General features: G+C 37.2%; 4 protein-coding genes, 2 long non-coding RNA genes and 1 pseudogene across 6 annotated transcripts; 4 read left to right on the plus strand and 3 right to left on the minus strand.

Moving 5' to 3' along the window:
- The first annotated feature begins 27,865 nt into the window (after positions 1–27,865).
- LOC133786071 (putative disease resistance protein At3g14460) lies at positions 27,866–32,180 on the plus strand. The gene is made up of 3 exons (XM_062225286.1): positions 27,866–30,769; positions 31,537–31,780; positions 32,091–32,180. The coding sequence occupies exons 1-3, from the start codon at positions 28,110–28,112 to the stop codon at positions 32,178–32,180; spliced, it is 2,994 nt and encodes a 997-aa protein (XP_062081270.1). The 5' UTR covers positions 27,866–28,109.
- Positions 32,181–34,182: 2,002 nt separating this feature from the next.
- LOC133783337 (putative disease resistance RPP13-like protein 1) lies at positions 34,183–35,621 on the plus strand. The gene has a single exon (XM_062222947.1). The coding sequence runs from the start codon at positions 34,198–34,200 to the stop codon at positions 35,605–35,607; it is 1,410 nt and encodes a 469-aa protein (XP_062078931.1). The 5' UTR covers positions 34,183–34,197; the 3' UTR covers positions 35,608–35,621.
- A 169-nt stretch (positions 35,622–35,790) lies between these two features.
- LOC133786072 (putative disease resistance protein At3g14460) lies at positions 35,791–37,452 on the plus strand. Its single transcript, XM_062225287.1, has 2 exons — positions 35,791–35,992; positions 36,107–37,452. Exons 1-2 carry the CDS (start codon positions 35,791–35,793, stop codon positions 37,450–37,452), a joined length of 1,548 nt encoding a protein of 515 aa, XP_062081271.1.
- A 1,697-nt stretch (positions 37,453–39,149) lies between these two features.
- On the plus strand, positions 39,150–39,750 carry LOC133784509 (uncharacterized). The gene is made up of 3 exons (XR_009871375.1): positions 39,150–39,390; positions 39,459–39,579; positions 39,673–39,750. It is a non-coding gene; the product is annotated as an uncharacterized LOC133784509 (long non-coding RNA).
- A 176-nt stretch (positions 39,751–39,926) lies between these two features.
- Positions 39,927–40,841, minus strand: LOC133786074 (uncharacterized mitochondrial protein AtMg00810-like). Its single transcript, XM_062225288.1, has one exon. The coding sequence runs from the start codon at positions 40,839–40,841 to the stop codon at positions 39,927–39,929; it is 915 nt and encodes a 304-aa protein (XP_062081272.1).
- A 6,871-nt stretch (positions 40,842–47,712) lies between these two features.
- LOC133784510 (uncharacterized) lies at positions 47,713–48,536 on the minus strand. Its single transcript, XR_009871376.1, has 2 exons — positions 48,166–48,536; positions 47,713–48,051 (listed from the first exon to the last, which is right to left on the minus strand). It is a non-coding gene; the product is annotated as an uncharacterized LOC133784510 (long non-coding RNA).
- Positions 48,537–50,983: 2,447 nt separating this feature from the next.
- LOC133783338 (pentatricopeptide repeat-containing protein At4g22760-like) lies at positions 50,984–54,613 on the minus strand (annotated as a pseudogene).
- Between the last annotated feature and the right edge of the window lie 17,476 nt (positions 54,614–72,089).

Raw genomic sequence — 72,089 nt, forward strand, 5'->3', positions numbered from 1 at the left:
TGGAAACTGCATCAGTGAGTAAAACCTAAAGTCAATGGATACGTTGGTGGAGTCCACTAAGTAAGCCAGGGCACTCATGATCTGTTCCTCGACCTTTCTGTACATGTTCCTTGTCAAAATTGAAGCCACCTATTCATAGTACTATCGGAGGACGTTCAATGGTAATTGTGGCATACTATGGTTGCTGATGAAGTCATCTTCCTGTTCTGTGTGATGAATACTCTGTATGACCTTGTCTACTTGGCCAACTAGATCTCTAATTTTGAGTTTGCTCGTCAAGAAGTGGGACAAGTAGGAATTAATTGACTCTGATCTTTGAGTAGTTCTTAGTCCCCCAAAGAAATGCCCTCGTAGGAAACACTCTGCCCAACTCCTCCTATTATTGTAGGTAGTTGTTGTCCATCGACTATCCTCAAATTCGAATTCTGAAACCATGCTCTTCCATGTTTCCTCAAAATCTTCCTCGATACAGTATTGATAAAGTAGTTCATTGAACTTGGACTTGAAAACAGGATGAGGCGCATGAATAGCTACATTATTCTGAAGATGCCAAGAACACAAGTGGCAAAACTTTTTGTATTGTTTTTTCCATAGCATGATCACCATCGGTGACCACCACAGAAGGTGGTTTGTTTTTCATGCACTCTAGAAATTCCTCTAAAACCCAAATATATGTCTCCTTGGTCTCGTCGTATAGCAAAGCAACTGCAAAGACTATTGTCTAGTAATGGTGATTCAACCCAACAAAGATAATCAGGGGCTTATTGTACGAGTTCTTCTTATAGGTGATGTCAAAATCCATAATGTCCCCAAAACAAGCATAATCACGACGAGAAATACCATCAGCCCAAAATAGGTCTGTCAACCTATTTTCTACATCAATTGTGTGTGTCTCAAAAGAGTCAGCATCAGGGCGACCCAGACATTCCAAGTACCCCAATGCTCCTTCAGTGTCAGTTTGTTCTTCATCTTCAACTAGTATTTGGCGACCAATCCGATTATAAAGATCCTATTTTTCAGAAAGGGAACATACTCACGTCCTCCTCTTTCTTGTGCTAGGTGGTTGAATATGTATCAGGTGCGTATACCTGATCGTCACATCGACATTACCTGGGATCCAATTGACTCTGGTATGGGCCGATTAGATTGCAAGAAGTGCAATTCCCTTTTCGAAGCTAACTCATGATTATGTTTTAGATTGAAGTATTTTTCCACCCAATTGTTTTTTGTTTAATCCAAGTTCAGAAGTGTGAGACACTCTGTTCTTGTGATAGGTCTCGATTTTTTCTTACGATTTAGAAGGTATGTCCACTTGTCGCGACGAAAACCTCAGTTTGAGCAAACCCTTTTCCGTTGCCATGCGTTGTTTTCATGGTTGCGTCGAACATCTTCCTTGCGAACAATAAACCCCATCCATTTTGAGTATTCAGAAAAGAAAAAAAATTATTCCCATTTATCGAGACTTTGGAGGTGTTTGCCTTCTTTTGACAGATCATGTGGTTGCTTATTGTAGATTTGAAGATGTGCAAGTGTTGTGCCCATTTTATTCTCCATTTCTTACGTTTGTATTTGTCTACCTGAATAATTAAAAAAAATTAATAATTGATATGGTAATCAATGAGCACTTTAAGGTTGGTAAATCCAAGAAGCAACAAGCTACAGTTGGTGGTTTCTTTTGTTTTTCTTAATAATTAATAAAAAACCAAAAAGATGTAAATGAACACACTGACCAAATTTTTATTTTCATGTTCGTATATTTTGGACAAATAACATATTTTATTTAATTACATCATGGGACATGTTATATACAATATTTATTATTGAAGGGTTTGACCTAGCATTTCAATGGCTCAAAGAACGAGTTATTTATGTGTAGAGTAATTAATATTCAAGTTAATATGGCGGATGAGGTAAATATACTATGTACTTATTTTATTGGACAGCTATCCTTATGTTTACATGCCAAAGATATCTTTTACTTGACCTTAGTGTAAAGCTATTGTAAAACAATAGAAATAGAGGTCCTTCTAATTTTTAAAAAATGACCATTTTTGGTGGTCATTTAGTTGATCTATCTAGGTGGACCCCATTCTCTGTTATGCCACATAAAATTAAAACAAAGGGTTTGAAAAAGAGAGTTCAATAACATAGTTGAGCCGAGTCCACAATGCATAATATGAAGTACATACATCAAACTTTTAAGGGCATTGATCAGTAGGACCACATAACTAAGACATGACTTCAAAAGACCTTTACTCGGTACTTCCATTACCGAAAACCATTGATTATGGTAATCTCAGTACCTGGAGGTGATATATACTTAAGCTTAAGTGAAATTGCTTACAAGAATTAATAAGAAAGGGGACATGGACTTAAACATACTACAAAATGAAGATGGGAGTCATAGTAGTCCAATGTACTAAGGTACTAACACATAACAAAAAGCACTACACTTAGAAAAGATCAATCCAACAAGATGATGTCTGTGTTATTTGGTGATTGATTAGCTTCAACACATAACTCACTACTCAGTGTCTCTTGGCGTTTCACCATGGAACCAACATGATCTATGATTTGGCACTGCTGAAAAAGGAAAGAACTAATGTCCATTGAATTCATCCTTAAAGTGTTGCCTTTCTTAGCAACTACATTTTTTAAAGTCGTTAGCTTCTCAATCTTCAAGTCCTTTTCCAAGAAGTTTTTACACTTCCCTCTAAACACGTCCCATGGTGTTTTCTTCCCTCCCTGAGTTGGTGAGATTGTGTCCCATGGACTTACTAAGGACCAATTTTGCTGGGGTGTGATTTCACTAGTTTTGGTGGATGGAGGTGGAGTGGGTATGGACTGAACAAGGAAGGGAATTGAAAATTGTTTGGTTGGTGATTCAATCTCTGTTTTCACCTTAACATCATCAGGGAATAGATTCACGCATAACTTAGAGGGTGACATGGTTTGGTAATGGTAGGAATGAAGATAGTAGTACGTGGGGGTATATTTTCTCTTGGACTGGTTCACTTAAGGAACTAAGATATATATATATATATAGTTAGCATTGTGAAAGGTCCATTGTGTTCACTACATTCCTGCCAAAACACTACCTATGGATCTAGGAAACAGTGAATGAGAATAAATTCATTAACCCTTAATAATGGGTGATTCTTCAATTTACGCTACAAATGTATGGTTTTTAAACATATTATATGCAAAACAAAGGAAAATTTGTAATGGTTTGGCACATTATCAAGTGGACACCTCACTTGTTGCATAGGTGATGATTGAACAAAAGTATGGGAACAGTAAGAGAACTCTAACCTGTATCTCAATGTGGCCCCATGAAATCTTCAATGTGGATATTGAGGACACTATTCCAGACTCAGGCTATAATTTGGCGCCTTAAAACTGAGTGGAGGATGGATGGTAAATCCTGAAAATAGGGTTTGAGAACATCTTGCAACAAGAGAGGTGGTGATTTATGTATAAAAAATTAAGAGAGTAGTTCAATGCATGTGTGTCAAGAATACATTATCTTCGTAGCTTAACATTTTTGCATCTGCTCATGAACAAACCATTGGTTTAGTTAGAAAAAATGCAACGAAAATGGCATTTTCATCATATATTTAGTTATCGAAAATAAAAAATATGATAACCTAAAAGTGGAAAAGTATAAGAGTAATGAAAGTGTAATGTTGGAAAAAAAAAAAAGCAAAACCAACATGAGTAAGTGTTTTATGCGGCAATGGTTTTTGATGAAAGTTGGTGACATTTACCTCTTAATTTATCTTGAACAACTTACGAGTACAACTGAAGCATAAAAAATAACGGGGCTTCCTATCACACTGCATGAAAAAAAAAAATCAAAGCAATGGGTTAAGCTAGTGTTTTTTGAGATTGAGTTCACGCATGTGACACCTATATATACAATTTTTCTTCACCATTTAATGAGATGGTTGTGGTTTGTTGTGACCCGTTATCTGGCATTAAAATTCTTTGAATTAGACAGGCTGATGTATTGGGTGTATTTATTTTAGTAAATAAGTTGAAAAATGTATTAGTAGTAATTTATATAAATTATGTTGGTAATAAGTAATAAGTGAGATTTTAAAAGTTTGACTTAACATTTCATTCAATGGTTAGATGCTATTTTGAGTAAGTAAACATAAAATAACATAGCATCCATGAGCCAAAGCCCAGCAAGAAAACACAATATTGCATGAATATAATATCAAACGATGATCATAATAATCACCCAGGACTTTCAGTCCAAAATAGAGAAGTGACAGTTGTAAAAGTCACTAAGATGGGTTCTGCTCCCTTTACCAATAAGTGATCATTTCACTAGCTTAATGAGATAGGTATCTGATGAAATAGTCACCATCATAAACCTACTGAGTGACCATAGAGTCACAACTGTGGGATTCCGTTCCCTTAGCCATGTGACAAACAGTCACCTAGGCCTTTGGCCCTGGCTCTAAGTAACTAGCCATAGACTAGACAAGCGCTTATAATTTTTATCGACCTTAGGGTCGGTCTAGCATTAATGCTCATTTGAGTCATTCAATGCTGATATCGATTAGATCTAATCTTTTATTGGCTCTGCGTTCATGACGCTTATGCCATTTTTGACTCTTAGGTTAGTAACACACAACCAATATCGAGCCTGAATAATCAGGGCCATGCATAAGTAAGCAAGATTTTCTAAGCTTTTACTATGCAATCAATGTCCACATTTACACATCAACATGCCTCTATAATAACCATGCATGCCATACACATAGGGTGCAGTTACCTCTGGTTCGAGCGAGAATAAGTAAAAGAATGACCCTTGAGAACGATTTTCCTTTTAGTTTCTTAGTGGATACCTAGTCATAACCAAATATGGGATTCCATCAATAAAATGAATAACAAAGGTTCCCGAACCAAGACCTAGCCTCCGGGACATCGAATCCCACTAAACCGGGTAGTAGGAACGATCCCGAGGCCTAAGGTTTGAGTTCCCATGATCAAAACACCCATTTGGGCTAAAAACCCTTCAAGAGTCGCAGCCCCCAGCCAAAATAGAAACACCAGGGGCAAGCGCCGCGGCGCACCTTACCCAGTGTCGCGGCCCCCAAAACTCACCACCTCCACTACCCTCAGCTTCAAGCTCAGGCCGCGGCGCCCAAGAACAGGGCCGTGGTCCCCACCTGGAAACCTGCCATAACTCCAATTTCTCACATTTTAAACCTTCCAAAAACCTACTTAAACATCTCCAAATCCAAAAATCAAAGTTCCCAAACATCCCAATGATCCAAAATCATCAAATCCCGAGGCTCAAACGAATCAAAAACTCATCAAAACACAAAATCCAAATCAAAGCTTAGAAACTCTACAACTCAAAACTTAAAGCTTGGATTACCTTTGATTGGGTTGTTTCTCGCCAAATCCTTCGATCAAGAAGCTTCTAATCTTTTCTAGGATCGCTATGCCTCGATCCTTGCTTGATTCCGACTCCTAGAACTCAAGTTTTCTTCGAAATTGCAACGAACGGTAAAACGAACTAACGGGAGAAAGAAAAAGGTATTTTAATGTAAGGTTCTTTCTGAAAGACTACTTCAGGCTTAAGTAACCTCAAATAAATCCTAAGGCTCGGGGTCCCAAAAACACCCCCAGGGACAAAATAGTCAAAACTCCCAGAATTTCCTCCTGATCTCAATAACTCCCAATATATCCTCAAATAATCATTCTCATTATCCAATATCCCAATAATTGACCCCGTTATGACAAAATCACTAACTTGCAACCTACGACTGTCTCATACCGAATAGCTCGAATATATCCACATAATAATGGGATCTCATCCATAAATCACAACATGCACCAAAATACACAAATATGCCCTCAACGGGCCAAATTACCAAAATACCCTTATAATTAAATGTGGACCCACATGCATGCATTTAACATCATACTATAATATAATTCACATAAACATGCATATAATCATTTAATGGCATAATAAAACAATTATGGCCCTCCCGACCTACTAATCCAGCCATTAACCTACATTAGGGATTTTGGGGCATTACAGAAACTCAGACAATGGTTCAATGAGAGGCACTATGGTGATGCAGTTTAAATTGCAAAGACTGATGAGTTTATGAACTCAGTTCAGGACAGTAAGACAGTGATGGAGTATGTCAGTGAGTTTCAGAGATCAGCAAAATTTGCATTTGATTTGGTACCAATAGACGTGGTTGGAAGGAGCCATTTACTTGAGGACTATACCCTGGGATGGCCCAATGTGCTAGGATCGCTCCAGTAAATGGTACTGTTACCTAAGCTTAGGCAATGGTATCCCTGTTTGCGGGATCATGTAGGGGCGAAGGCCCAATAACCAGGAAAGAAAGACCCTTGATAGTTTTATTGCCCCTAGTCTTGGTGAGAGGGGCCATAGTATTCAGTGCAGCCTCTAGGACGATGATGAGATCTAGAGGAGTTATCCAGTATGCGCCAGGTGGAGGAGATGCTGTCTGGGAGAATGTCGATCGAAAGCATGTCTTTTCTGTGGAATAGTGGGGCACATCAAGAGGGGTTGGCCGAAGTCAAAGGCAGGAGTACCAAAGAGTACAGATAGCTCTACCCCAGTTCGAGTGGTCGTCTCGATATGGTTAGAGCTTGAGGCTATCCCCTCAGAGGCAACCAGTTGGTTTTCTAGTTCTTGTTCCTGTTTATAAATTGAGCTGATTGAGTTTGGTGCTACGCATCTCTTAGGAGAGACATTGATATGTGGCCCATGCTGTATGGTTGTCACGCCATGGGGCTTGAGATTTTAGCATTTACCTGGGAAAAATTGGTAATAATTGATTAAGCTGGTTCTATGAGGATTTCGAGGTAAACTTGAGTATGGATTTGCCTATCAAGAATGGACAACCATGGATTGTAAGGTAAGATGGTTACTTCTAAGGTTAAAAAGAAGGGACCCAGTTGCAGTTACAGGGTGCCTAGCGGTGAGGAAGATACCATTAAGGTTATTTTAGTTAGACCAAGTGAAAGCTAGAATGAATGGTAAAGTTTCATATGGGTTCACGAGGATTTGTTGGGGTTGTCATCGAATCTAGGGAAGTGAGTGTGCTATGGGATTAAGGAAGGGATGGAATCGGTATCAGGGACATTATGAAGAATGACACTAGCTCAACAGGAAGAATTAAGGTTCAGTTGAAGAAGTGTTTGACTTGAGGGTTGGTCATATGGAGCATCTCATCATGGGACACATCAACATCATTTGTTAAGAAGAGGGCCAAGTATGCAAGGATATGTACTGCATATGGATAGTCAAATGAAATAATTGTTAAGAATAAGTATCATTTATCAAGAATAAAGGTTTCATTACACGGTTACGAGGGTAGGATGATATTCTCGAGAATTAACCCCCCGATCTAGTTATTACCAGCTGAGGATCAAGGAAAGAGATATTCCAAGGGTTACTTTTGCACCAAGTAGGATGTAGTGGGTTATCAGTGAAGGCTTTTAAACTGACCAATGCTTCAGCGGCCCAGGTAAATTCGACAAGCAGAGAATACATGGATGGTATGGACAAGTTGTATTTAGATTGACGAAGGATGTTTCAGATTACTCCCAGTTAGAAGCAGAACGAGAATGGCAACTTCATTGATAGTACCAAGGCTAAGGGAGTAGGGTTACAGGTGAGGTTCCAAGAGGGATAAGTTCCAATATCTCCAGAAGACGCTCAAGGTCATGCTATGAGGGAGGTAATTAAGATGGAAACTATAAGGAAATTACTAAAGGAACACCTTAGGGGCGAAAAGCACAGTGAAACCAGTGGGACACATCGGCTACCACTTGAAGCGTCTTTGAGGAGAACCATACCTTTACTGAAGTAACACGAGAACATAAAGTTTGTCTAAATGGATAGTTATGTATCGGATTTCCAGAAGTTAGAATGAAGATTGATTCGTATGTCATGGCATTAGAGTTTGTACGTAATGGACTAGTACAAGATAACGATGCGAAAGACATCGTCCTTGCTTAAAGTGTGGAATTATGGTGCAGTATGTTATGAGTTAGGGTGTGCCCGTGTGTAACTAAAAGAGTGATTGTTTGCACGTCACAGTGGATGAAGGGATAAGAACTTGGATGTTCTACCTAGGATGTTGAGTTGACAGTAGTGTCAGTTAGTCATGGTTAGACTGAAGTAATGACCAGGATTGGTTTAGAACTTGTGATTGATAATTGGCAGATGTTTTTTTTCTTTTCGAATAAACGGTGAAACACAAAAAGAAGATCTTGTAGGAATGGTTAAGAATCCTACCACTTTGAAATGGATGGGCTAAGATATGCAGATCATATGAACCTTAGGTTACCCCTTACGATTATTGTATCCAAGAAGTTTGAATGGGTATTAAGACTACAATTTGTATATCAGGAGGCGCACAACCTAATTTTTTAGTAAACAAGAATGATAATTAAAAGCCAGAAGGGCTATTATGACTTAAGTGTATCCTGGAGTTAGTATGGAGGAATATGATTACGGACCCTAGAAGTGGACCACCTTGAACTACAGATGGGATGAGCGGATGAAAAAGTTGTAACTTGACCTATTTGAATTAACACACTATGGCTGTGTGAGTGCGATATCAACAAAGGAGCATGATGAAAGGACACTAAAGTCAATAGTGTCAGATTGAGACCCACATACTCCCAAGTTATGAGAAAATGGGGTCATAGAGTGGCTCTGAGTAGAATATTGTGAGACAGGGAACGGGAAGTGCTTATTCCAGAAAATGAACCTAGGGACAGGGAGAATCCTGGTTCAGAAATGGCTCAAAAAACCAATGAAATTATTAAGGATCATTAAGGCAGGAGTGTCTGCGTTACTAAAAGGACATAAGAGTTCGCAAATCTAAATATGGGAGCGTGGAGTTCCAGGATTGAGGGCTTTGTATTCTCCAAGTATTATGAACTAACGAGGATAAGATGGTTCAGAGAGGAAAGAGGAGTTTGACTCTAGATTTAATATATTTGTGAGATCCTAATAGGGATTAGGCCAGGGGCCTATAGATTGATCTTAACCCAGTATGGATAGATGCTCACAAGGTGTTACTGGTGCCAAGGTTGAAGAAAAGGATGACGAGTACGACCCCAGATTGGGTGAGGACACTCTGGAAATTCAGTGAACCTTATCGTGTAAGGAAAAGCCAATGAAAATTCTAGGATAAAAGAGATAAGGTCTTACATATTAAGACTATTGTTCTTGTGAAGATGTTGCAAGTAGTGACAAAGTAAAGCACCTAATTCTGGGGTTATAGTTAGGTTTGAGGGATTGATATCCCGAGGTATTTTAATAAATTTGAAGGACGAAATTTTAATAAGGAAGGGATAGTTGTAACGTCCCAAATTTGTTATTAAGGCTGAGTGCCTTGATTATAGTGCCTGGAGGGCATAATTGGGATTATATGAGCGAGTAATGGATTATTTGTGTGATTATATGATATAAATAAATTGTGTGGTAATGTGATTAGACATGCATGTTTATGTGTATTAAATATGGATGTGGGCCCATTTTTGTGATTAGGGGCATTTTTTCATTTTGGCATGTTGAGGGCATAAATGTAATTATGTTTGTATTGTGAGTGGGACCCTAGTGTTATGGGGATATATTTGAGATGTGTGGTCCGAGACGATCCTAGGGAGCTGATTAGCGAAATAGTCACAACGGGGCCAAATACCCAGCTCGGGGGGAGCCTAGGGCTATTTTGGGAATGTAGTATGTTACCAAGGTTGATCAGGTAACAGGTAATTAATTAGTGGTTATTTGGGTACGTCAGGATTAATTGGGCCTTTATAGAACTATTTGAGGATTAGCGACGGGAATGTGGCAAATGACGAGATTACCTTTGGTGGCATTAAAGGACTAAAGATAGACTTAGGAGTACTTTGGGTATTCCACACCTGGGGATAGACTTAAGATAACAAAAGCTCTAGAACTAGTGAGAAGATAGAAATAGAACCTCTCATCCTTATCCCTCTCTCTTTCTCCCTACACGATTCTCCCCCTCTCTCTTTCTCCCTACACGATAGCCTTAAGGGGAATTCCATGAGGAATTGACTGCAAATCAAGGTTGGGAACTTGGGAAAATAAACTAGAAGTGTTGAGGGGTAGCTCAGGGGTCGTGATCCTTGTGGAGGTAACTTTAATTTTGTTTTGATTAAGCTTTGATCTGTTTATCTTGAGTGTTCTAGAGTTTTAAACTTAAAGATTGAGATTCCAAATTGTGTTGAGGTTTTAGCTTACTTTTAATGGTTATATGCTAGTTATACTGTGATGTTATAAGATTGGGATATAATTATGAGTTTGGGGCAAGTTTAAGTGGAAATTGGTGAAGTTAGGCTGAGGAAAACGCAGTGAAATCGGGGCCCTGTTCTTCAGGCGCTGCCGCTCGTGTGTGCGAAGAGGCCTTGGAGCCTCTGACTTTGCCCAGGCACCACGGCGCAAGCAGGGTGCGCCGCAGCCCGTGTTCCCCAAATGGCAGAGAGTGCTCTCTGTCTTGCAGCGGGCCGCGACCCTAGGGTGCAGGCCATTTCTCAAATTAGGAAAAGTGACCAAATTGAAGTTTTCGAGAATGATTCTACTACTCGGTTTAGTAGGATTCGAGGTCTCGGAGGCTAGTATTTGTATCCAAAGTTCTAAAATGATTAGAGATTGATGGATATCTATTTGTTATGGCATTGTGACTAGGTTTTACCACTCAGGCTCGGGATTAGGAGTCGTGCTCAGGATCGCTTTGGGTTGTCAGCTCGGGACACCATGTAAGAGAATTGTTTGTGTCGTAGATCTATATGATGTATAACGTTGTATGTATTGTTTATAGTTTTTATGTCATATATGTGATTATGACTGATCGGCAAGAGCCGAAAGCGGCAAGAGCCAGAAGTGGCAAGAGCCAGAAGCGGCAGAGCCAGAAGCGGCAAGAGCCAAGAGCGGCAAGGAGCCGAGAATGGCATTAAGCATGCTGAATGTAGGCCGCCAGGGCAAGACCCTCAAGGGTGCTGTACACACCCGTTCGGCTAGGACCGCAGCCTTGGTGCCTAATAATGCACCCCGATTAGTAGAGGCCGCTGTTGTGGTATTGTGCTGTTGTGTTATTGTACTGCCACATTATTATACTGTTGTGTTATTGTATTGCTGTGTTACTGTATTGATGTGCTGTTGTACTATTGGGTTGTTATGCCAGTATGCTACTATGCTGTTGTACTACTGTAATGTTGTGCATTCCAATGGAAACATGTAATTACTTGTTGTCGTTGATTCAGTATGTATTTATTGAAGTGAATTAATGTTATCTCTACTGTGAAGTTCTCTTACCGGGCCTCAGCTCACGGGTACTTTGTGGTGCAGGTAAAAGCGAGGAAAAGGATCAAACAACCATGAGTTTGAGGGCATGGAGCGGTGTGTACATGTTTGGCCTATCCAGCTGCCATGGCTAGAGTGTTTTGAGGAGCGGTTATAGATGTTTGATTTTTTCGCCTAGGTCGACTATAAAGTAACCATTTGATTTGTAACTATGTTTCTAAACAGTATTTTGGGATCCCAATGTAACATTTTTATAATTTTAATGAATGACCACCCCTTTTATACTGAATTTTCATTAACCAAGTCTTCATTATTAAATTAATCACACTTTTTAATCTAATACCTCGATTAGCGAGCTAATGACACATTTTAAAATCACATGGTAACGACTCTAGGGTAGTAGGTGTTACATCATGTTTCTGGCCATTCATGATATTGAATCTCCAAAAAAAAAGTCATTAACCTCATTATACTATGAAACCTTAATGAGTGAATCAAAAGATCCAATAAACACAAACAATAGTTCATGAATACTTAGGATTTAGAATGATCTAGAAATGGTAATCTATTATGATAAGAATCAAATCTTTATGTCAAACGACATGTTTATAAAGATAATTAATTCTTATCGGTCATGTCATATATAATCTCTATTATATACAACACTATTACTAAGACGTCTATCCACATCAGTAATCCGAATCTAGATTACTTGCATCTCGTGTGCTTATTAAATCGCACTAGTAACCATTCATTGAAGATTCCATACTTTAATATGTTACTGACTATTTTATTTATTATATATGATCTTAATTCTCTCGTACTAATACAAGATCATATTCTCATTAATGAATAAAGAATTTTCTTGATATTATCATATAATTAATTCAAACAATAATATAATAATCAAATTATTCTTTTTATTTAATTCAATACAATGTCTTTACATGCTTTTAGGGCATTAATCCTAACAAAGATTTGCCCATTTTTCTACGATCACCTATTTCTATTGTATTTACTGGTTGTAAGACACGTTTTGCCCATTGAAAAACCACTAGTCATTTTTATTTTCTTAAAAGTGCTGGTAGTAAGGAACGATTTTGCCCATCTTCACATGACTAGCCACTTTTCTTTTGTTTGTGTTTACTGATTGTAAGGCACGACTTGCCCATTTACAACAACTAGTTTTTTATTTTATACGACTAAGATTACTAATTGTAAGACACATTTTTCCCACTTGGTAAACAACTAGATATCTATATTATTTATTTTGAGTTTCTAGTCGTAAGGCACAAGTTTGCCCTCATCAAAATGATCATATATTGATCATATTTACTAAACAGGTCGAAAGACACGATTGTCCATTTTCTATCGATCAGTTATTTTTATAAAACTAATCAAAAGGCACGATTTGCCCATTTTTAAATGATCAGTTATTTATAAGGCCAAAACCAATTTTTGGTTGCTCGTACAAACACGATTTTGTCCAATTTATTATGAGTTATCTAAAAAGGAGTGTGTTAGCAGATTCAATTTGCCAACTGTTGTAATTATCACAAGTATTGGTTAACACGTATGGTTCCACTGTCTTTGTATATTTTCTATGTGATATGTTCCGCACAGCTGGGTTAAGTTCGAACAGGCTTTGATTATTTGGAAAGTGACCAAGGACTTACCTCATCGATCACTTGGGGGGGGGGGGGGGGGGGCACATAGGGTGTACACCGCCATAATGTAAGCAAAAGAGTAAAAAGCACAACTGAGTAGCACTTAGAAATTTTTCAAAATTTATAAAGTGTTGGTGCTTCGTTTGTTTGTTCAAACACTAATGACAAAAAAAATGACTAGTATGACATGAAAATTGTTTATCGAGTTTTTCGGAAACCTTAATAATAGAAGCTTAGAGAGCTTAAAAGAAAGGATTTATGGAATAAAGACAAGGTTTTTACGTGGTTGGGGCGTTAATAAGCCTTAGTCCACGAGGCAGTTGTATTAGAGCTTAGAAAACCTTTGGCAATGGAGTTTTTGTACAAGTTTTTGCAGAGTAACTGCTATATTTCAAGTCTCGATCCCCTCCCCAATGCACCGCTATCCGTATTTATAGGCACAAGAATGCACTGGGCTAGGGCTGGGCTGACTCGGGCCCTATAAGGGTGTAAATATCACTAGCTTCTCAGATGGGAGCCCAATGCAAAGGAATAAAATAAGAAGCATACAATAAGTTAAGCCCATTGAGCCAAACCAAACAGTATCTTAATCTAAGGCATGAGACAAACTGGAGTTTCAGTCTGGGTTCTCTGAGCGACAAGGAAGATTTGGGGGACAAGATCGGTTAGAGTTGTGGCGGTGTAGTTCTGAACCAACGACGTTCAATCCCGAGGCAGCCTCTTCTGCAGGTTTAAGTGTGAGGACAACCCCCACGATTCATGGGATGATGTCAGTATCTTGGGCACATTACCTTGCCAACCTCGGACAACCGACCCGGATTCATTTACCCACGTGGCTCCGTTCACCAAGGTCCCCGCCCATCTACCAGGATCCCGGATCGTTTACCAGGGTTGAGCACTATCCATAGTGATCCTGGCTCCTATCTTGGTTTCTCGAGCTGCATCCTTCTCTGCCGCGCCTCAGGGCATTGTGGGGAGGGTCCCGGGACCATACCTCTTGCCCCTGGCGGAGGTCCTGGTTTGTACTCCCAAATGCTATTTGGGCCTTGCCCAAACTTGGGCTGCCAACTTCTGTTTTCCTCTTGCCAAATGGGCCTGATCTGGGCCTTAACTCCAAACTGGGTAGCCCACGGGCTTAGAGGGTGGGCCCAGAAACTTGGGAAGAAACGGGGATAACAATTACCCCCAAGCCTTCACCTAGGATCGCGCGACAAAGGCTTGTCTCCCTCCCGGACCATCTCGTCACTTCCCAGTTCGTTTCTAAGGTGACGACCCATAGGTGAGGGGTACTGCGTGCTAAAAAATCATGGAATCGAACCCTGCTATGATACCCCGGGCTCTCCAAGGGGCCCAGGCCGTTTACTAGGATCCGGGTTCGTTTACCAGAGCCCCAGTTCATCACGAAGGGTGCACGTGTCCCCTTGCCATTGGCGCTTTGACGACATTAGGTCTTGAAAGGTCAGTATACACCCGAATGGCTACCACGCCAGGGGCTAGGGCATTGGCTCGGCCTACGAAGCGTCCTATCTTCACGAGTGTTCCCATTATTGCCTCTGCGACAAGGTGGATCGTTGGATGGGGCGACCTTTAAGGTGCCCTAATCCTGGGCCGTTGGATCGGGGTGGCGCGGATCCTGCCTCAAGGGTACCGTGATTCAGTACTCGAGTAGATTCATTAATGTCCCTGCACGATCCAAGGTCGTCCAATAGGGGGTATCACGCCTAACTGTTAGACCAAAGCAGCCTTCTGGCTCTTATAAATAGCCTCAGGTTCTCATTTGAATTCTTCACATTCTTAGAGAATAAAAACACTTAAAAAGATATTTTATGACCGAGCTTGCCGACGACATTTTTCATCGTCTTCTTCGACTTCGCCGTCGCCTGTTCCCTACACGCCTGGTATCCATACGTTCGCTTAAACAGACGACGTCAGCCTGTCCCATAGACGAGCTTTTGGGCCGCCTGCACCTGTTCAAAGTCGTGATCCTATCGTCGCTGTCGCCGGAAACCCACCATTCTTCACGACCAGCCTTTTACGGTAAGTTTTCCGGAGTTCTACTTTCATTTTCCTGCGCTTGCCATACTGTCACATTTTTCTGTTTAGGCTGTTAAATCTTGCCTGCGTTTATATTGGCTCTGGGTGCCCTAGGGTAGGTTAGGGAAAGAAAACTGGTCCAGACTGTCCCGGATCTCCCCAGGTTAAGGTGGTTCCTGGACGAGTTGCCATAGGCTGGCTCAGGGGAACAACCAGATCCTTTCTTTTTCTTTTTTGTTCCTGATCAAGGTTCCACGACTTCTTAGTGATCTTGGACCTGATCCGGAGGGGACTCCTCCAAGTAGTTCGTAGGAGAGCCCCCGTACCTTAACCAACCTTCTTGGGTTTTGGTGCTGACTGCTTGGCTGTATGTTTTATTCTGTTTTTCTCCCAAATCATTAGCCATGACCTCGGACATCACCCTGGAACAAGTTAACGCGGCCCCTATCATTCTGCCCGGGTCCAAGGCTCCCAGAGGCAACAGGTGGGAGATGGACGTGGTGTCGAACCTGTTCTGGAACTACCGGATGTTGTACGCCCTGGAGAAGTGTTTGGGCTGCTTGCGAGATGGCGCGTCTTTTGCATCGCGAAGCAAATCCCGAATCTGACCCCGACAAAGGTGCTGTATTTCTACAAGCTGGAGCCTCAGGTCAACGTCAAGGACAAGACCCTGGACGACTTCTACAGACTTAAACTGCGAGGTAACTATCCTGCTCCTACCAACACCTGGAAGCATCCTTCGGACATCAGACATTACTAGTTCATGACGTCCGGGTTCCTTATAGACAAGAACCCCACGCTGATGCTAGACTTCCAGCGAGTGGGTAAGTGGTTTCCCGTTCCCTAGTTTTTTTTTCTTTGTCTTTTTTTTTTATTCTCACCTCATTGCCTTGGGTGGTAGCACCCTATGCCCAGACTCCCCTCACCCAGTTCATCCTGGACAAGAAGAAATTTTACTCCGAGCTTAGCGTGGAGGATTTGGATGTGGGGGGCTACGTCAACACCGACAACCTCCGAGTGGTCAGAATGCTCGCGGCCAACCAAACGATCAAGGTCCCAAGCTTCTGAGGGATACAATGTGAGAAAGACCCCACACTAAGATAGGCGCTTGCCCTTGAGCACATCAGGGCTGTAGAGGACGCGACTCGGGCAGATGCGGCCAAAAGAAACCAGGCTCAGCAGGGGGAGAGCGCCACCTCCGAGGAGCTGGAAACCCTCTTCAATGAGACCCAACCGAGCCGGGGAACCCCGGTGCTAGTGTATTAGGGCAAGGTAATTCGCCTTTGCTTTTGACTTACGCTCCTCAAGTTGGGGACTTAGTTAGGGATATACTAGTTTATCGAGGCCCCATGTTCGGGGCTGATGGGGAGATGTGGCCTTCGTCCCCCGTCACTGTCGATTCAAAAACTCTCATGTATTCGTCTGGGTTCCTTCAGTATGGGAACTTTCTATACCCGAATGACATGAGAGATCGAATCCATTCCTTCACCTTAGGAGAATTGAGTCGAGTCCGGGGTCTAGACAAGGGTTCGTCCCGGACTGTTCTTAATCTTGTCATTATTCATTCGCATTGATCTAATTATTTTGCTAACCCCTTTTTGTTTGTATTTATTCCAGAAGATTTCGACATGTCCAACCCCGTGGACAAAATGAAACAGGCCCTCGAGACCCAGGCTGCCAAGGTGAAGGCTGCAGCCAAGAAAGCTGTTGGAGGCACGCCCAAGCTGAAGCCGGTGCCGGACTCTCATTCCGTCAGAGAGGCTTTAGCCGTGGTCCCAATCACGACCGTCGATCTGGAAACTGCCCCTGCCCATCCTCTGGTAATTGACCTGGAGCAAGACCCACTGGCCAGTCAGAGCTTTGGGAAGAGTGCCGCAGAGTCGGGTGCGGGCGTCGCCGGGGCGGGGGCAAAGAGGGCCAAGACCAGAGGTGTTGGATCGGCCGAGGAATCTTTCGAGGAGAGTCACCTCACCTCCGACTCTACCTGAAGAGGGGGAGGCAGTCCTGCGAGACAAGCAGTCCAAGCTGGTGACTTGGACGTGGGAGAACTATCGGGAAAAAAGAGACGAGGTCTACCGGGCCCTGATGATTCATTGTCAGGTTGAGTTCTCAGAGCGTCTGGTAGCATTCAGCGCTCCCCAGCCGATTGTGGACCGGCTGGTTGCTGAGACAGGATTTCGACCCAAACTGGGGCAGGTCAAGGCTCCGTTCGCAGCGGACCTGTTGGACCAGGTGGGGAACACCATGTCCAACCTCCAGTTGAAATGGTACGCCACCATCACCGGCCAGGACATGTTGTTCATCTCCCAAGCCCTCCGCCATCAAGCCACGGCTGCAAGTTATCCGTTCACACCTCATTTTCCTTCCTGCACTTCTAGTTCAGATTTTTCTAACTTTAATTTGTTCCAGGACACTCTACTGGCTCATTAGAATGCCGACTTGGTGGCCGAGATTTCCATGAAGATGGAGACGATCCAGCTGGAGCTGGAGGTGGCTGTGAACCAGTGGGAAGCCGCAAAGGAATCCCTGGCCAAGGAGGTTGAAGAGGCCGCTCGGACTAAGTTTCAACTTGAAGAGACTATGTCCCGGAGTGAAGCCGAGATCGGCAAGATGGTGGCCAGTCTAGAGGCGGAGCTCCTTCGAGTAAAGGCTCTGTTGGAGGTGGCCACAGCCCAGTCTACCCAGGATCGGGAGAGGATCACCGGTCTGGAGTCCCGGGTCCATGAATTGGATGAGTTACTCCAGCAGGAGGTGAAGGCGCACTATGAGACCCACCACAAGAAAGAAAAGGCGGATGCCATGTTGGAGGTTACCTTCGACGAGGCTATCTATATGGCCTGCCTCTAGGACAAAAACATGAACCTCCTACTGTACCCCGACCCTCCCGGGAAGAGGGCCAAATTTGAGGCCAAGGAGAAAGTTGACGCAGAGCCCCTGGATGAGAATGAGGTGGATGAAGCCATCCCGGATGCGTGAGGGCATGGCGAAGCCTAGGCCCGGGTCCTTTTGTTGTTTTTCTTTCTTTAATTTTGTAACACTTTTATGGACGTGGGTGCATCTGAGACAATTTTTGTGTTCTTATTTACTTTGTTTCTATTCGTTAAGCTTTCACCAAGCGTTTTACCACTATTCATGAATGAGTCGAGTGTTTGGTCCCGGTTCCAACGGCTTGGGCCATTAGGGAGTTGATAATTATTCCTGAATTTCTTTGTCCAGTTCCCCGTGTTGAAAGTTTGACGGTCTGGACCGTCAGGGATTAGTTGATTAGTTTGTTTTGAACCCTAGGTTAGGTTCCCACGGCCTGGGCCATTTCTAAGACTAATTTTAGACAACTTATATCTGGGGGTCCGCGTTCTTATAATCTTATGATGTTGTAGGAATGACACAGACGGGTATTTAGTTATTTGGGATGGCGTGCATTCAACCAAGTTTTAGGTATTTTATATTCTCGGGACATACATGTCCGGGCTGGGACCAGGCTTGAGCCTTAGGTCTATATATTGTACCCCCGGACACGTGCGTCTGGGCCGGGACCAGCCTGAGCCTTAGGTCCTATATATTGTACCCCGGGACACGTACGTCCAGCATGGGACCAGGCCTGAGCCTTAGGTCCTATATATTGTACCCGCGGACATGTACGTCCGGGCCGGGACCAGCCTGAGCCCTAGGTCCATTTAGGCCTTCACCCCCAGACCTTGTCGGTTTGGGTTGGTTCGAACCTGGAGCACTTAGCTTCCTGCTTTGTTCTCAGACTTGTTTATAATGGATATGCCCCCCCCCCCCCCCCCCCAATTGAGCAAAGAATGGTCTTGGGTCACTTGTTTATGGAGGTAGATGAGAATTTTCATTGTTTCACAATATCTCTTTGTGACGTTTTGTACACGCCATTTTTATTGCTCAAAAAATCGCCCTGGGGCGTCCATTGTTTACAAAGAAAATATAAAACTAAAACATGCTCTCCTAACTACTAGTAGTACTTACGGAGATGTTCCGCGTTTCAGGCCCTTAAGACTTCAGTGCCATCGAGTCGCTTTAAACGGTACGTTCCTGGACATACTTCGTGTTGAATTTCATACGACCCTTCCCAGTTTGGGCCCAGAGCCCCCACTCTCGGATCTTGAGTTGCAGGGATGACTCTTCTTAGGACTAGGTCACCGATTTTGAACCTTCGGCATTTTACTTTCGAGTTAAAATGCCGAGCGATTTTGCCCTGGTACATCTTCAACTGGACTTGCGATTCCTCCCGGATCTTTTCGATGAGATCCAAGGATTCCTGGAGTAAGGCGTGGTTCTGGGCGGGATCGTACGTGTCTCTTCTGTGGGATGGGATCGCCATTTCTACTGGGATGATGGTTCCGCACCCGTACACCATGGAGTAAGGAGTGTGTCTGGTAGACGTTCGTTCGGTGGTCCGGTATGCCCATAGTATGCGGGGTAACTCTTCTGGCCACTTGCTCTTGCAGGCTTGAAGCTTTTTCTTTAACGTCCCCTTCAAGATTTTGTTGACGACCTTTGTCTACCCGTTTGCTTAAGGTCTGGCAATCGCGGAGAAGCTCTTGATGATGCCACGTCTTTCACAAAAATCCGTGAAGTGGACGCTATCAAACTGCTTCCTGTTGTTGGACACAATCTTGTAGAGGAGCCCGTACCAGCATGCGATGTTGTTGACGACAAAGTCCAAGGCCTTCTTTGAGGTGATGGTGTTCATGGGCTCCGCTTCGACCCACTTGGTATAATATTCAACGTCCACGATTGCGTACTTCACACCTCCTCTCCAGGTCGGGAGCGATCCTACTAGATCGATTCCCCATACTGCGAAGGGCCAGGGACTGGTCATTAGGGTTATTTCCGTCGGAGGGGCTCACGGGATCTTCGCGTACCTTTGGCACTGCTCGCATTTGCGGACGTAATCAATACAGTCTTTTTTCATGGTTGGCTAGAAATATCCTTGGTGCAGGATCTTCTTGGACAAGCTGAATCCGGTTGTATGATCTCCGCAGAAGCCTTCGTGCACTTCATGCAGGATTGCACTCATTTCGGTCCCGAATACACATCAAAGGTACAGCATGGACAATCCCCTATGATAGAGCTTTCTGTCCATCATGACGTACCTGTGGACCTGGTAATGAAGCTTCCTGGTTGCCGCCCTGTCCGCTGGCAACCCCCCGGTTGTCAGGTATTGGATGATGGGTCCCATCCAGGATGTGGAGTAGTCGACCACATTGATCGTAGAGGTCAGAATACTCAGTATGGGGAGATGGTTGATTGGGACTAGCCCAAAAAGCTTTGCCTCAGCATTCGTGGCCAATTTTGCCAGAGTGTCTGCAAACACGTTTTGCTCGCTGGGGATCTGGCGGATGGAGTGCTTCTTGAAATTTTGAAGCATCTCTCGCGTCTGAGTCACGTAAGCTGCCATCTTCTCCCCTTTAGTTTGGTATTCTCCCTAGATCTGCCTGACAACCAACTGAGAATCGCTATAGATCTCTAGGTTTGCGGCCCCTACTTCTCGGGCCAGGCGCAACCCGGCCAACATGGCCTCGTGCTCGGCCTCGTTGTTCAAAGCCTTGAACTGGAAAAGCAAGACATTTTGTAATTGGTGCCCCTGAGGCGAGACTAGGATGATTCCGGCCCTTGCTCCATTTTCATTTGAGGCCCTGTCTACGAACACCTTCCATATGGGCGCAGCCGGATCTGCGGGATCGTCTTCTTCAGTGATCCCGGAGCATTCTACAATGAAGTCGGCTAGGGCCTGCCCCTTGATTGAGGTCCTAGGGATGTAAGCGATGTCGAACTGACTCAGTTCCATGGCCCACTTCAAGAGTCTCCCTAATGATTCAGGTTTTTGCAACACTTGCCGCAAAGGATGGTTGGTCAGGACTCTTATGGCATGAGCCTGGAAATAGGGCCTGAGCTTCCAGGACGCGATTAGTAGGCAAAACGTTAACTTTTCGATTAGTGGATATCGCGATTCTGCGCCCAATTATCTTTTGCTTACGTAATAGACCGGGAGCTAGGCTTTCCCATCCTCGCGCAGTAGGGCGGCGCTGATCGCGTGTTCGGTCACGGTCAAATAGAGGTATAGCGGTTCCCCCTCCACCAGTTTTTCCCAGTATTGATGCTTGGGATGGGTTCTCTTTCAGTCGTTGGAAAGCTTCTTCGCACTCGGTTGACCATTCGAGCTGCTGGCTTCCTCGAAGGACGTTGAAGAACGAGATGCACTTGTTCGTGACCTTTGAGAGGAAACGGCTCAAAGCAGCTATCCTCCTAATCAGGTTTTGTACATCTTTGTGCTTCCGGGGCGAGGGCATCTCAACCAGTGCCTTGATTTTTTCCGGATTGGCTTCAATTCCCTAGAAGCTTACTATGAACCCCTGGAACTTTCTAGATGCTACGCCGAAAGTGCATTTTTTGGGATTCAACTTCATCCCATACCTTCGAATGATCACGAAGGCTTCGGTCAGGTCGTTAGAATGTTCATCGAAGGTTTTGGATTTGACCAGCATGTCGTCGATGTACACCTCCATGTTTCCTCCCAGTTGGGCCCGGAACATTCTGTTGACTAGCCTCTGAAAAGTGGCTCCAGCGTTCTTGAGTCTGAAAGGCATGAAAATGTAGCAGTACACCCCCTTGTCCATTTGGAAGCTGGTGTGTTCCTGGTCCGCTACGTGCATAGAGATCTGATTGTAACCTGAGTAGGCGTCCATAAAACTCAAGATCTCATATCCGGACGTTGCGTCCACCATCTGATCGATCTGAGGGAGCGGGAAGCAATCTTTAGGGCAAGCTTTGTTCAGATCTGTGAAGTCAATGCATGTCCTCTAGGTCTAGTTTGGCTTAGGCACCAGAACTAGGTTGGCTAGCCACATGGGATACAAAGCTTCTTGGATGAAGTTGATCGAGTATAACTTTTCAACTTCTAGCTTGAGGGCTTCCGCCCTTTTTTCCCCTAGGGGCCTTCATTTTTCCCGGACCAAAGTCGCACCTTTGTCGATGTTCAAGGCGTGTTAGATGATATTGCGGTCGATCCCAGTCATATCCGAATGAGACCAGGCCAAGACGTCCTGGTTCTCCTTTAACCGGGTGATGATTGCGGCCTAGACCTCTGCTTTCAGGTTCTTCCCAACTTGGATTACTTTGGTCGGGTTGGTGTCACGGACGCACACTTCTTCAATCTCCTCCATGGTCTCTAGGATGCGGTCCTCCCCTATGCACGAATCCAGCTCATCCTTATCCCGGACAAACCGTCTTGCCGGGGGAGGGAGCGAGACTGGATGGGCGATTTCCTTAGGGGCTCTTCGCAGACCATGCACAGGGGTTAGGCAGATACATGGTAGCATTTCCCATTGTTCCTACTCCCTCATTATCACAAGGAATTTCATGCATAAGTGGCGGATAGAGGTGATTGTCCCAAAATCGACCAAAAGTTGAACGAGCTTTGCATCTCGTTTCCCAGAGTTACGAGCAACTGGATTTTTCCCATTGGGAGTATTAAGTCTCCATTGAAGTCGTAGATCTGGGTTGGGCACGAGGCTAGATCCACCTCGGTTAAGCCAATCGCAATGAATGCAGGTTTGAACAGAATGTTGACGGAGCTTCCGTCGTCCACCAGTACTCTAGACACCATCTTGTTGGCAACTTGGGCATCAATGACCAGAGGGTCGTGATGCGGAAAATGGACATTGCGAGCGTCATCTTCCGTGAAGGTGATGGGGAGGTTCATCAACTTCGGGCATTGGGCCGGTGCCTGGATGAGGGCGCATACCTCTTGGTCGTGGTCAAGCTCGCCAAGGTAATGCTTTTGATCATTTCCGGACGATCCTCCTAGATGGGGCCTGCCCGAGATGGTGGCTATGTGACCATCTACTTGTGGGGGCGCGGTCCTAACCGGGTAAGGCGTTCCGAGCCTGGGTGCCTGCACGGCGGGGGCCCCCTGAGGGGCCTGCGGTCCCAGATCCTTTGTGTATCCTCCCTGGGGAGGTAGGAACGCTCCAGGCGCGCCTGGGATCGCGGGTTGCCCAGGCATTGCTGACAATCCCAGAACTCCCACAGGCATCCTAACCCATTGATGGAGGTGTCCCAATTTGATCAGATTTTCGATCTCGTCCTTGAGCTGTCGACAATCTTCGGTTGTGTGTCCCACCTCCTTATGGTAAGCGCACCGCTTGTTAGTATCCCTTGGATTCCTTCCTCCTTTGAACATGGGGGCCGGTTTCTGGTAATGGACCGTCCTTTCAGTGGCCAGGTAGACGTTCTCCTTGGTATCAACAAGGTTGGTGTACTCTGAATATTGGGGCTCGTAGCCCTCCTTGCCCTTCTTAGACGACTCGGCTCGATCTCGTCACTTCCCATATCTCTTTCCCCGGGAGGGATTCACACGCGCTTCGGTTCCCCCCATCTGGGATGGCGGGGCTCCGATGGGAGCAGCGCTGTACCCGACTAGCACGACTCCATATCCGGAATAAGGGGTAGACTGGACCGGGGCATACCTTGAAGGGGTAGGGCCATACACCGCAGGTGCAGCAAAGGTCATTCCTAGTGTGCCTGCCAACCCCGGCGCAATCGGGGGAGTGACGTACTGTTGGGCCGGGTACTGCATCCCGTATCCCGGAAATGTCTAGGCACCTGGCTGAGGTGCCAGCTGCCACCTAAATGCTTGGATTTGGGCCTCCTCCCAGTTAATGAAGCCTTGGGCCCTTCTTATGAATTCCTCGAGGGTAGCCACCTTGCTGCGCTGCATGTCGTCCTAGAGGGGAGATCCGGCCCAAATCCCAGATTGCAGGGCCACCAGGCGCTGCGCATCATCCACCTTGGTCTTGGAGGCTTCCTTGGTGAAGCGTTGGATGTAGGCCCTTAACGTCTCTGTGGGGAGCTGCTTGATGTTGGCGAGGGCACTGATCTGCATGTCCATCCTTGTGGTGGCCATGAACTGTTTGTGGAAGGTCGACTACAGTTCGGACCAGGATTGGATGGATCCCGGCTTAAGCCTCTTCCACCACTCTTCAGCAGGTCCGCCTAGAGTAATCGAGAAACAGAGGCACTTGCCGTTGTCCCAGACTTGGGCTATGGTCATCAAACGATTATAGCGCGACATATGGTCTCTAGGGTCGGTGTTCCCATTATAGGCGGGCAGGCTCGGCATTTTGAATACTTTGGGGTGTGTGCCTGGCGCAGGGCTCCTTGTCTTCCTCGTCGAAATCAGTGTCGGCTCCCTCCTGCTTGTGGACCAGACGGTCTGTGACTTTCTTTAAGGCGGCCAGCTGTTCCATGAACTGTTTGGCCGTACCATCCTCCAGGGGAACTCTCTCATTCTTTCTGTCGTTGAGATTGTTTCTCAAATCGACATCTCGGGGGTGAATCTTTTCTTTGCGGGCCCGCTCCTTTCGAGCATTCAGCCCATCGCGTAGGTCTACTCGAGATGTATCGTGCCCGAAACTGGGGGTGTTTATCTCATCGTTTTGCTGGTGCTCCCAGTTGCGCTGGTTCATGGAAGTGCTTGGGTGGAAAGATCGTTCTCGTTCGGTCCGCCCTGGGGCGGGCTGGGGCCTGGTACCCTGCGGTGTGTCCCTCGCAGATTGATTGGGTGGCCCTGTCCTGGGACGGGGCGCACCTTTTAGTTCATATATCTTCATTGTTTACTTGAGTAGTGTTGTTCTCACATTAATTTACTTAACCATGTCTTTCATGACATACTCTTACTGTATTTATAGGACTATCACTATCAACTAAGGTTTCAAGCTCTTTCATGAAAAATCCAGTTCTAACAGAAGCTGCTGAACTAACAAATTGGTATTTTTTCTTGCATATATATATATATAGGGTAAGATTTTGGTGCAGCCAGACACAGTTTGGGCACTTAAATAATTTTTTTTTCCAATTTTTTTTATGACAGTGTACATTGTTGTCATTTAAGACCTCTTGCAAATTTTTAAAAAATTCCGAATAGTTTACAGTGTCGAAAACAAAGTTCAAACAGTTAAATTTTACACGCGCATACAAAAAACAGACATGAGTGCAACAACCTTGTTTTCGGCTGCACTGCTATATATATATATATAACTATTCTACAAACATTAAGTTGATTTACTTGTGAAATAAACAATATGTAGAAATTTTTTGTTTATCAAATACCAGCAAAACAAGACTTCTGTTTAGACTATTGCTAATGCAAAATCATATGTCAGTTCTTCTTCCACTATGGCAATATCTAGTTGTTCAAGGTTGGAGTCATTTTCAGAAATGGGATTGCCCTTCACTTTAAAATACTTGTCCATTGAATCATGCAGTATGCTCATGGAAAATCTAATGAATTGGAAACTACAAAGACTCTCATCATTGAAAAAGTTAGTTTTCCACGAGCATAAAAAAAATTAGTCACGCGTGCAACAACATGTTTGAACTTAGTTTTCAGTACTGTAAACTATTCCGAATTTTCTGAAAATTTGCAGGATACTCTAAATAACTACAATATACACGGTCATAAAAAAATTACACTGAAAATTGTTCACAGGTCAAGAATATTGAGAGCCCCACCGATAAAGCTTAAAGTGAATACCCTATTAGAGAATTCCCTTAATATTATAATACAACATAATGTTTATGTTCTTCACACGTTTGAATATTATAATACAAAATTCAATGTTTTCTGCTTCTGAAAACAAGATCAAATTCTATATGTTTAGATCACTTGAAATATAATTTTTGTAAGTCAATAAATAATTAATTTTATATTTCTTTTCTTTGTGTAAAATTTCATTGCAAGAGAATTCCTCGTCTTGTAACAATTATTAGGTATTTATCCTAAATGGGAGAGGACTAAGATTTAACAAAATATACCATGTTCCTATTTAGTGTAGCAACAATGGAAAATTAAATAGAGAAAGAAAATGTTACAAATTATATTCAACTTCATTGGCTGCTAACACTTTATATATCTTTATATATTGAAAATAGTTAGTTTTCGTTAGATTTAACATTTTTTTTATTGTTTTCTAATACTGTTAGTTTTAAAAGTTAAAAAAAATAAAAATAAAATAATAAAGTTATCTAAATAAGGTAAATAAATTAAAAATAAAAAAATAATAAATAAGCAATAATAATTTCGCATCATGTATTTTAAAATTTTATATTAAATTATTTAAATTACTCTATCAATTAAGTTTTAAAAATTATAACCAAAAGATATTTATGTATTTAAATTTATTTATTTTTCTTTCTTTTATTAATTATTTATTTTGTCACAATTAATATAGTTTGTTTATCCAAACATATATATGTAATAGTGGCATAAAACATAAATATACATATTTCTCATTTTGTCATTTAGTTTTTTAATGAGAAATTACTTATTTTAATTGTTCTAGCCATTAATAGAATAATACATATTTATATATAAATTTTGTACTTTTTAAGTTAATTTTAATTAGATAATTAAAATTTGATCAAAGAAACTTTTTAAATTAATATTTATTAGAATTTAGAATTTAAATTAATATTTGATAAATTAATTTTAAATTCATACTTTTAATTTAGAATTTCTTAATATTTTATTATATTGAATATTTTTTCTAAAAGAAATTAGAAATAAAAGTATTTAGTTTTAAAAATAAAATTATCATATATAATATATAAATCAAAACATAAAAAATACCAAAATTTAAATTATTATGAGCACTAAATTCAAAACTAATAAACAACATCAAATAATTTACTTTAAATTTATAATGCATCATATTTTTATATATAAAAAATGTGTATCTAAATGATTTTTGGTTTAACCATATTTTTAAATAAAAATTATGATATTATTGATTTCTTATAAGACTATAGACAATGTTTTTGCTTAATTTTTTTTAAAATATGTACGTGTTATTCTTTTATAATATATGACATTATTTATTTATTTAAATTAAAATGATAATTAAAAATATAATGAGTTTTATGTAAATAAACTTGCATTGCGCTTATACCTAGTATTTATATTTATAGAAAATAGAAAGACCCCAATTAAACAATATTCCATACAAAAAAAATGTTAAAGGAAGGGAATCATTTGATATAATAATAATGATAATATTCACATGTATTAATTCTTAAAAAATAAAGTTGTCATATATGAAATAATTGGATACAAATATACACAAATGGTTACTAATTAAATAAATCAAGTGACCTGATGTCTTATTTTCGGTTCTGTGTGTGTGTGTTTTTATTTATTTTTATTTTTTTTATAGTTAATAAAAGCTTTATCGGTTAGTGCTTTATTGATTTAATATGGAAACCATGTGAACCATCTGTCCATCACTATGGTGGCATAATTCAAAAGAAAATATATTTTTTTTCAGGAAAATTCATGGTGTAGAGACAGAACAGAAGGCATCCAATAAACACTTCTCTTATACTTTCACTACTCCTTTTTGTTCTAACCTTCTTTACCATACACTACTTCTCTCTCTCTCTATCATCTCTCAAGAACAGAAACCATGGCTGACTTAGTGGGGGGAGCTCTTCTCTCTGGTTTGTTCAATGTCCTCTTTGATAGGCTTGATTCTCAAGAGGTACTTGACTTCTTTCGTGGACACAAACTCAATCAAAAGCTGCACAAAAGGCTGAAAACTGTGTTGCTATCAGCTAATGCGCTGCTGGAAGATGCCGAGGAGAAGCAGCTTGGAGACAACAACGTGAGGAATTGGCTTGATCAGCTTAAAGAAGTACTGTATGAAGCAGATCACGTGATGGACAAAATCAGCACTGAAACTCTGCGACTCAAGATGGAGGAAGATGAACTCCAAAGCACAGCCAGTAAGTTATCTTATCCATTTGAAAAGGCTGTGAATTCTGAAATAGAAGAGATCCTTGATGCTCTAAAGGATCTTTTAGAACAGACAAAACACCTTGGTTTGAAAAAAGTTGACCAGAGAACGACTGTGCATAGACCACATGCCCCTCTGCTAGATGATTCACAAGTTTACGGAAGGGTGGGTGACAAAGAGGCTATTCTTAAGTTATTGTTGTGTGATGATGCTGCTGGCCCTAGGATCTCAGTTATTCCTATAGTAGGGATGGGTGGCATTGGCAAAACTACTCTTGCTCATAACGTATTTTACGATACCACTGTCCAAGAACACTTTGCCTTGAAAGCATGGGTAACTGTATCCGACGATTTTGATGTTGTCAAAATAACAAAGATTATTTTGGGGGCTATTTCTAAAACAAGACCTGATATTGAGGAGCTACATCAACTTCAAAAAGACTTGAAGGATTCTTTGGCAGGGAAGAAATTTCTTTTTGTTCACGATGATGTGTGGAACGAAAAATACGAGTTGTGGGATCTCTTGAAAAGCTCTTTTCAATCTGGCTCACAAGGAAGCAAGATTATTGTCACCACTCGTAATGAGGATGTCGCACTGAAGATGAAGACGAGAGATGTTCAAACATATAAGCTTGAAAAGATATCGAATGATGAATGTTGGAAGTTATTTGCAGATCATGCCTTTGATAATGCAGGCTCTAGTGAGGTGGTATTGTCTCAGTTGCAAAAAATTAGAAGAGAAATTGTTAAGAAGTGCAAGGGCCTTTCTTTAGCTGTAAAATCGATGGCTGGTCTTTTACGATCTACGTCAACTCCTAACAAGTGGAGGCATATACTACAAAGTGATGTGTGGGAGTTACCAACTTGTCGCGACATCGGAATTGTTCCAGCATTGTGGTTGAGCTACCGATTTCTGCCTCCTTATTTAAAGCCATGTTTTTCTTTTCTCTCGATATTTCCCAAAGATTTTGAATTTCGCAAAGATGACAGAGAACAAATAATCTTAATATGGATGGCAGAAGGTCTTTTACAACCTCAAAAAGGAAAAAGGATTGAAGATGTTGGAGAAGAGTACATGAGTGCTTTAATATCAAGATCATTTTTCCAAAGATCCGGGCACTATCAATTTTCTCTCTCTATGCACAATCTTATGCATGATCTAGCTATGTATGTGTCAGGTCAGTGTTGTTCTATTTATGATAGTTGTAATGACTTCCACAAGCTAATTGGTAACAAGACACGCCATCTATCATACATGAAAGACTTAAAAGATATAGTAGAATTTGACAATTTTTCTAGAGTGAAGTATTTGCCCACCTTGTTAGCTTTACCATTGCGAGATACATATCCATGGCAGGGGACACAATTAAAGCTTGAAATTGTGCTGAAGGATGGAGGCTGCTTAAGATCACTTTCTTTGTCAGAATCACCTATCACAGACTTGCCTGATTCAATTGGAAATTTAAAACATCTTAGGTATTTGGATGTGTCTGGCACGAAAGTTAAGGAATTACCTCATTCAGTTTGTGGGCTGTACAATTTGGAAACACTCTTATTGTCACGTTGTATAAATCTCACACAATTGCCTACCAACATTTCCAAGTTAGTCAACCTGCGTCATCTTATGACAAGATCGACTCCTTTAAAAGAGATGCCACCGAAGATTTGTAATATGATAAATCTTCAGAGGTTAAGTAATTTTGTTATGTGTAAAAATGATGGGTCCAGGATCAAAGAGTTGGGAAAGTTGGATAATTTGCATGAACGCTTGGAGATTTCAGGGCTTGAGCATGTTAGAGAAGTGAGTGATGTTTTGGAAGGCAATTTGAAGAACAAAAAGTATCTCAATGAGCTCATTCTTGATTGGAATGGTGAGGCAGATGATTCCACAAAGGAAAGAGAAGTTCTTGATGCACTCCAACCGCATGTAAATTTAAAGGAACTCAAAATCAGAGGTTATAAAGGTACAAGCTTGCCAGATTGGGTAACACATCCATCATATTGTAACTTGGAAAATGTTGATCTACACTGCAGAAATCTTTGCTTGTCATTGTTATCATTTTGGCTGCTAAGTTCACTGAGACATTTTCATGTTTTTGGTGTTTCCTGTCTTGATATGCATGATGAATTTCATAGTATTTCTTTGAATAAGCCCTTTCCATTCTTAGCAAGATTAGAGCTTCATGATACATATATGTTGGATTGGTCATTTATTAATACAAGTGACCAAAGATGTGAGAGTTTTCATTGTTTAAAGGTGTTTGTTTTAGAAAGATGTGTGAAGCTGAGTGTGGCGTTACCTATGTGTAATTTTCCTTCTTTAGAATTTATCAATATTTCATCTTGCGATGATTTGGTAACTATATTTCCAACAAGTACTCTCATTGACTCTGCATATCCTTCCCTCAAAAAGTTGGAAACAATGGATTGCTCAAGGTTGGAAACCTTTTCAGAAATGGGATTACCCTTTACTTTACAACATCTACACATCACATCATGTGATAAGCTCATGGAAAACCGCATGAAATGGAATTTACGAAGACTCCCATCATTGAATTTCTTAGATCTCCGGCATTGTGGAGAAGTGGTGGATTCATTTCCAGAGGAGTGGCTGCTTCCACCATCTTTATTAAGACTTAAGATCTTTCATTGTTATAACCTCAAAGCACTAAACAGCAAAGGCTTTCAACACCTCACCTCCCTTTATTGGTTAGAACTTCTTTATTTGGAAAAGCTATCGTGCTTACCAGCAGCCGGACTGCCGCAGAGTGTTACTTATTTGTCCATAGAAGGATGCACTCTGCTAATTCCCAGGTGCAAGGAAGGAACAGGGGAAGATTGGCCCAAAGTTCAACACATTCCTAACATACTAATCGAAGAAACAGAAAGTGATGAACTCTTAAGCCCAGGGTAACTTTCCTTGTCTCCTCTACTCGACCTACTTTTTTTTTTCCTTGTCATTATTTTAGTAAATATATTTTGATTTATAGATTAATTCAAAGATTGCATTAGAAAAGTCATTATTAATTCTTTCGTACAAATTCGTTTATTTTCTTCTCATTACTATTTCAACACGATACAGGTTTATATCTATTTGCTAAGATCAATTGAAGAATCTAACATAATATAAATCTAATAATAAATATTCTGTATATATAAATTGCTAATGAGACTAAGAATTTGGTGTTTAGCTGATTTGTTCTCAAGCCATTCACGTCTCATTATTATTATTTCACACAGAGTATTTGAAACTTATGTACTTGCAATTGTACAAATAAATATAAAACTTTCTTTAATTTTTTAAAAATTATTCTTTTTCACTGATTTGATTTTCTGAGTTTCTATTTTCAAGAGTACTAATCAATAGATTTGCAGGGTAATTGCTACATATTATGCCAGAGGATTGCAGAGCACTCTTTAATTTGGTTGGTATTTCTCCCTTTGCTGCTACTATAACAGAGTTATGACTTGTGACTGAGATTGCCTGTTGTATTGTTGTGAACATTATTGCTTGAAATCATCTTTCTTGATTTCATAGGTTGTGTTTGATAAAAAAATATTTTTGAATTTTTTAAACACAAAAAATAGAAATATTATTTTTATTTTTGTTTCTTTATTTTTAAAAAATAAAAATATGTTTGATAACTATTTGTGTTTTTTTTTTTTTGCGACTATAGTGGAGCAGTGGATTCATTTCCAGAAGAACGGTTGCTCCCACCTACTTTAACTTTTCTTTTGATCTTTGGACTTGATAAGCTTACAGCTTTAAACGACAAAGGTTTTCACCATCTTATCTCACTTCGACGATTGGAACTTCATGAATTGGAAAAGCTAGAGTGCTTGCCAGCAGAAGGATTGCCCCAGACTCTTACTGCTTTGAGTATAATAAGTTGTCCTCTGTTAAAGCCCAGGTGCAAGGAAGTAACAGGGGAAGATTGGCCCAAGATTCTTTTTAAATCAAATATCACCTCCTACAACATAGATATTCTTGAATTTTAGCTAAAAGAGACATTGAGCTGATCAAAATGAATAATTGTGACATGGATCAAAACTGAGTAAGTTGACGTTTACCTCTCTATAATTGATGAATGTTTAATTCAACGATACTTCCTAAATGTTTTTGAAGAAATTAGGTTTGATATCTGTATAAATATCAGGGTTTTACCTCTCAAAAGTTGTACTTATGTTCCAAATCTAACTTCTATTGTCTGATTCTCACAATTTGTTACAGTATAGTGAGGCAGCTTCCAAGATATTTCTCATAAATTGCTTGTGTGCCATCCAGCAACCTCTGTTGGGGCATAATGAAGTTGTTGATTGAGCTTATAATGATTGGGAGGGACAAGTCTTTTGATGATGACGAGAAGAAAATTGATTAAGAGTTTGATATGTTGCTGAGGGAAGTTTTGTGTTTGGGGTCGATTTTGAGGTATCCGAATCTGTCTTTCTTGAGACTCACCTTAGAAAATGTGATAAAAGCTGTTCAGAATGGTGTTGAGGAGTACAAGAAGGAAGTGGATAAGATTGGAACACTTTTGCTATCTGAAGATGCAGAAGAGCAACAGTTGATGAAGAGATTCTGTAAGTCAAATATCAAGTGTAGACATATGTTGTAATGAACTCTTTTGAGTTCTGATATTTCTTTGTATTAGGAATGCTATTTATGTTTGTATTAGTTATTCTTATACACAGTTAGCTTCATTTACTGTTATTTTCTTTTCTTGTAATTAGTTTAGGTTAGTTAATTTGTTAGTTGTTAGGCTCTTACCTTTCTTGATTCTGTTCCCTCATTTGTAATCAACAATTTCAGATCAATACAATTTCATTTTGTTCTTCCATTTTCCAACGCAATACTTTGGTTTGTGTTAAGGTAAAATATTTGACCTTGCAATTCTAGTCTTTTTTTGTTTTGTTTTTCATATATAATAAATATATTGATATTTCAAGTAATCAGATTTTGCTCTGGTTAAAACAGAGAGCATATATAAAGGCAGTAACAGTCATGGTCAATAAACAAATTAAGATAAAATTTTGCATCATAAACTTACCTTATTGCAGTCCTCTTTTCCTTCTAGTTTCTCACCTGAAATTAAACCTCAATTGAATGAAACAAAACAACAGAATATCTTAACACAAAGGCTATAGATGCCTCTTTGAGAAGGTCCAGGGATGTTGATATTGATGGTGTATCTAGCTCTAGTACTGGAGAATTCAACAAAAGTGGACTGACTGAATATTGAATATTGAAAGGAGCAACTATGCCATTGTAGATGAGATAGTGTTCAGGTAAAACATGTGCCTTGCTTCTCTGAAAGTGGTATTTTGAGACCATTTCTTACTCAACTGAAAGAGAAGCATAATGTTTTCTAAGCTAAGAAAAAACAAGTAGGAAGGCAGGCATACATATAGGCTCCTTACAGGCATCCATGAGAGCTTCGAACAAATATCTGAGAAAATTCTGGCAACTGATTACAGTCAGATCTTTATGCAATTAGGAAGGAAAATAAGTACTTAGAGAAATTCCTCCAAGACAAAGTGGATCAGTGAAGTGAGTTCCTTGTGATTGTATAGTACATTCTTTCAATGGCGCTTATGAAACATTTTGGTTTAATCCTATTACACTCAGATCTTCTATACACACTCAAATTGCTCCACTCAGTTACAACTTACAAGAGGAGTTGGTGAAAAATTAGAACTTGTGCTTATCATATGAACAAAAATTACAATTTAATTAGAACAATTGATTACACATTAAGATAATATTTATATATATAAGCTTTATCTGTTACTGCTTTATTGATTTAATATGGAAACCATCTGTCCATCACTATGGTGGCACTATTCAAAAGAATTTTTTTTTTTAAAGAAAAGTCATGGTGTAGAGACAGAAGGCTTCAAATGTAATAATGTCCAATGAAATGAATTATTGGATCACTTTTTCTTCCAAACGCGTAAACTGTTCAAAACAAAAGCATAAACACTTCTCTTATACAATGTAAACTAATTGGAAACAAATATACAAAATGGCTAATTAATATGAGCTTTATTATAGTTAGTGCTCTATTGATTTAATGTGAAAAGCATCATAGAATAAAGACTCCTAAGAAACTATTCAAAAGAAAAAGAAAAAGTTATCGTCTCATAGAGACAGAAGGCATTCAATTCCAATTCCAATGTAATAATATTGTCCAAAGAATTTATTGCGTAAACTGTAAGTAAAAACATAGCATTTCTCTTATACTTCCACTACTCCTTTTTGTTCTAACCTTCTTTACCATACACTACTTCTCTCTCTCACTCTCTGATCTCTCTCTCTCTCTGTCTCAAGAACAGAAATCATGGCTGGCTTAATGGTGGGGGGAGCTCTTCTCTCTGGTTTGTTCAATGTCCTCTTTGATAGGCTTGCTTCTAAAGAGGTCATTGACTTCTTTAAAGGAAAGGAAGCCATTCTCCAAAACTTGAAGACTGTGTTGCTCTCCGCTAATGTTCTACTCAACGATGCTGAGGAGAAACAACTTGGAGACCACAATGTGAAGAAGTGGCTTGAAGATCTCAAAGAAGTAATTTATGAAGCAGACCATGTGATGGAAAAGATCAACACTGAAGCCCTGCGACTCAAGATGGAGAAAGATGAATCTGAAAGCACAGCAAGTAAGTCCTTGAAATTTTTCAAAAGAATTTATAATTCATTTGAAAGAGCTGTGAAATCTGAAATAGAAGGGATCACTAGTGCATTAAAGGATCTCTTAGCCCAAACGGAGTATCTTGGTTTGAAAAAAGTTGAGCTGAAAACAACATTACATAGACCACCTGCACCTTTGTTAGATGATTCTAAGGTTTATGGAAGGAAGAATGATAAAAAGGCTCTTGTTAAGCGAGTATTGTGTGATGATGTTGGTGACCATAGGATTGTCCTAATTCCTATAATAGGGATGGGTGGTATTGGCAAAACTACACTTACTCAAAGTGTATATGACGATACCACTGTCCAATCACACTTTGACTTGAAAGCATGGGTAACTATCTCCGAAGATTTTGATGTTTTGAAAATAACTAAACTTATTTTAGAGGCAATCACTGCAACAAGTTGCGAAGCAAAGGAGCTATATCAACTTCAAAATGAATTGAAAAATGCTTTGATAGGGAAGAAGTTTCTTTTTGTTCTCGATGATGTATGGAATGAAAATTATTTGCTGTGGGACTCTTTGAAAAGCTCTTTTCAATCTGGCGATCAAGGAAGTAAGATCATTGTGACCACGCGTAACGAAGATATTGCTTTGATGATGAGGACGATGCATGTTCAGCCTTACGAGCTTAAAGAAATATCTTACAAAAATTGTTGGAAGTTGTTTGCAGAACACGTCTTTGGTACTACATGCTCCAATGAGGTACATCAAGACATGGAAGAAATCGGAAAGCAAATTGTAAAAAAGTGCAAGGGTCTTCCTTTGGCTGTAAAATCGATGGCTGGACTTTTACGATCTATGTCCACTACTGAAGAATGGAGACATGTACTGCAAAGTGATATCTGGGAGTTGTCCAATTGCCGTGACGTAGGAATTGTTCCAGCTTTGTGGTTGAGCTATCGATTTCTGCCTCCTTATTTAAAGCCATGTTTTTCTTATCTTTCGATATTTCCGAAAGATTACAAATTTGGTGATATTGGTAGAGAAAGACTAATCTTAATATGGATGGCAGAAGGTCTTTTGAAATCTCAACCTGGAAAAAGAATTGAAGATGTTGGATAAGAGTACTTGAATGCGTTAATATCAAGATCATTTTTTCAAAGAAACACAAAGGATCGTTCTCTTTCTATGCACGATCTTATGCATGATCTAGCTATGTATGTATCAGGTCAGTGTTGTTCTATTTATGACAGTTGTAATGACTTCCACAAGCTAAATGGTAGCAAGACACACCATCTATCATACATGAAAGACTTAAAAGATACAATAGACTTTGACAACTTTTCTAGAGTGAAGTATTTGCGCACCTTGTTAGCTTTACCATTGCAATATACATTTCAATCGCAGAAGACACAATTAAAGCTTGAAATTGTGTTGAAGGATGGAGGATGCTTAAGATCACTTTCTTTGTCAGAATCATGTATCACAGACTTGCCTGATTCAATTGGCAATTGAAAACATCTCAGGTATTTGGATGTGTCTTGCACGAAAGTTAAGGAATTACCTCATTCAGTTTGTGGGTTGTACAATTTGGAAACACTCTTGTTGTCACATTGTGAAGACCTCACGCAATTGCCTACCAACATTTCCAAGTTAATCAACCTGCGTCATCTTATGACAAGAGGGACTCCTCTAAAAGAGATGCCACCGAAGATTTGTGATATGATAAATCTTCAGATGTTAAGTAATTTTGTTCTGTGTAAAAATGATGGGTCCAGGATCAAAGAGTTGGGAAAGTTGGATAATTTGCATGAACGCTTGGAGATTTCAGGGCTTGAGCACGTTAGAGAAGTGAGTGATGTTTTGGAAGGCAATTTGAAGAACAAAAAGTATCTCAATGAGCTCATTCTTGATTGGAATGGTGAGGCAGATGATTCCACAAAGGAAAGAGAAGTTCTTGATGCACTCCAACCGCATGTAAATTTAAAGGAACTCAAAATCAGAGGTTATAAAGGTACAAGCTTGCCAGATTGGGTAACACATCCATCATATTGTAACTTGGAAAATGTTGATCTACACTGCAGAAATCTTTGCTTGTCATTGTTATCATTTTGGCTGCTAAGTTCACTGAGACATTTTCATGTTTTTGGTGTTTCCTGTCTTGATATGCATGATGAATTTCGTAGTATTTCTTTGAATAAGCCCTTTCCATTCTTAGCAAGATTAGAGCTTCATCATACAGATATGTTGGATTGGTCATTTATTAATACAAGTGACCAAAGATGTGAGATTTTTCAATGTTTAAAGCAATTTTATTTAAAAAGTTGTGGGAAGCTGAGTGTGGCGTTACCTATCTGTAATATTCCATCTTTAGAATTTATCAATATTTCATCTTGCGATGAATTGGTAACTATATTTCCAACAAGTACTCTCATTGACTCTGCATATCCTTCCCTCAAAACGTTGAGCACAAGGAATTGCTCAAGGTTGGAAACCTTTTCAGAAATGGGATTGCCCTTTACTTTACAACATCTACGCATCGCATCATGTGATAAGCTCATGGAAAACCGCATGAAATGGAATTTACAAAGACTCCCATCATTGAATTCCTTACAACTCTGGGTTTGTAGAGAAATGGTGGATTCATTTCCAGAGGAATGGCTGCTCCCACCATCTTTAAGAAGACTTAATATCTTTGAATGTAATAACCTCAAAGCTCTGAACAGCAAAGGCTTCCAACACCTTACCTCCCTTCGTCGTTTAGATCTTCTTTATTTGAAAAAGCTAGAGTGCTTACCAGCAGGAGGACTGCCCCAGAGTGTTACTTATTTATCCATAGAAGGATGCAGTCTGCTAATTCCCAGGTGCAAGGAAGGAACAGGGGAAGATTGGCCCAAAGTTCAACACATTCCTAACATACGAACTGAAGAAACAGAATTTAATAAGAGATACTTAGGCTGCAGGTAACTTTCCTTGTCTCCTCTACTTGACCTACTTTTTTTTTCCTTACATTAATTTTAGTAAATATATTTTGATATATAGATTAATTCAAAGATTGCATTAGAAAAAGTCATTATTAATTCTTTCGTGCAAATTCGTTTATTTTCTTCTCAATACTATTTCAACTCGAGGCAAGTTTATATCTATTTGCTTAGTTCAATTAAAGAATCTAAAATAATATAAATCTAATAATAAATATTCTGTATATAAGTGGCTAATGAGACTAAGAATTGCTGTTTTTCAATTAAATATCTAGTTTCCTTATTTTTTTTCGTCTAGACCGTTGGCCTATATATTCACTTGTCACTAGTTAAGCTGATTTGTTCTCAAGTCATCCACGTCTCATCATTATTATTTCAAGAGTACTAATTAATAGATTTGCAGGGGCACTGTTACTTATAATGCGAGGATTGATGATTATGATGATTGATTGGGCTTCTTTAATTTGGTTGGTATTTCTCCCTTTCCTGCTACTATAACAGAGTTATGACTTGTGACTGAGATTGGCTGTTGTATTGTTGTGAACGTTATTGCTTGGAATCATCTTTCTTGATTTCATAGGTTGTATTTGGTAAAAATTAATTTGTTTTTGAATTTTTTAAACACAAAAGTGGAAATATTATTTTTATTTTTGTTTCTTTATTATAAAAAAATAAAAATATGTTTGATAACTATTTGTGTTTTTTGTTTTTAAAATAAAAAAATAATAAATATGTTTGATAACTTTTATTTTATTTTTTATTTAACAATATAACATGAGGTGTTGATTTGAAGAAGAGAAGAAAAAAAAAACGAAAAGTAAAAAACGGTTTGAAAATTTTTTAAAAGTGAAATTTTTTCAAAATTTAATGAATTTTAATTAAAAAATTTAAAAATAATAAATAAAAATAGAATTATTAAACACTATTTTATGTTTAATTTTTAAATTTTTAATTAATTAAATAAAAAACTATCTTTTTTAAGTGTTACCAAACAGCTCCATAATGTTTTGTGGGTGAGAATGTGATAGTGTTGTAATCTTTATGATCATTTCATTTATTTGTATTAGAAAACACATAGTTATGCTTTAAACGTATATTACTATATAATAAGTTTGACAAAGGAGTATTCCTTTTACTGGTTTCCCTTTGATTTTCTTCCCTAATTTTCATCAAAGTCTTATAATTTATTATCCATGATGTAGGAATGACTAATAATTTCACATTATGAATGAGATGCGAATGTTATTGTTAAGAAAATATTATTGACAAAGTTGTTTTCCGTTTACTGATCTCCCCTAATATTATCTTATCAATTTCTTTTTTTAATTTTCATAAAGTCTTTTTCTTGACCAAAGAAATTACATATTTATTAAGATAATTTCATGTATATTATTATGAATGAGATGACAATATTATGATCCTTGTTTTATAGTTTTACTTTTCTTACAAGGCAATATGACAAATATTTATTTCTGGTTTGTAGAGTATTTGGCCAATGAGGACAGTGTTTTTGTAATCTTTCTAAATTTCTACATATAAACCAATCCTCATAGATGTAGCCATGCATCAGATAAAACCATATATTAGGGGTATAATATGTATACTTTTCTTTGAATGACTCATATCTACTCAAAGCTTTGCTGCTAATAAATACATTGCCATTGATCATCTATTTTTCTTATATTTTTCTATCTATATGTTCTTAGAGCAGAGAACCACATCACATAGGGACTGGTGTTGCCTTCATTGGAATCCTTCTCAACTTTGCTCTTCAGTCTTGTGATGTCTTTCGCTCTTTGGTCTTTCAATTTTGCTTTTGGCGAACAGCACCAACTCCCATTGGGGAGTCTCCTAATGGCTTGTGGAGTTTCCTTTCTTCTTCTCTTTACCAATTGGGATTATTCAACAAGGCGCAACAAACATGGTAAAGTCAAGTCCAAACTGTTAACCTGGAAAAAAAACATGGGATTTTGATCTTGTATTAATGTGCAGCAAACCAAGATTGAATGTCAGTGTTTACAGAGTTGATCATTTGCTACATATACCTTGGGTGACTTCAAACTATACAGGTCCTTACATGAAGATTTGTACCAAATCCATGTTCCTTGTTCAGGTCATAAAAATCTTCAAGAACAACTAGTTTGATATTTCATGTCTTTTGTTCTTTTGGTCTAATATGATATCATTTTTATTACTCTAATTTCAGCTAGTTGGCACAATTATTGGCCAAGTTTCTACTTTGCCATGGCATATATGGTGGTTACTGAAGGAAATTGATTCCGTGAAGATTTCATTGATTTATCCACAATATATACAATGTACAAGAGAGAAATCAAGGCTACAAATCAGCCATGATATATACAATAAAATCAGTCATTTGCTAAAACTAAGGTAACTGAATATATATACTTACTAAATAAAGATATATACAATAAAAATGGAATATATGCAAGATATATTCTAGCACACCCCCTCAGTCGAAGCGGGAGGTTCCCGTATGCTTAGACTGTCCCTGAAATCATTAAATAAAACGCGCGGAAGCCCTTTTGTAAAAATATCAGCAATTTGATAACGGGATGGTACATGAAGCACACGCACTTCGCCACGAGCTACTTTCTCACGGACAAAGTGAATATCCATCTCAATGTGTTTAGTGCGCTGATGCTGAACAGGATTGCCGGATAAGTATATAGCACTCACATTGTCACAATAAACTAGAGTAGCCTTTTGAATAGGACAATGCAACTCTAGAAGCAAATTTCTGAGCCAGCACGAATCGGAAACAACATTAGCAACACCCCTGTACTCTGCCTCAGCACTACTACGAGAAAGAGTAGGTTGCCGTTTCGAAGACCAAGAAATCAAATTATCTCCGAGGTACACACAATAACCAGAGGTAGAACAACGGGTGTCGGGGCAACCTCCCCAATCTGCATCTGTATATGAGATAATACGATGAATATTGGACTTGGACAAGTGTAGACCAAAAGAAAGAGTACCCTGAAGATAGCGTATGATACGCTTAAGAGCACTCATATGCTCATTAGTCGGAGCATGCATGTGAAGACAGATCTGCTGCACGGCATAGGAAATGTCTGGCCGAGTGAATGTAAGATACTGAAGTGCACCTGCAAGACTCCGATACTTAGTCGGATCATCATAAGGAGTGTCGGCGGTGGCACTTAGTTTGGACTTAGTGTCAACAGGGGTAGGACATGGACTGCAGTTAGACATTCCGGCACGGTCAATAATTTTTGCAGCATACTGAGTCTGAGATAAGAAAAGACCATGGGCATGACGAGTGACGGCAATACCCAAAAAGAAACTTAGAGGACCCAGATCCTTCATAGCAAATTCAGAAGCCAAGAGAGTCATAATATACTTACGAAGACGATCAGAAGAAGTTGTAAGTATAATGTCATCCACATATAATAGAATATAAGCAATATCAGAACCATTCCTGTAATGATGTTTTCTACAATGCCTCAATTACAAGTTTGAGTTTTGAATAATCTTGACTCTAAAATTAGTTGGAAGTTTGTTGACAGTTGGAAAAAACATCAAGACTGCAGCTTGGTTTCAACTCGAAGTCTTACTACTTTGTGCATAAAAGAAAGTACTGTTAATTCCCAAGTGCAAGGCAGAAACCTACTTTCTTAGACAGCAGGTAAAACCTACTTTCTTTTTCCATTTCAATTTATTTCAGTTAATGTATTTTGATTTCAAGATCAATTCAAAGTCAGTATTAGTAGAAGTCATTATTCTTTTGTACAGAGTTGTTTTATTTTTCCTCAATACTATTTCAACTCACTGTGATACAGGTGTACATTTGCTACATCAATTTAAGAGTCCAAGTTGTTATCAATCAAATAATCAATAGCCTCTTTTATTTTAGAAAAGTTAATTATTTTTACTGGTTTTCTGAGTTTCTTTTTCCAAGCATGCTGATGAATAGATTTGCAGGAACACAGCATTGTTTATTGTACTGGTGGGGATCGAGTTATGAATTTCATCGAGTCTCAATGATTTCAGCCAATGAGACAATGCAGACTCTCAACTTTGTGGGATATATTTATATATATAGCCTTGTTTAATTTGGTCAGTATTTCTATCTTTAATTTGTTGCCATTGTGTATCATTATTATGTTACAGAAAATTGTTGTTATGACTTGTGACTGAGATTAACAGAGCGAAATCTGCAGGAAGGCAAGCAAATTACACAGAAAAAGTTCTAAGAATATCCAAGATGCATGATGCTAAGAGTGTTACAGTTCCCTTAGCTGGTCATTTTAAGTTCACAGCTGATCAATGTCCTGAAACTGAAGCAGAAGTAAAACTGTAAAAGACAAGGATAAAGTCCCATATGCACCGCACTTGGTTGTTTGATGTATGTAAAATGCTTATGCACTTGGCTTGAGCCTTGGCTTGGTATCTCAAAGGTACAAGCACACATGGTAAGGTGTACAAGAAAAATGCTGGAAAGATATGGCTCGAAGGGTTTGTAGATTCTGATTTTGCTTCAAATCAAGATTCAAGAAAGTCCCTCATTTTCTATGTTGTTACAATAGTGGGAGCACAGTGAGTTGGAAGCCTCATCAGCACCAAGTTATTGCCTTGTCCACGTCTGAAGCTGAATTCATGGCGACTGTAGAAGCTTGTAAGGAAGTAGTGGGAGCATTGCTTAAACTTGTTGAACATTGACACAAGCTTGTTGAAGTTACTTGAGCTAAATCATCATGAGCTTTCCTTATTACTAGTCCTCCAGAACACATCCAGCAAGCAGTGTTTTTACCGCTGACTTTTCCTATGCACGCCAACTCAGTTCATCATCTTAGTTTCAGATTAGTATTGTAGTTCACATCTTTGTAGAAAGAAGATCACTTTGAGAGTTTTGAGAGCTTTGAGTGTGGTTGTACAAGGGGTTCTCGGGTTTGGTTCCAAGGGTACAGAAAGAGTGAGTTTGGTGAGAGTTTGGTACCAAGAAACCATTGAAGATCTTCAACTGTAACAAAGATTGTATTGCTGATTCTCTATAGTGGATTGCTCATGATAATGCTCAAACTGGATGTAGGTCAAATTGGCCGAACCAGTATAAACCTTGGCGTCCATTTCTTTACTGTATTTTCTTCACTTTAATTTCGATTTGTTGCTCGGATACTTTGTGTTCTGTTCTTGAACCTGTGGCCATCTATATCAGCATGTCACAAACTTCTCTGATATAAATACATAATAGTGAGGTTTTCTATCTGAGATTGCTGAAATCATTGAGGGTGTATTGAATTTGATTGATATAGTGGGACTGAATCAATTAAACTCCTCTCTTGTTCTTTTACTGCATTATTTTATTTGTTCTTTATTAGACTAATGTGTTAGAGTAATTTGATGTTAATGTAGTTCTTTATTTTAATTTCTTTAATTGATAAGTATGTATAATAGTACTGAAACAATAAAGAAATTACACAGAAATTTGTATACAGCTAAGTGTATAGTGAAATTTTATCGTCTAATATTAATATTTGATGCATTTAACCATGTACTTTTTTTTCAATGTTTTATTGGTGGCCTTAGCTCTGTAAATTCCATTAGAAATAGGCTTGTGTTAATTCGAAGTCAGGAATTCAAACCCCTTAAATAATATAAAAATATGAATTTAAAGAAAGTTTTCACTAACGTAATTAAAAGAAAGTCTCATTTTCCATTGAGACTTTTCTCTTGGCAATTTCATGGAACCATCACACTCTAATTGAGAGTATTGTTGAAAAGAAGAAGAAAAAAAAAGTATCTTTTATTGGAAAAGCTTTCTTAAGATCCCTATCTTTAGTAACCTTAAAGCTCTAAATGGCAAAGGTTTTCACCACATCGCCTCACTTCAACGTTTGGAACTTCGTTTATTGGAAAAGATAAAGTGCTTACCAGTAGAACTGCCCCAGACTCTTACTACTTTGTGCATAGAAGGATGTAGTCTGTTAATTCCTCATATTCAACACATACCTAATAGGTATCTTTCCATGTCTCTACTCTATGCAACTACTATTTTTTTTTTCAATTTATTTCAGTAAATATATTTTGACTTCAGAAATTCAAAGTCTCTAGTACTGAAAGTCATTACTCTTTTGTACAATATTTTTTTTCAATACTATTTCAACTATCACTCTAGTGCAATCATTATATACATCTGCTATATCAATTTAAGAGTCTAACATGTTATTAATCGAATTATAACTTGCTAAATTGTATTAATTAAGGGCTAAATATGTGTCTAATGTGGCCATTTAGACCTTTGGCATATGTCAGAAGCTCACATGTTCCTTGGTGACTCAAATTAAAGATCCCTCCCAAATTCATGTTCCTTGTTCAAGTAATAACAATTATCAAGAACAACTAGTTTGATCTTTCATGTCATCTTTTTTATTTGGTCTAATATGATATCTACTTTATTACTCTAATTGCAGCTAGTTGGCACACTTATTTGTTCAAGTGTCTACTTTTCCAAGGCATAAATGGTGGTTACTTTCAACCATTGATCACAAGTGTGTATTGGATCTTGACTCGAAACCGCTATGTTAGTTTGAAGTTTTATGACTTTGGAAAAAAAACATCAAGACTGCTGCTTGATTTCGTTTCTAATTGGTCAACCCCTCTTTTCAAATAGAAGTCTCTCATTGGTCATAGGGGCAATGAGCAAAATATCCCCAAAACAACTATTATTTAGATAAATGTCCCAGTTTTAAAAAAAATTAACAAACGGCCCAATACAACAAATTGTTATAGCGAAACTCCACATTTACCATTACCCTCTTTAATCTCTTTAGCCTTAGGTAAACCATAATATTTTGCTTAGGGTTTGGTGCAAAATGATAACTTAGGTAATCAACAATATAAAATTGTCACTTCTCTACAATTTTAAAAATGAGTACACTAGTTTACTCATGCCATTATTTTAAGGGGATAACTTGAAAAATACTTAGATTTAGAATTAGTGAACTAAAAATAGCTACTAATAACATTTAGTTTAATATTACCCATTTTTTTAAGCACATTTCCTATATTACCCTTAAAACACTACTAGAAGTCCAATGTAAAAATCTTAATATTTGCCTCTGTCGTGTCATCATTTACTTCCCTCTTTAAATAATATTCTACTGTCAGCTCCACTGGACCACCACTCCTCCGCCTTTATTATCAGCACTGCGCCTCCCCACGGCATCACCACCATCGTTCCTTTCTGTCACTGCCACCATTATCATGGTGAGTTTATCTTCATTTTGAAACAAAATGCATTTTTTTCCTACTTCCCAATTTTTTTTCAAGTATATATATTTGTTAGGATCATATATATAAATATATATATATATAAATGAATATAACAATTTATATGTTCTTGCTGTATGAATTTCAACGTAGAAGAGTTTAGAATTATGTGAAAAAGAGAACCATGTATTTTGGGTATAATGGGTAGAGTCATTAATATTTTGGGTATTAATCTAAGAGATTTAAAATGAGGGTAAAAATTAAAGAGGTTAACTTAAATTGGGTACTAGGTGTAATTTTCACTTATTTTAAGTCATTTACTATAATTTCTCTTGGTTCATAATCAAGGTCAGCCCTGGGCTAAAAGCAGACTAGACCCACGCCTAGGGCCCCTCTAGCCCAAGGGCCCATTTTTTTAAAATTTATTTTAAAAATACTGTAAATTTTTAGAAAGTTTTTACAAAAAGAGCCCCTAATCTCCAATTTTTCCTAGGGCCTAAAATTCTTCAGGGTCGGAATAAGGGTCTATATGTGTTCTTAGGCTAATGTTTGAGTGATCTGTTTTGTGTTTAGTGTGTGTGAAAAGCATTTTTTGAGCTAAGAGAAATCTTCTTGTTTTTGAAGTGTAAAAGTTGTGTGTAGTATTAGTATAGTGAGGTGTGTGCTCTTTGAGATTGGTGAAAAGATTGAGGATTTTGTTGTATTTGATTGATATAATATATTGTCTCATGTTGTAAGTTTATGCTCTCATACCACATAATTTGATTGCTTTGATGATATTTTTGTTGGTTTGCATGACGTTCTTTTTGGTTAGTCTAGAAATATATAAATAAATAAAGAGAAATTGGTGAAAATTGGTGATTTTGCACCCTACTTTAGATAATATATTGCAAAATGGTATCTGTGTAAAATTCGATCAGTTGTCTAAATTTTCGACTAGCTCTCTAAATTATGAGATGTCATTTTGTAAATAATTATTAAAACTAAACTAAAGTACAAAATTACTTTAAGAAATAGGGTCATTTGACAAAATTGCTCGAATTTTAGACAAATGTTATTTTGCAAAAAAACTATTAAAAGTAAGCCAGAGAGCAAAATCACTTAAAATAAATGTTATTTTCACCAATTTCTCAACAAAAATATGACATTTTTCCAATGGATCATAAATAAATATATCTTTATATATAATAAATGTCTATGAAATGGCAATTGTTGTGTTTAACATAATATTTAAAAAAAATCTGTTAGGTTTAAACAGATATGATTAATTAACTGTTAAAATGTTTAGTTGTGACTTTACAACTTGATAGCTCTTCAAAAAATTTAAAGCAAAATATAACTAATTAATAAATCATAACAATAATAATAATAATAGATATTATATAAGGGGAACGGTTCAAAATATAACAAATAATATATCAGTTTCAAAATATCATGTCAGTTATTTTAACTTATTTATAGAGCACATATTTAATTTATTAAGATAATTTTTAAAATATCTGTTAGTTTTAATAGAAATATATAATTAACGGTTAAAAATTAATAAGTTGTGACTCTTAACAACGTGGTAGCTCATCAACCAAATATAATTAATTAATAAATAATATAAAATTTAATTTGTTAATAACTTAATATATATATATATATAGAGAGAGAGATAATGTTTCATGATATAACAAATAATACATTGGTTTCAAAAGTTTCATCAATCAATTTTTTTCAAAATTGTATGAAATGATTATATTTTCTCATTATTTTAACTAGAATTTATGTATATTTTTCTAACGATATATATGTTCTCAACAATAATTACTATATTCCATAAAAAATAACAATAATTACTATACAAACAATTATTGTTACACCAACAAAGGATTTGGTACTTCTTAATTTTCTGCTGACATTTCTTTAATTCATTATTTTGTGATAATTAATTATTTTATATTTTATCATATAAATATTTACAATTCTAAATATTACGATATTTACAAATTATGTATTTAAGTTATTTAATTAATATTTTATTTTTACAAAAAAATTATAATATATATTTTACTGATTATAATTTTCTTGAATTCAAACGGTATTGCAATATTTCATATTTGTTATGGTAGTTATTAAGTTAGTTATTGCAAGATATTTATATTTATTTTCATAATAATTTGAAAATTTGTTTGAAATATAAATTTTATTTGTTTGTATAATGTATGTATGTATATGTTTTAATTTGAAAATTATTTTTTATACTAGCTAATAATATTCACTATTGGGTGTAATCAAATTGGATTGGTTTAATGGAATTCAGTTTATTAATAGTAAAAAGCTCCATTAGCTTCTTCTTGTGGTGTTAGAATAAAAGATATTCTTACTATTAGTAGCAATGTCAGCAATGTTAAATTTTGTTATTGCTACCCAAACTCAATTCTACATGTTATTATGACTGATGTTTAACCTTCAATTATCCTCTTATTAAAAAAAAGTATATAAAAAATAAAAAATAAAAAGGTGAAGTTATTATGACTGATGTTTAACCTTGCATGTGATTGTTCCTAGTATAAATATATAAATATATATATATATATTAATAGGATACTTCTAAGATATGCACCAGAGTATATACTTTTTGTGTTTTTAGCTCGTGATTATGACCGGATTAATTGTAGTTATTTAGACCATTCTACAAATTTTCAAAAAATTTCGAATAATTTACAGTATTAAAAACTTGTTTCAAATAGGTTGTTACACGTGTGACTAATTTTTGTTATGCAAGTAGAAAACAACATATTTCAGCATAAATTATTCGAAATTTCCTAAAATTTTGCACAGTATGATCATAAAAAAAAATCGCGTCAAAAATTATTCATGAGTCGAAAAATAGTTTAGTATGCACCATAAAATTACCCTAATACTTATATATCTTGATTCAAGGTGGAGTCTCATCTTCTCACAACCACAAAGCCTAATTGTGACAAAAATGCACTAGTCTTGGTCTAGTAAACAAAACACAAAAATACTTGAGCTTGAATTCAAATTCTACCAGTTATGAAATTACTTCAAATGCTTTAAAGAATCAGACAAGTTTATAACAGATATAAAAAAAAAAAAAAAAAGTCAAGCTGGGAGACCACTGAAAAGATGGTATGTATCTCGAAGCAAACATTTCCCAGAATGAGTCAATCAACTTGATGACTAGTCAAGCCTTTGTAGAGCCTTAAATCCATTGTGAACAACTCGGTAAAGCAAGCATGAATCCCAGACACTTTCAACGATAGTCAAGTGACAAAAAATGCTAACATGGCCAAATTACTTGAAGAGTTCTGGGTTTAGCCAATCTCTGGAAATTATACACATAAATTTTGATCAGAAAGTTACACTTCCAAACCTGGCATAATAAGATAACACATACATACATAATAAGGAGGAAAAGAAACAATGGCATGGCACTTACTTGCTAATGTCATCAAGGTGGTCATCAAAATCTACCACGTCTTGCCATTTTTCAGTTGAAATATAATCCAATAGGACCACATTTGCTGATGGCTCTTTTGTTGTCAAAAGGTAGCCTCCATCTGATCCAACAAGCTTCCAATTCTTTGATGCATCTTTTGCATAAAGCTGGAGATTTAGGAAACAGTAAACAAAACTTTGTCTGATGAAAAAAAAAAGCTAAGCTCTACGCCTAACATACAATATTGGGGACGAGAAAACTATAGCAATTGCTACGTAAGTACTCAAGAGAGACTCGAACCTCAGATTTGTAAGAGCAAATAAAGCCTGACTATTTGAGCTACCGTCTTTATAGAAAATAAAGACTCAAGAAATAACTTAACTATTGGAAACTTGACAATAGTTGATTAAAAAAGTGCTTAAAATTTTCAAAGCAGCACTAAGATTTCCAAGGCTTAGCTCAAGAACCAACCACTTGTCTAATTTGGTTTGGTATTACCACACAAGTACATTCTTGCCTCTCATTTTGGGCAATTATCAATAACTTTTTTTTACTTCAGCAAATGTTTACATAACAATTTATTGACCAGTGAAACAATACAATGTATATATCACTCCCATTTTAAAAAACATTCCAAACAAAACCAATAAGATACTGAACAGAAGCATTTGGAAAATCCTTGTACATAGTTCCTCACCAATAGCACACATGACTGAGTTGTTCATTAGCTCAAAGATAATACTAATGCACAAGGGTAACATCAAAATAGGCCATGAGTAGCAATGAGAAAGCTACACTACATCTCAAAGTTAAAACTGATACAGCAAAAATAAAATTATATCAATAATCCCTTATGTCATGTTTAGAAAGTAGAATTAGAATAGATTAAGTATTTGAGCAAAAATATAAAAGAATGAGTGAGTTGATCAATTCTCAATAATAAATTAGGAGAAAACAAATTAGATACAAAGTAGTAATTTTTTTTCTTAATCTTAATATACATGAAGATGGATTACTGGATTGGAGAAAATTATACCAAATATTTCAATGGAACTAAATTATACCAAATACTACTTTGTGCATAGAAGGATGTAGTCTGTTAATTCCTCAGATTCAACACATACTTAATAGATAACTTTCCATGCAACTACTTTTTTTTTCAATTTATTTCAGTAAATATATTTTGACTTCAGAAATTCAAGGTCTCTAGTAGTGAAAGTCATTACTCTTTTGTACAATTTTTTATTTTCAATACTATTTCAACTATCACTCTGGTGCAGGCATTATATACATCTGCTATATCAATTTAAGAGTCTAACATGTTATTAATCGAATTATAACTTGTTAAATTGTATTAATTAAGGGCTAAATATGTGTCTAATGTGGCCATTTAGATTCTGTGTAAGTTATTAATTGTATTATAACTTGATGATGATGGCTCTGTTGGGTAAGTTAAAAATCTTTGATTCTGTGTTTGGTTTCATTTTTCTAACGGTCTTTCTTTCTATCTAGTTATATACCATTTTACTTGCCCCTTAAATTAGTATAATTAGGATAGTGTTTTGGTATATATTGACTAAAACATGAATGTTTGGTTAAGTTAATGGCTGGAAAAGTTTTTCATTTAAAACCACTTCTATCTAAAAAAAATATATATCATTTTACTTCATATGGTCACACTAATATTTATGTGTTTTTATAAATTGGTATGATGAAAGTGTTTTGGTAATGATATTATGCTCAAAATCACTTGTCTCTAAATTTGTTATCTCTAAACTATCTCACTTATATTATTGTTATTTCAATTATTTGTGTACAACTTGTAACTAGTTATGTAAAGGTGGTAATAAAATGATATAATTATAGATCATATATAATTGAGATTTAACTCTGTTCTTCTACACAGGGCTGCAGAGTTTATCATATATGGTGTAAAACACCAATAAAAATCACATGTATCATAACGATACATCATCTTATTTTTTATTATTAACCATTATTATTAAGTAACTAGTTACACATAGTAAAGAGGTATAATTATCAGTTCCTATGTAACTGAGAATTTACCCACTTTTTCTTACGATGATAAGGTGTAAACCATGAATAACAATCACCTGTATCATACCGATATATCATTTTATTTTTAATTTTAATAATTATTTTTAAGTAACTACTAGTTACTAGTAGTAACTACCAGTTACTAAAGGGATATATAACTGATATTTTAGTATCTTCATCTTCTTGTTCCACACAGGGCTGCAGAGTTCATCATATGCAAGCTTAAAGAAATGGGGAAAGTGAGTTCAGAAGATTTATCACTTATTATGGTGGAGTTTAATAGTCTTGATAATGATCAATCTGGAACTTTGTCACATTCTGATATAACTCTGGCTCAGTTATCTCCACCATCTAGTTGTACACCTAAATAATAATAATAATGCCCCACATCATTCATTAGGGTTTCCACTTTTTTCCATTGTAACATTAAAGTGAGATACAGACTTAGCTGAGGTACTTAATAGCAACCATGGAAGTTTATATACATAAATATTGTTATTTAAGTCATCTTACCAAAAAATGTTATCTTATCTTATCTTATAAAAGGAATGCCAATGTTTGAATCAAGCATACATATATAGTCATTTGTAGGGTCACTCTTTATTATTTTTTGACTTGTAAAGATGGTCCAAATATAAGACTTCAACAAAAATGAGAGGAATAATGATAAGGATATTCAAAAGATATCAAATATCTTATTATTATGTTTTAATTGGCTATTTTTAGATATTTATTAATTTAAATAATTTCTTAATTAGTACAGAAATAGAATTTTTACTGTAATCTATATATGAATTAATGTTCAATGAGAAGACTAAACCATAATTATTCAATTCTCCTAGTCTCATAAATCTATTTTGGTATCATAAGTATCTTTCTTGAGAAACCTCTAACATTGCTCCTTCTATTCTTTCACTTATACCAATCATAAAAAAAAAACAAGTTCAACATGATTCAAATCAACTGCACCCAGGAATCTTGATGTCCACAACATTTCTCAATCTCCCAGCATCATCCCACCGCTCAGCTGAGGCATAGATGTTGGCAAGAAGAGAAGAATAGCCGGTCTTCTCAGGCTGTAACTTGAAGCAATTCCTAGCTGCAGTCTCCCCAAGCTCGACATTGTTGTGTATTCTGCATGCGAGAAGCAATGCTCCCCAAACTCCGACATGAGGCTGCATTGGCATAGTCTTTATCAACTCATGAGCTTCTTGCAATAGTCCTCCCTTGCCTAAAAGATCAAACATGATCCCATAATGATCAACAGAAGGCAATAGCCCTTGGTCCTTCATGGAGAAACACATGTAGCCTTCTTCAACTAAGTCAGCATGGTTATAAGCAGACAGGAGGCCCTTGTTCATGGCTAAATTTGGGCAAATATGCTCGTTTTTTATCTCTTCAAACAACTCAATTGCGTTGATTGCCTAACATTTACACCACAGCCTGAGATCATTGCAGAATAAGCAACAAAATCTTTCTTTCTTAAACCACGAAATATAACACCAGTCAAAGTCATCCCATCTGGATGAATGTTGATATTGATTTAATCATATGATTAAACAGCTCAAGGGCCTTCTTTGATTCGTTGTTTTGTTCATAGCATTAAACGCAAGAAGTTCTTTGCTGTTCATCTGATCAAAGAGTAGACGAGCAGAGAACATCTCCATGTTTCGAACACCCAGAAATCATGGCGATCCAAGGAACATTATTTCTTATAGGCGTTGCATCAATATTGCTTCGTGCTAACTCCATGCTCCCACAACTCAAATAACAACTTAACACAGCAGTCTCCACATAAATAGAGCCATAAAACTCATACTTATAAACATGAGAATGAACCGAAGAGGACATGGCAAAAGAGCTTGGACAGAGACCAAATCTAAGCATCTGAAGATAAAGAGACAATGCAGTGTTGAATTGCCCATGATGGGAGAAGAATCTAACAGCAAAACTCCATAAATGGCCATCTGGGTTCTGCAAACTGTAAAGGATTTTGGTGTGTATTGAGCTATATTCCTGGAATTCAGAGTTGTGAAGAGGAGAATTTGATGAGCCAAGAGGGCCTGAAGTTGGCTAGGACCATTGGTGATTATGGGTGAGTGAATTTGTTTAAGTTGGTCAAAAGTTCGAGAACTAGTTAGCAAGAGCGTAAGCTTCTGGACTATTACCATTGAAAGAACAATTCTTTAGTTGCATTCATTCACCATTGTTATGTCTCAGTTGATCTTTGGATTATAAACTGAAAAACCAAACCAAATACAAGAAGATGAGAAGGGTGTCAAAACAACACTAATATAGGGTCATAAGACATGACACTATTATTCTATTGAGTAAATTTGTATATTGTGTGAAATACTATCTACTTGAAGATTTTTCTTCTATAATATATATTAGAATGAGTCCAAAATTAATTAGTGTTCAATATTTAATAATAGAGGTATCATAGTGGTTTGTTGAGGATGATGCTCAAACTGGAAGTAGGCACTGCTATGGCTGAACCATTATAAATTTTTTTTGGTGTTCCTTGTGTTTGATATTATTTCCCTTGTCAAGTTTGATTCATTTCAGTTCTATACTCGTTGTTTTGTTGCTGTTTCTCTAACCTTGTTTGAAGAGATTTCGAGTCTTGTATCTTACAACAAAGAGCATTATCAATTGGAAGTTAAAATGCAGTACACGATATGACCAGATTCCAATTTTAGCTAAAAGAACAACCAGCAAAGGGAAAAAAGAAAAACAGAAGTTTAAATAGTACACCATGTATTCGGTTTGTAGACAATAAGATAAGTTGTTATTAAAAACACTAACCTCAAAAGTTACCAGCTTGAATCTCTCTGTCACACATTTCTTCGAACACCACATAGGCTTGAGAAATATTGTATTTTCTGTATACTCAATTTCTTGCAATCATCCATCTTCATAAACCTCATCACTTGAAAAAGCATCAATGCCTCGTCCAATTGAACAATAACAAAAGTCGGACAACCAACCTGAATAATGACTTTGAATGAATGTGTCGGATTCTTATGGCCTCTTCATTTTCCTTCGTCCGATTGTACCGCAGATTCCATTAAGTTTAATTCAATTTTTCAACTTAAATCAAAGAATTTATCTTCCTCAATGAGCTTACTCCCATTCCAATAGATAGTCTCAATCATTTTATTTCAAACTATCCGGAAGTGCCTTGAGTGCTGACGAGTGTGGAAAAAAGCAACATTAATGGAGGATGAAGATATAATTCAAAGACCTCACTCCCTCCACCTTGGTCTCGATCTCGGCTCAGTCTCTCAATCTCATCCACCACACGGCGTCGTTTCCCACCTCCCTTCCTCACTCAGTCGCCGACCCCACCTTGGTGCGGTTTGGATTTGGGTTTGGGTTTGATTTAACTTGGAAATCTTGGATTTTGGCTATCTGGGCACCTGTTTCTTTGGCTAGAAAATAGAAAATCAGTCATCTTTGTTACAAAAAATGTGACTTTCTTTTGTTACCCTTATAAGTGTCGATACTGCTAATATATGCATATACACATCTGTTTTGATTAACTTTGAATACTTTGAATAAGGATCTATACTTGCTACATGTGATTGAAGAGGATTAGAGTTTTGGTGGAGAAGCTTTCTGAATCGTCCAAAGTTGGTGGAGGAATAATTGGTGATATTAACACTTGCATTGATAGAATTCCATTGATAGAGAATTCTGATGATAATGGAGTGGATATTGATAATCAGAAAATTAAACCTCAATTGAATAAAACAGCAGAATATATTTGTTACCTCAATGGCTTTAGATTAGATGCTTATTTCAGAAGGTCCAGGGATGTTGACATTGATGGCATATCTAGCTCCAGCACTAGATAATTCAACATAAATGAACTGAATATTGTGCAAGGAGTTAGACAAATTTGGCTGGAGAAGCTTTGGATATTGGAAGGGAGGACAGAGCTCCGCTCACTCGGCTTCTGATCAGATCTTAGTTTCTTCTAAGGTATGTTTGTGTAGAATTAAGAAAGCTTGGATAGTCAATGTGGATGGTTTAGACTGCAAAGTCTGCAGAATTAGAGCATCTCGTTGAAGAGTTGGACTTGTCGAAGGCGGCTGCGACCATGGTAATTGATGACCAGCACTCTGTTGAATTTTCGAGGAGAAGATAGAGTCTAAAAGGAATCATCTTAAAGAGTTGAACTCTCAATGGTAAGATGTCAATGTTAAATCACTTGGCTTAGTTCGGTGTACTTGGCCAAGGCATGTGGCTATAGATTTGGTTCCAAACTATTTATGACTTAACTCATTTTGGTCCCAGCATTATGAATGAATGTAACTTGGATATATCAACACATAAGTGATCTTTTACAGGAGAGTTCTCAAAATCCCTTTGGAAGAGGAAAGTCTTCAAGGAAAATCTTCAAAAGCTGACGGGATTGAACAAGAAATAAAGACCATATCGTCCAAAATTCAAAAGAGGTATTGAGAACATTTCTAAGCTAAGAAGAAACAAGTAGGAAGGCAGGCATATAGGCTCCTCACAAACATCCATGGGAGCTTTGAACAAATATCTGAGAAAATTCTGGCAGCATACCATAATCTAATAACAGTAGAGAGTTGGTTTACAATTTCTACTCTAGTCTTTGCCTTCTTCATCTCTTTGGAACCATTTAGAGCAATGGACTACATATTCAAATAATTTCATTTCTCTTTATATAGAAAATACAAAGACCTTAATTCAAATCTCATTCTCATTCTAATAAGTGAGATTAAGTTTGAGTTTAATTAAATTTTATTTAAGTTATTAAACATATGATTTTATTATTTTTAAATAATTATCATTATAAAATATCTTAAAAATATCATATTTTAATTTGTTTAATTATTTATTATTTTTTAAAATAATTATCATTGTAAAAAACATCTTATTTTAATTTGTTTAATTATTTATTATTTTTAAATAATTATCATTGTATAATATCTCAAAAATATCCTAATTTATTTTTTTAATTATTTATTTAATTTAATTTTTAATTTAAGTGTTTATAAACTACCGTTAAATATAAGAATATTCTGTTAAATATAAAAATATTCTATTAAAGTTAACATTAACAAAATAAAAAACTGTCAAAATCTAGAATTTCCATTATCTACATGGAAGAGATATAAATGGAATTACACGTGTTTCTACTCTCAACATTTTATCTAATTACTTCTTACAAAAAAGATGTATTGTAGGCCTTGTAGCTATAGCAAATCACCCTTTGTTGTCTTTGTTTGCCTGCAAGAGTTTCAATAAATATATATATGAGGATTATTATTAGTTTAATTTCATTATGATTACATTAATGTGTGAACAAAATCATGAAAAATTAATACACAATAGAACTAGAGATTAGGTCTAACCTCCTCCTTGATCGATCTTTCACCAAATGCATTTTTACAATTCAAACACCGACATTTATCGGAACATCCAACCGATTCCTTAAAATAAAAAATAAAAATAAATCAATATATATCATGCATGCATGCAATATCTATTATAACTATATATTAATAATTAATTCATGGATAATAATTCTTTACCTTCCAACATTTACAATAGCCTACCACACATTTTGACTTTTTGCAAGTGCAACCATCCGTGGGCTTTGCTTCTATCTATTATTTATATATATAATTATTAGAAATTATTACTTGTATTAACATAATTTAAAAAAAATAAGAGAATTGCTAAGTAATATCATTGGTGTCCAACATCACAAGTAGGTTGCATAGTACAATTCAAAATTGGATCAAACTCATTTGAATTTAATAAATATCATGAGTTATCACTAACTAATAATGATATGATGCAACCTCATGTGTTTGTTGGACAACTTAAAGTGCCGAATAACAACACTAAAATAAATTACATACCGAAAAGGTCTTTGGTTGAAAGGTATGGTTTGGATGAAGTGAACGTGCCATGTCCACATCATTTTTGTAATCTGCGGTATTCTTACAGTTTCTACATCCACAGTTGTTCTTCGTGCAATACTTTCCAGCTTTGAAGCAAGAACAATAACTACACAATATATATATATATCAATTTTCCCATTTCAAAAAAGTCAATCAATCGAGAAAATATTATAATAAATTCAGAAGAGTACAAAACAATAGGGTTGAGTTGTGATCACACTTACAGTTTCAAGCATTTAGAGGCTTTGCAAGTGCAACATATTTCTTGAATACTTTTAGGTTTGAATCTGAATAATATACATTAATTAATTAATTTCAAACATAATAATAAAATTATTAACAAGTATTATCATATACATATTAATATATATATATATTGGAAAAAAAAATTATTGTCTTATAGTAGTTATATATATAGTACCTTTTAACTTCAACGAGAACAAGCTCATTATTGTCAGTGGTAGTACTACTACTAGCAGGTGTTCCATTGTTCCCTTGAGAACTAAAATTATTAATATTTAAAAGTCAATAAAAATTTATATAAAATAAAATGAGTAGCATATATATATTTATTTATTTAATACTGTAATGTAATATTACGTACCTGATGAGATTAGTATTGATTTGCAGTGTAGAGTTATGATCATCTTCTAATTCAGATAATGGGCAAACTCTCTTTGTCGTAAGAAATTTTGGTGAAATGAGATCCTTGAAACTTGTTACACGAATAGGTTGTTCAAAAACTGGTCTCATCACACTTTTTTTACACTGCATATATATATATATATATAAATATATAAATGTTTATTCCGAAAATATTACATTAAAACATACATAAATGAATTTAATGAAAAATGATACCTGAAACTCTGATCGAACGTTGGAATCAGTCGGAAAATCAGGAGAAGACGGCGTCGTGGAAATAAAGGGCAGATCGCCATGCACTTGTGTTGAAACGGCGTCGTTGGGTTGAGTGGGACTGGGACTGGTCGTCGTCGTCGTCAACAAGTTCAGATCATCGTCGATGGAGTTCTGTACGTTATTACACAGAGAGTCTCTTGATCATGATCATTACAAAAAAATATCCGTATAATAAATAAATAAATATGGTTAATGAAAAATGATACCTGAAACTCTGATCGAACGTTGGAATCAGTCGGAAAATCAGGAGAAGACGGCGTCGTGGAAATAAAGGGCAGATCGCCATGTACTTGTGTTGAAACGGCGTCGTTGGGTTGAGTGGGACTGGGACTGGGACTGGTCGTCGTCGTCGTCAACAAGTTCAGATCATCGTCGATGGAGTTCTGTACGTTATTACACAGAGAGTCTCTTGATCATGATCATTACAAAAAAATATCCGTATAATAAATAAATAAATATGGTTAATGAAAAATGATAACCTGTTCTTGGACGATGATTCTTTCATCGGAGGTTATGGAGTCGTGATCATCTCCGTAAGTGGTGACAGTGACGGTGGAAGTCGGAGGAGGAGTAGAAGAAGGAGGAGTAGTAAAAAAATAATCTAATAACTCGGCCAAATCTTCCTCTGTGAAAGAAATCAAATCGTCTAAGTTATGGGGAGTGGACGTGGTCGTCATCTTCGTCAAGCTTTTCCTTTCTTGTTGATAATCAAAACAGAACGTTTATTGTAACACAAAGTGGCTATATATATATATATATGTAAACATTATTGAATATTATTATATTTAACAAATATTATGTAAACATTTAAACTTAAATTAAATAAATAATTGAAAAAATTAAAATATAATATTTTAAATATATTTTATAATGATAATTATTTAAAAATAATAAATAAATTAAAATATGATTTTTTTAAAAATATTTTATAATGATAATTACTTTAAAATAATAAATAATTAAAATATGATATTTTTGAGATATTTTATCATGGTAATTATTTAAAAATAATAAAATCATACATTTTATAACTTAAAAAAAATTAATTAAACTTAAACTCACTTATTATAATAATATCATATTAAACATTTAATATAATCTATTGTGAATTAGTAACAAATTGATTTTTTTCTGTATATATTTAAGAGAAAAAACACTTATATCTCAAATGTAATTAAGTGTCAAATATTAATTGTATCTATTTGTAACTATTCTTATAATAATCCTCTCTCCTCATGGTTTTTTCAATATTTTTGTGGTGTTGTTGATGTTTCTGTGTATCTCTTACTTGTTGCTTTTAGTGATTAATTTTGATGTTATGCATATGGTAACTTCTTTTATTTTTTACTCTGAGTTTGGGTTGGGAGAGACTTGTTTTTTTTTTATCCACACTCTTTGGTCTTGCTGGTAAGGATAGTGTGAGTTTTTTTTTATTTTTTATTCTTGAGTTGCTTATGGTTGTTTCAGAGTGAGAGATTGTAGCAAAACACTGTTTTGGTTTGTCTTTGCTTTTCACTACCGAGATCATTATTTATCTCTTTAGTGTAAGGTTATAGATTTCTTCTTGTTGTTTTCCTGGCTTTTTCTAAATTTGGTTTGACCAAAAGTTTTGATATCTCTATAGTATTATACAAGAATTCAAATTGTCTCAAATAATCACATATTAACCAATAGTTGACATAAATAGTCTATAAGAAATAACTTTGTTATACCCAGATTTCGAGCCATAGTAAATATGACCTCGAAAGCTGAGTTCGCAACAAATGGTCTCGTGAGGATTAGAGTGATCTAGGATTGTAAGTCGATCCTGCAAAGTATGATATATGATCTCGAATGTGGTGACCTCGAAATGATCTCGATCTCGAAAGGTAGCTCCGAGAACACCCTCATCTTCAGGAACTTCGGAGCATGGGTCTTGAGCTCGATATACTATCTCGAGAGCAATCACTACAAAAAAGGAGACTTTTGCCGGCGCAAATTTGCGCCGGCAAAAGTATGGTTTTGCGCCGGCAAAAACCATGGACCTTTTGCCGACGCAATTTTGCGCCGGCAAAGAATCGCGTCGTATCTCCGTCGCTAATGTCACTTTTTCCGACGCAAATATAATGCGCCGGCAATGGCCTTTTTGGCGACGAAAAAATACGCCGGTGAAAATATGGATGCGCTGGTAAAAAAATTTGTCACGATATTGTGGAAAACACTTTTAGCGGCGCAATAATGCGCCGGCAATAGGTTAATTTTTTAGTGGCGCATTTTTGCGCCGGTAAAAGTGTATATGTGAAGGTAAGATTGAAAATTTTTGCCGACGTAATTTTGCGCCGGTAAAAGTATTTTTAAAATAATAATTTTTATTAAATTATTAATATTATTTTCAATATATTAATATTAATTAATAATTTTCAATTTTAATATATTAATAATTATTTAATTTTTTAGTAATATTATTTAATTAGAAATAAAATTAAAATTAAAATTTTATAAATAAATAAACAAAAAATTACAACTATTAATATTTATTGTCTCCACCAAACATGAAAATATAAAAGTAATTTAGTAAAATAAATGTCTCATAAATTAAATTTTAAATAAATAGAAAAAAAGTTTTACAAATGAGTATTGGCCGCCTCATCATTCCCGCCCCCGTCAGCATCATCGTCCTCGTCCGAATCCTGGTCTGGTAAGTCAACAGTAAAATCAGGAGCCAATTGACCAACCTGCTTCAACAAAGCACTGAGCAGGAGATCTTGACGCCGTTGACGACTCTCAAGTTTAGTCGTATGCTTCTTTAGGTTCTGATTTTCTAGCATAATGTCCTGATTTTGCTGCAAAATGGTGTCCACTTCAGGTGGCAATTGCCCGGACATTTGAGAAGTTGACGAAGATGCTGCCCTCTTTGGGCCAATTGCCTTCAACCTAGGCAACCCCCCAAACCCTTTCTTATAACGCGAGCGGGGTCCAAGGACATCCGTGACAATATCCATATCAGGCGGGAAATGACCGTCGACATTATCGCCGACACAAGAAGCAACAGATGATGCAGGGGCCATACTCTACGATGCTCGACGTTCGGTCATCTCATTCTGCACAATAAAAAGCACGTATTTCGAATTCCAATATAACATTATTTGAAAACCTAACTTATAAATTTTTAATATAACAACATATAAAATATAACTTTATTATCTATCTGCCAACATCCTATCATTAATGACTGCAGACCAGTGATTGAAAAAGAATGTAATTAATTTTGTTCCCGTATCAGGGAGCAAGTGGGCTAAAGTAAATTTGGTCATGAAAATCCATATCTGAATGAAAATCATGAAAATGTTGTTGATATATACGGTAGGTGCAGTTAATTCCATTAATGGGGAATTTACGTCTCCAAGCATATACATCAACTACATTTGCATGTTTTTCATTCAGATATGGATTTTCATGACCAAATTTACTTTAGCCCACAAGCTCCCTGATACGGGGACAACATTAGTTACATTCTTTTTTTATCTTAGTCCACAATCATTAATCATAAAAATATTGGCACATAGATTATAAAGATTTCATTGTTAAAAATTTAATTAATAATTAATAAATAATTACTAATTGACAACAACCAATTAATAATTAATATTTATTAATTATTTACTAAACTTTGTTAAAGTTAAATGATCATAAATTAGTTAAGGTTATGCAACTTACATGTTTTGTCGCCGCTGCATCACTAATACACTTATCCTTCTTCTTGTGCAGGTGCTCGAATGTGTCGATCATGCTCGGGAGCTGGCCAGTAGATGGGTCCATCTAAAAAAGCAAATTATTTAAACATTGTGACATTTATAATATTTTCGTAAATGTAAGGATATAAGTTATTATAATTTACGTGATCATAAACATGGGCAACGATGGATTTGGAACCGTGTCCTCCTGGTATGGTCATTTTTGCTCGAGCTTCTTTATTTTTCTTCGATATACGCTTCAAAAAGAAAACAGTACTCATTAATCTAAATTGTAATTTTATAATTAAAAATCAATGTAAAATGTACGGCATACCTGGTGAGAATCAGAAGCCCAAAAATCACACAGAACTGCCCAATCAGAAGAAGTGATCGACACAAAAGGTTTTGACTTCGCTCTCTCATTGTCCACCTCTCCTCCAACATCTACCCAGTGTTTCTTCATCGTGTGGCGCCAATCAGTCAGATGTTTTTGCATTTGTCTTACCATGGCATCGTTGATTACTGGATTGTCTTCTGGATAAATGAATTTTTCCTAAAATCACAATTAAAATTGGAATTTGTTAAAATATTATGAAGATAGACAAAATATTTAATAATGAGTTATTAAAGGTTTAAAGAATGCTTACAGATAGTCTCTTTCGAATAACTTCGATATCAGCTGGTTTTACTTGTTCCCAAGCTAGTGTAGTTGGGGGTACGGTGCTACGCAAATAACGAGCCATAGAATTGTTGAACCACTTGCCGTACTTTTGAATAGCTTTTCCAGTTTCTTTATCAAACTCTACTTTCAAATGAGTAACTTTTTTGATGGCCAGCTCCTTCTCGATATTGGCACCGTAATAAGCTCCCCTGCCTCTCTTGGAGCCACCACCTGTGTCATTACTTGTTTCGGCCATTCTACATTAAAATATTCATTAATTAACTAATTCAAATTATGTATGTCTGTTGTTTTTTGTTATAAAATTAACATTTATTCATTATGGTATTTCCAAACCTACCCTATTTCGACCTAGTGGATCCCTTGGAGATAGTAAGGAGTCATGTACTTCTCCTCAGTTTTTTAAAATGTTTATCAAACATTTTAAAAAAATGAGGAGCAGTACATGAATACATTGTCTATCCCCAAGACATCCACTAGGTGCATCACTATTATTTTTTGTTATTGAATTAACATTTTATTACTTATTGTCTTTCCCAACCTACCCTATTCCGACCTAGTAGATCCCTTGGAGATAGTAAGCAGACATGTGCGACTACACACTTTTTCAAAATATTTCATCAAACATTTTGAAAAAATGAGTAGCAGTACATGAATACATTATCTATCCCCAAGGCATCCACTAGGTGCATCACTATTATTTTTTGTTATTGAATTAACATTTTATTACTTATTGTCTTTCCCAACCTACCATATTCCGACCTAGTAGATCCATTGGAGATAGTAAGCAGACATGTGCGACTACCCATTTTTTCAATATATTTAATCAAATATATTGAAAAAATGAGTACCAGTACATGAATACATTGACTATCCCCAAGGCATCCACTAGGTGCATCACTATTATTTTTTGTTATTGAATTAACATTTTATTACTTATTGTCTTTCCCAACCTACCCTATTCCGACCTAATAGATCCCTTGGAGATAGTAAGCAGACATGTGCGACTACCCATTTTTTCAACATATTTCATCAAATATATTGAAAAAATGAGTACCAGCACATGAATACATTGACTATCCCCAAAGCATCCAATAGATGTGTGTGTGTACCTATATCTGATATTATCATTAATTAATGATAATAAATAAACTTTTCATTGAATTAAATAAAAAGTTACATACACTTGTTTAAATTACATATCACTGTCCTCATCATCACTAACTACAACATCATTACGAACATCACTATCACTATCACTATCAACTAGAGCATTATCGTCATCCTCATCGTCTTCATACTCGGCCAACGTGTCGTCTTCAAATTGAACGTCATCATCGACAACAAATTCATCTGAACCTTCGCCAACCAAATCATCAACGTTGTGCACTTCAGTGGCATTGACATCAACCCGATCATACTGAAGATTATCAAAAATTGGAAGTTCTACCCACAACTGAAATGAAGAAGAATTAACTTATTGCAATATTGGTATATCATTTGTGGTCTCAGTATCATCAACATCGGAATTTTTGAAATCCCATACATTCCTTGGAATGTATTCATTAACGAGCCTCCAATCATCCCCATTTTTCACATCTCGAAGATAATACACCAACTTCGCTTGAGATGCGAGAACGAAAGGATCATCTTTATAACATTCTTCTTTCACATATACGCTCGTAAAATTGGATTCCACTTTAATTCTACTTGTATTGAACCATCTACACTTGAATAGGACAACACTGTAACCCATCAAGTAGGACAATTCAATTACTTCTTCCAAAACTCCATAATAGTTCACTCCTTCCTCACTTGGCACCATTACACCGCAATTTTGTGTTTTAAGCTTCATATCACGACCACGAGTCACAAATTTCACACCATTCACTATCATCCCTAGATATGAATACACGGTGTCGCTTGATTTGTTTGCGAGAGCATACAATTCATTATTCACTTCAGTAGGTGTTGACTCATGCAAACCGTTCACCTATCAACATTAACATTGAAAGTTAGTTTTGGATTGACTAATTGGGGTTTCAGAAAAGAATTGAATAATATACATACTCTTTCTTTGAACCACTGAGGAAAATCAGTTTCTTGTTGAACTTCAAGATTCAAGCCCCCCCCGTCTTCTTAATTCATCCATATGCTCACTACAAATGAACAAAAAAACTATGATTTTGGCATTTACTCGGTATATAAACCAAACATCATTATTGAAAAAATACTAGAAAACACACCTAAGGTACTCCTTAATTTCGGCACAATTGTTCAAGATATACCACTCAGCCTTTTGCTTTAACTGCGGATTGAGGAGCATACTTGATTTCTTACCAAATGGACGACCAACAGCCTTATAAATAGAATATTCCCGATTTGGTTGGGATTCAACGCGATCGTCATTCCTCTCAGGTCGATTGAATCGAGTCTCAACCCCCCGCAGGTACATTGAGCAAAAGGTTAAAGCCTCGTTCACCACGTAAGCTTCTGCGATTGAACCTTCGGGACGTGCACGATTTCTTACATACTGTTTATAAACTCCCATCGAACGTTCAATGGGATACATCCGCCTAAAGTGCACGGGACTGCCAAGAATTGCCTCTTTCGGAAGGTGCAAAACCAAATGCACCATAATGTCGAAAAATGCTGGAGGAAATATCATTTCCAACTTGCATAAAATGGTGATAATGTCTGTGTAGAGTCCAAGAACTTTACTTAGCAAATTGTTTAGTAGTATTATAGTATGTTTAGTGTTATCATTGTTACTTTGGATTTTTGGTTCAGACCGGGAGTTATTTGGACACTCATAGTAGTACTTATAGATTTTCTAAGTTTAACCTATAGTTTAAGAATATTAAGTATAACCTAAGGTTTGATTAATGTGTCTGATATTAAGGATTATATTATTATATTATAAGGTTTAGACATCAACCAATAGGATTTTAAGCACATGTTTTGAATGGTAATTAAGGATTAAGTATTTTTTAGGATTAAATTAAATAAGGGTAAAAGTTTGAATGTATAGGGTCAGTCAGCAGCTTTGAGCACGTTGAGGGCTTAGTCAAGGCTGTTTACTCCATTCAAACTCAGCTAAAAATGTGTAAATTCGTGTTTAAATATTCAGCGTATGCCGATATATCGCAGCTATAGGGGGCGATATGTCGCAGCACGTAGATACGGAAAACACGAATCGATGCACGGTCGCCTCGGGAACAAAGGTCCAGGCGATATATCGCCTATAGGGGGCGATATATCGCCTCCACCAGCATGAATTCAAATACTTTTGAATTCTTTTCCCTTCAGCCATTCAAACTCCTTCAACAGTCCAGCATCTTTTGAACGAGTCTTCAGCCTCTGCTGAACGATTATTCAAATGATTTTCACTTAAAAAGCCATTATTTTTATTCAAGTAAAATCAAGATATTTTCATTCCCAAACTCTATAAATAGGACCTAGTACCCAGCCATTATTCACCATTTGCTCTAAGTTCAGAGGCTGCTAGTGTTAAGTGAGTGTGAGAGTGTAAACACTTGGTTTGGGGAAAAACTATAAGCTTAAACATCATAAGTTTATCAAACACTTTGGGAAGTGAGTGCTATAGTATTTCGGTGGATGTTAGATTGGTCTTGCAATCTTTGAGGTAAACCCAAGACTCTAGTTCTTTTCTGTATTTTTTTTATGTTAATTCCTTTCTCAAAACCTTCTACTCAGTCCCCTAACCTTATTCTTATTTTGGTTAGGGAATCCAAGCTTTTAAGCATATAAGTCGGTAAGTGTGTTTTCTATGGTTTAGTCTTTCCATCTCTTTCATTTCATCTCCTTTCTTTAGACTTACTCTTTCTTATGGTTTTAGGAGTGTTCCAACAATCCCAACTCAGTCCATAATCTCGGTAACTTTGGTAAGGAAATAGGCTAGAATCAACATGTTATGTGATTATGTTATCTATATGTTTTATGTTATTAAAAGTGTTATGATATATGTGTGTGTTTGTAGGCTTGGGCATATGACCCATATGACTAACAAGACCCCAAATGGGTTATGGGTATATGACCTACTTAGCTAGTAGGACCCCATTAACCCCATGGGCATATGCTTGTTTAGCCTATGGGACCCCAAGTAATAATGGCCATTATAATAAGTGTATGTTATATGTGTTATGTTAAGTCTTTATGTTTTCTTATGAAATTATGTATGTGACTTTGTGTTAGATTTTCCTTACTGGGCATTAGGCTCACTCCTTTCTGTTTATGTGCAGGAAAATAAGTTTAGAGGCGGAAAGATTCGTGACGCTTGGAGAATGTGTATCGATGATGAATGGAGTCAAGGGGCCGAGCGTTATTCGATTCGAGGATATAGTCTCCTTTTATGTTTTTTTTATGGTTTTTATGTGTATTTTCCGCATTATTATGTAATGTCTTTTATTTTAAATCTTATTTTGTTTTAAAGACAATGGGATCCCAAAATCCTTCTTAGTATTCTGTTTATTTGTAAATAACTCTTATTTTCAAGTTACTCAATAAATTATGGTATTTTCGTAAAAATGTAAGTTTTATGTATAGTTTCGATAATGGTCCAATTAGTCTAGAGTAGTGGGTCATTACAGTCTGTCTCCATCTTCTCAAGGTCTTTCACATTCAAAGTCCGTGCACAAAGTTTTTTGAAAAAACCGCACAACTCAATAATTGGCTTCCGAACTTCCGGAACCAAAAACGACCTAAGTGCGGCGGGCAACAACTGCTAAAACAACACGTGGAAATTGTGTGATTTCAACCCAGTTATCTTGCCATCATTGACATTGACATTCTTCGAAAGGTTTGCAGCAAAACCGTCCGGGAATTCAACTGACTTCACAAATTCACAGAAAACTCGACGCTCCGGGACACTGAGGGTGTAACTGGCGTGCGGTTTCTTCCACTTGTTTCCCTCTTTGCGGAGGTGGAGTTTTTCCCTAATTTTCATGTCTGCTAGATCAAGTCTTGCCTTGTCAGTGTCTTTAGATTTTCCCTCTAAGTTCAACAAAGTTCCCAAGACACTGTCGCAAACATTCTTCTCAATGTGCATTACGTCCAAATTATGCCTCAACAATAACTCCTTCCAATAATCAAGCTCAAAAAATATGCTCTTCTTCGACCAATTAAGTTCAATCGGAGCCCTTTTGCGTTTCACACCACCAAATTCTTTGTGTTTCCCAGGATGTCTAATCAGCAAATTCTCTAATTGCTTCAACACATCATCACCGGAGTAATGTTTCGGTGGTGGCCTGAGTTCCTTGTTACCGTCGAATAGTGCTCCTTTGCTCCTCCATTCATGATCCATATCAAGAAATCTCCTATGGCCAATGTATGCAATTTTACTTCTAATCCCTACAGAGGGAGTTTCTTCATTGCATGTGGGACACGCCTTGTACCCTTTTGTGCTCCACCCAGACATCATAGCATAAGCTGGGTAGTCGTTAATGGTCCACAAGACTGCTGCACGCATATTGAACAAGGTACTATTGTATGCATCTTTTGTCTCGACACCATTCATCCATAACTCCTTCAACTCATCAACCAAAGGTCTCATATAGACATCGATATCTTTTCCAGGTGAAGAAGGACCTGGAATAAGAATAGACAACATTAATGACTGTGGTTTCATGCACTTCCACGGCGGCAAGTTGTATGGGACAAGTATCACAGGTCACATGCTGTAAGAGTTGCTCATGTTCCCAAAAGGATTGAAACCATCTGTAGCCAACCCAAGCCTAACATTTCGAGGTTCGGCTGCGAAAGATGGGTACAACTCATCAAGGTGCTTCCACGCCTTACTGTCAGCGGGGTGCCTCATCACACCATCTTCCCTTGGCCTTTTAGAATAGTGCCATCTCATATCCTCTGCAGTATATCTGGAACTGTACAGCCTTTTCAATCTCGGCGTCAACGGAAAGTACCGCATGACCTTATGGGCCACTTTCTTCCCGTTCCCACGATTATCTTGCCAGCGACACTCACCACAAACCGGACAGAATTCCAAATTCGCATTCTCCTTCCAAAACAGTGCACAGTCATGCTTGCAAGCATCGATGGACTCATATCCCAATCCAATACTCCGCAACTTTGCCTTCGCCTCATAGTTAGACTTAGGTAAAATTGTTCCGTCAGGCATAGCGTCGACTAACAATTCCAGCAAACCATCAAAGTAATGATTGCTGCACTTGTTAATTACTTTGAGATGCATCAGCTTCACCAAGAAGTTCAACGCGGAATACTTTCGGCAACCCGGGTACAGTTCACTTGACATCTCCTTAAATAAATTGTCATACTTGTCGCGATGTTGAGGATCATCTTGGGGAGGATCATTATAGTTTCCAGCGGGAACGTCATCTTCAGCGTAAACATCCTCTAGGATATCCGCTATCTCATCTCTATCATGATCTCGTACCACAACTGGTGGCGACGGCAGCGCCTCTCCATGGTAATGCCACACTTTGTAGGACTGTACGATGCCATTGTTGAATAAATGCATCGAAATTGCATTTATAGGCTGGAACTTAACATTCCCACATTTCTTGCACAGACAGCGAACCAAACCCCGATCGTTCAACTGATTTTTGGCGATATCGAAGAACTCCTTAACACCATTTCTATACTCCAGAGACCAACGATTCCTCGCACTCATCCAGCTCCTGTCGCTCGCCATCTTTAAGCGAAATAATTAAGAAAATATTAATAATTGTCTTAAAATAAGGGAAATGATAGTCAAAGTATTTCATGACTGTTTGTCTCCCTAATTATCACTAACTGATAATAATATCCTATCTCTGGCAAAAATAATTATTTATAGAGATATTTCCGGCTAAATTACTCAAACTTACAACTTACTAACACTTAAATGACACGTGACACTACATGATTGGTACACATTATTATTATTATTATTTTAAATAATTTTTCATAAAAAAAAAACATTTTATATTTTTCTTATTTTTTAAAAAAAAATCCAATTTATTGTATTCCAATTTAAAGGTAACAAAAAATAATTTTTTTTTTTCATTTTTTACAAAAAAAAATCAAATTTGCTGCTTTTAATCAATTATTTAGGATTAAGTAAAAAAAATATTTAATCTTAAATTATTGCTTAGATTTTAAACAAAATTACTTAATCTTTAATTGAAAACAAGTAGACAAAATGATAAATAGGAAGATTTTAATAATAATAATAATAATAAATTAAAAAATTTGAGGATATTAACAATATAAAATTAAATTTAAAAAAAATGTATTTTTCATACTTAATCTTATGTTGAAATTTTTTTTAAATTTTTTTTAAAAAAATGTAAATTTTATTTTTTTGTTAAATTAAAAAATATTTTAAGAATAATAACAAATTTTATCAATCATGTACTGCCACGTGTCCGTTGACTAGTCTACTTTAACATTTACTTATTTATTACTTTTAATTTAAAATTAATTTAATTATACATTAATCTCCATTTTGTAATTTTTTATTAAATTCTTTAATTTGTATTGGATTATTTACTTAATCAATAATAATTTTATTATATTTATATTTTATTAAATCATTTATATTTTTAACTTTTTCAATTACAAAACATCTAATATTAATGTTAAAATTAATTATTAATTATTATGATTGGTAATTTTATTTTATTTAAATTATAGTTAAAAATTATTTTTTTGATGAATTTTTAATTATACTTAAATTTTTATTTAATTAATTATTAAACTTTTATTAATTTTACTAACTCCAACAAAAATTGGGCAGCATAACGACTATATTTCAAACTATCCCAAAAATTGAAAAACCTACAAATTAAACACATATATAACCAGAATAGTCCTAGAGCAATATACAGAACATTCTCATAACATGCACAACATAAACCAAGATTAATAACATATATCAAATCTTTTTATATCAGTAACATCAAAACAATTTATTTAGTAAATATTTATAAACAAATAATATTTAATATAAAAAATATAATATATATTTTTTTAATATACATAATCTGTTATCCCAAAAATTTGAAAAGAATGACGTGGCAATAAAATTGACACATGGCATTACTTAGTGAGGTGATCTGGCTTAATAATGGCCCAATATGTCACTTGAGGAATTGGACAGATAGTCAATACAATACGCCCGATCGAAGAGAGTATTTGGACTGGGGATTGCTTGCCTCAGACCTCAGTTTAAATATCCTTAGATTTCAATTGGTGCCAAGTCCAAGAGATTGAAGGGGAGGCATGAATTTTGGTTCAAGATATAAAAACAGTAGGTCCGATCGGACCTAAGCTTAGGGGACCTCTTGTTAAGCTTGGCTCGAATAAGTTCAAAAATAATAAGGCTCAAGTTTTACTCAAAAGGGGAAAGCCACATAGTGGCCGATCGAGCATACGCATAGAAGGTACCTTGGACCATTCAGGTCCAAGGAGAAGTAGATGGTGGCTCGGACCACCTTGGTCCGAGGAGAAAAGCCTAATGCTCGATCGAGCATTTGGTTGAGCGAAGAGGTTCAAACCTAGTTGACCCAAGGAGAAGGATGTGTGCCCGATCGAACGTGGTCTTGTGGGTACCTTGGACCATTTTGATCCAAGGAGAGGTGGTGGCTCAGACCACCTAGGGCCGAAGAGAGAGGACCAAGGTCCGATCAGACCTTGGTTAAGCAAAGGAAGCTTGGACCATTTAGGTCCAAGTAAAGGGGCATTATGCCCGATCGCACAAGACCTCCCCCGATCGCACATGACCTCCCCCAATCGCGCAAGATGCCTGCAGGAGCGCTTGGACCATGTTGGTCCGAGAATATGCTAGGAAGAAGATGGCTCGGACCATCTTGGTCCGAGGAGCAAAGTGTAAGGTCATATTGGACCTTGATTGAAGGAGTCAAATAAGGTGGTTTGAACCACCTTAAGCCAAAGAAGACAACCATTGTGTCCGATCGGACACAATGGAGGAGTATACCTCGAGTGTAGTTGACCTTTGGTCCAAGGAGAGCCATGCGTATGCTACCTTTGACCTACGTAAAGCTTGAAGAATAGTCAACATGCATGAGGAGCTACATCAAACTGCCCGAAACTACTTCAGTGAGAATTGGTCCAAGCATCCGGGAATCACTCAATCCTCACTCGAAATTAGGGATCAGTTATATTTTGAATGTTTATTTTGTAATATAAATATTAGGTAAATAATAGAATATCCCTATCAAAAAGGGATATCAGTTGAGAACCCAGGTCTATAAATAGGGACTTGGGAGAATCGTAAAAGGACTTTTGGCAAAATCGAGAGTGAATCTATATTCTAGAGAGAGAAAGTGTGTTGTTCTTGAGAAAAACCCATTTTTGTGTTCCGGAATATCTCACACTGAAGAAACTCAGTTGACACGGTTCATCTGATCTTGAGTGCGGATACAGTAATAAAATCTCTAAGTGGATTAGGCTATTACCGATCATCGGGGCTGAACCACTATAAAAACCTCGTGTTATTTACTTTCGTTCATAAAAAACTGTCTGTTGTCGTTTATAATTCTCTTGAAGGTTGTCGTAGTTGACGTTCTCACGTCGTTGGCTAAATTCATAGTCAACATTTTGGTGCTTTCATTGAGAGCCTGAAGAGAAAACAGACAGTCCCTAAAGCGATATGGCGCCTAAGAACACCACCGCGGCCTCCAAGAGGGCAAGCACCTCCAGGGAGCATGCTAGATCGGAGAATCCCAACGTTCAAGATCGTGAGAATGAGCCTAGGGTCATGCTTGAGGATGTAGCTCCTGAAGTTGAGGAGCTCCAGGAGACCATGAGCGCGTTCCAGGATGAGTTGGCCCAATTCAATGCTAGGTAGGAGGCCTTTGCTGAGGAAATGGCCAAGCAGAGACAAGAGATGGACGCTAGGAGCGAGGAGATCCGTCGACAGCAGGAGGAGGCCGACAGGCGACACCGCGAAGCTGCACTTGCTCTGGAGGCAGCTGCGCAGTTGACCCGAGCCAATGCTCAAGCTGCGCCTGGGGTGATACCCACTCAAGAAGCAAGGACCACAGAGGCTGGTCAAAAGAAAGCTGATAGACCAGCAAGAGGTGGTGGTAACCCGCCTGGTCATGAGGAGGAGGGAGTACGATCACGCACTGCCTCTACCCAAAGGGGGAATTCTAAGACCCCCTCAAGGAGCCACAGATCAGAGACTTCCAGGTCAGGAAGTCATAAGTCTGGCAGTAAGAAAACACCTTCTGAGCAGGGGCACAACAAAGCCCCTCGTGGCAAGGAAACTTCACACTTCAAAGATGGACATGGGCGTGATGAAGGTGACAGTTACCACACCAACCAGTCGAAAGAGAAGAATAATAACCGACGAGGGGGAGATGATCAACCAGCTCAAACGGGGAAGCCACCACGACATCCCAACCAGCGTAATGGCAAGGAGCACGCTCCACCTAGTAGACCCTCCGAAAAGACTCGGAGTACGGTGTTCGACCGGTTGGGAAAGAACACTGCTCAGAAGGACCTAAGGGACATCATTGATGACAGAAGGAGGACCGCTCCGGTCGAAGGGCAGGAGCCAATCCGTCCTACTAGTCGAGTAGAAATACTTGACGTGGATACGCCGGA

The sequence above is a fragment of the Humulus lupulus genome, chromosome 6 (genome assembly GCF_963169125.1).
Source record: "Humulus lupulus chromosome 6, drHumLupu1.1, whole genome shotgun sequence".
NCBI classification, from domain to species: Eukaryota; Viridiplantae; Streptophyta; class Magnoliopsida; order Rosales; family Cannabaceae; genus Humulus; species Humulus lupulus.

Coding starts and splice junctions, on each gene's coding strand:
- LOC133786071 (XM_062225286.1), top strand. CDS start 28,110: ATGGGTGGCATTGGCAAAACTACTCTTGCTCATAACGTATTTTACGAT. Junction 30,770..31,536: donor GATGAACTCTTAAGCCCAGG/GTAACTTTCCTT, acceptor TTGCGACTATAG/TGGAGCAGTGGATTCATTTC. Junction 31,781..32,090: donor TAAAGCCCAGGTGCAAGGAA/GTAACAGGGGAA, acceptor AATTTGTTACAG/TATAGTGAGGCAGCTTCCAA.
- LOC133783337 (XM_062222947.1), top strand. CDS start 34,198: ATGGCTGGCTTAATGGTGGGGGGAGCTCTTCTCTCTGGTTTGTTCAAT.
- LOC133786072 (XM_062225287.1), top strand. CDS start 35,791: ATGAAAGACTTAAAAGATACAATAGACTTTGACAACTTTTCTAGAGTG. Junction 35,993..36,106: donor AGACTTGCCTGATTCAATTG/GCAATTGAAAAC, acceptor CACATTGTGAAG/ACCTCACGCAATTGCCTACC.
- LOC133786074 (XM_062225288.1), bottom strand. CDS start 40,841: ATGACTCTCTTGGCTTCTGAATTTGCTATGAAGGATCTGGGTCCTCTA.